This window comes from Saimiri boliviensis, chromosome 1 (assembly GCF_048565385.1).
Source record: "Saimiri boliviensis isolate mSaiBol1 chromosome 1, mSaiBol1.pri, whole genome shotgun sequence".
Lineage (NCBI taxonomy): Eukaryota > Metazoa > Chordata > Mammalia > Primates > Cebidae > Saimiri > Saimiri boliviensis.
The window spans coordinates 67313546-67385634 of NC_133449.1; the positions used below are offsets into that span (position 1 = coordinate 67313546).

Genomic DNA, 72089 nt, shown 5'->3' on the forward strand with positions numbered 1-72089 from the left:
AGACATCCTCTAGCCCAGATCTGGGCTCCCCAAGAGTGCCTGCTGGCCTGCAGGTGACCCAAGTAACTGTCCTACTTTGGCCAGTTGACCCCCCTCAACTCTCCTATAACTAAAACAAGCTGCTGCTTCTGTGAACAGATAAGTTCTTTTTAAAGGACTTGGGGGAAATTGGCTGAAGAGCAGTAAGTTCTTACATTAACAACCCCACTGTAAAGCACTGCCCTCTGCCACTGATCCGTGTAGACTAAACTTGAATCCCATTCCCTGTGGATGACACTGTCACTTGCTCATGGTGACATAGCAAGACAGTCATTCAGATATCTGGCATTGTTGTAACAGGGCTACTGCCAGTGTGGGGGAAAGTGCTATAAATCCACTTCTTTGATTACCATGAATTCGAAAGAACCATTCGCTCTGCATCATGATTTGCCTCTGAAAGTCTAAAACTAATTTTCAATTTTTTCCATGAACGTATGTGGAGGATAGTCACACAGCCTCCCCATAGGTCTGCATGATATGTTTTTTTTTCTTTTCTCTCTCTCTCTCTCTCTTTTTCTTTTTTGAGATGGAGTTTAGCTCTTTGTTACCCAGGCTGGAGTGCAGTGGCACAATCGTGGCTCATTGCAACGTCCGTCTCTTGGGTTCAAGGGATTTTCCTGTCTCAGCCTCCTGAGTAGCTGGAATTACAGGGGCTCGCCGTCACGGTCGGCTGATTTTTGTTTTTTGAGTAGAGACGGGGTTTCACCGTGTTGGCCAGGCTGATCTCGACCTCCTAACCGCAGGTGATCCGCCCACCTTGGCCTCCTAAAGTGCTGGGATTACAGGCATGAGCCACTGTGCCCGGCTGACATTTTTTTCTTGGTGTGAATTTTATGTTCTAGTTGTAGGAGGACAAGGGTAATCAATTCTTCACTAATGAACAAATGAGAACATTTACCCTTTACTCATTTTACTCATGCAGGTCAGCAGAAGCCCTAGAGTTGATTGGTACAGTTGCAGTTGACTCTGAGCCTAGAGGAAACAGGTCTTTTTACATTCTCTCTCATCGCTTGAGCTCAGTTGAACTCTCTAAGACCTTAGCACTCAAAGAGTCTGAGAAGAAATGAGGGAGGGGCTAAATCTAAGCTCTCCACTCCCACAGAAAGGACAGGGAACCCTACAAGTTAAAAGCCAGCAGGGCATCCTATTATCTCTTTTCCATCTTCTCAAAGGGATAGTTTTGTGCAAGAAGTAAGAGGCCTATGTCGTGACTCTAAGCTCATGAAATGTGAACATTGGTTATTGGTGCACATGCCTACTTGCACCATAATGTGAGAAGGCATACATGGTAGTGTAATTACTTCCAGAAGCCCTGTCCACCCAGCCTATTCAGATGTGGCACACTTTCTGTCATAAATGAGAGACCAGACATAGAGCTCAGTCACCAAGGCATGCTCAACATCCCTTTACCTCTCTCAGTGAACAGCCGTGCTCACCAAGAAGCAGTGTGGGGATCTCAGGTGGGGTGTCCTTTAGTGGAGAACACCTGTCATCGTTTTTATAGAGACAGTTCCCTTGAGAATGTAGGCTTTTCTTCTGAGGAACAATTAGGAAGAATCTTCAGTTGGAAGTGTTCTTAAATATACAGAAACAATGGTTCCCATCGCTTCACGCACAGGTGGTATTAGGTTTGGCCATATTGATGTTTGATGCCACTTGCCTTCTAGATCTTCCCAAAAGTTGGGTCATTGCTATAAGAAATGGGGACCTGAAGATGGGGGAGACACTGATGCAGGTGAGAGGTTCAGGTAGAGCCAGAGTCCGAGGCACAATGTGAGAATGCGCTGGTGGTTTTCTAGTAGAGTCAGGTCCAGGGCTCCTTTCCTCACCCACTGTGCCCCAGACTGAGGCCAGCTGTGATCGGCCAATTCCTTATCTCTAGGTAGTTTAAAGAAAATGTAAGAGTTTAGGGGGTGGTGGGAGAATAACTGTAGAAAGACCCTAAACTCTTCTCTCCCCAGTAAATTATCTTGTATAATGTTTAACAACCTTTTAAAGTGAATCAGAAGGAGGGCGGCAGTTGGACCTAGGGCAGAGGGGCCACACTTGAAACGCATTATAAAATGGGAATATATTTCAGGGAACCCCACCCCCACACTTCCACTCCACCTCACACCTGTTGGTCCTGCTTTGTGGGTGACTGATTGATACCCGAGGACTGCCCCACCTTTAAATTCCTGCAATTTATGCTGCAACCAACATCCCAGTGTTTGCCCTCTCCAGGAAGAGGCAGGGTGGATGAGAACCTATTGTCCAGAGGCTGAGATCGCCTGGCTGGGGTACAGGCTAGCAGGAACCCAGTCTAGATAGAGTGCAGTGTTCGCTACAGCAATGGATGGTTTCAGTGAAATGTCTGTGTCTGACAATCGTCACGCAAGAGTACTACTTACTGTCTTCCCTTGTACATACATTGTCTGTGTTTAGCTTTTCCTAGTATTGTGAGGTTTCAAATAGGGGTTCCATGTAAATACTCTTTCTGCTACTGAAATGCCAGCCCCCTGGAGTATGCACCACCCCCACAAATGGTTTTGCCTTTCTCTATGCTAACACTTTTTGAGCCACTGATGTGCAGATTGATGATTAGTTTCTTGGGCTTTTATTTTGCAATTTTATATGTATACACATATATAATATATATATTTATGGGTTGGTTTTGTGTAGTTTTCTGTTTGAATCTCTGAGCACCAAAGCTGCCCTTTGATTTTCATGAGAACTTTCCAAAGCCACTTCCTGAGCCCTCCTGCTGCTTTGGTGTCTGACGGTGATGCTGGGGTGGCATCTCTGCCCGTGGATTTCTGTATGTGTGTGCTGTTACCTCACCTGCAGATATGACCCTAGTAAATCTAACGTGCTTGGCTTCCCAGTGTCTGTGCCCCATCTCTGTTAGCTCCTCCGTTCTCCTGGCTCCTAGGGGAGCAAAAGTCAGAAAGGGGGCCCTGTGGAAACATGGACCATGCAAGAAACTTGTACCCTTGAGACTGTTTTTCACATGTGGAAACCTGAACATGTGTCTGCTTGTGTTCTGATGTGGGAAGGATGGTTGTAAAATACTAGACTCCCCTGAAAAGGAAAAGGCCATGTGGATTTGCACAAACACACGTGTCACAATGGGTGTACACCATGTGTGTATACCCTGTGATGTTATTTGTAATATCCTGGGAAGATATTTCTTCTAATAGTTCAGTGGTGTACACCCTTTCAGATTATTCATAATATTTTAGAGAGACATTACTTTTAATATCACAGTGGATGTACACTCTGAAATTATTCATTATATCCTAGGAAAAGATACTACTTTTAATATTACCATGGGTGTATACCCTGTGTGTACACCCTGTGAGTTTATTCATAGTATGGGTTACTAAGAATAATCTCAAACATTGTACACCCACTGTGATATAGACTAGGGAAATATTACTTTTAATATCACAGTGGGTGTCCACTTATTATTCATAATATCACTCCTAGAAAGATTACTCTGGCTGGAGATTTTGCTCAGTTCTCTTCTAGCTGTTGCATGGACAGTCACTGTATTCAGCCTGCAGGCTCCATAGCAGGCATTTTCCTCTTCTGGAGGTCTCACCTCCCATCAAGGAAGAGGTCCAGATTGCTGTTTGATGTCTGGTCTCTGGACTGAAGGCCATTTAGTGCAGGACTCACAAATAACCATGGGGCAAGGCAGGGGGTATGCATGAGTGGCATGGGCAAGGTGTGAGTTGGGGATACAAAAGGGAGTGGTGGAGATCAGGTGCGGAGGCTCACGCCTGTAATCCCAGCATTTTGGGAGGCCGAAGTGGGCAGATAACCTTAGGTCAGGAGTTTGAGACCAGCCTGATAACATGAGCAACATGGAGAAACCCAGCCTCTAACAAAAAATACAAAAATTAGCTGGATCTGGTGGCGGGCGCTTGTAGTCCCAGCTATTTGGGAGGCTAAGGAGGGAGAATCATTTGAATCCGGGAGGTGGAGCTTGCAATGAGGCAAGATGGTGCCACTGCATTCCAGCCTGGGTGACAGAAGCAGAGAGAAGGAAGGAAGGGAGGGAGGGAGGGAGGGTGGGAAAGAGCAAAAGAGAGAGAGAGAAGGAAAGAAAGAGGTGGGGGATGCGGCTAACTGAATCTGCACACCTTGTCAGATGCTGTAGACTCTACCCGAATCCAGTCTCCTACTGCCTTGAGAAGATGTGGCCTAGTGTTTCCAGATCTACTTTGAGAGACCAGAACTCCAGATCTTTATTTATTGGTATTTGTATTTATTTTTTGAGACAAAGTCTCCCTCTGTCACCCAGGCTGGAGTGCAATGGCGTGATCTCGGCTCACTGCAACCTCCACCTCCCAGGTTCAAGCGATTCTCCTGCCTTAGCCTCTCCAGTAGCTGGGATTACAGACATTCACCACCACGCCCAGCTAATTTTTGTATTTTTAGTAGAGATGGGGTTTCACCATGTTGGCCAGGCTGGTCTCGAACTCCATTCAAGATTTTTATGTGATCTCTCCAAATTTTTAAATACTGGCAACTTATTTAAAAACTAAACAACACAAACAACCGTAAAGCCCCATGTGCACCAAACATATCTTGTGAAGCTGACCTGACCAGCAGGTGGCTGGTGCATGACCTCTCAGGAGGCTGCCTTCTCCCTTCACCCAGTGGTTGCAAAATATTTCAGACAGAAAACCAAAGTTCTCTCTGGGTGCAGTCGGTTGGCTCAGAAGCTGACGGAGCCTGGTCTTTGTATAACCCCATCCTTTCCCTTTCTTTCTGTCAGTTGTTTATGGGAGGATTCTCAAACTGCTCTGGAGAATGTTTATACCTTTTAATTCTACTGTTGGGTGACCTGTAATTTTCATGTTGGTTGGGGATACCAGGAGTTGGCGGAGGCTCATTCCAAAGCCCCTGTGGACTGAATTTTGCCACTTCTATAAAGTCATTGAAAAGTAGAGGGTGAGTCAGGCACAGTGGCTCACACCTGTAATCCCAGCACTTTGAGAGGCCGAGGCAGGCGGATCAGCTAAGGTCAGGAATTCAAGACCAACCTGGCCAACAAGCTGAAACCCTGCCTTTACAAAAAACTACAAAAAGTAGCTGGGCGTGGTGGCAGGCACCTGTAATCCCAGCTACTTAGGAGGCTGAAGCAGGAGAATTGCCTGAACCTGGGAGGTGGAGGTTGCAGTGAGCCATGATTGTGCCATTGCACTGCAGCTGGGGTAACGAGAGTGATACTCTGTCTAAAAAAGAAAAAAAGAATATGCTGGGCATGGTGGCTCACACCTATAATTCCAGCACTTTGGAAGGCCAATGCAGGTGGGTCACTTGAGGTTGGGAGTTTGAGACCAGCCTGACCAACACGGAGAAACCCCCTCTCTACTAAAAATACAAAATTAGCCTGGTGTGGTGGCGCATCCCTGTAATCCCAGCTGCTTAGGAGGCTGAAGCAGGAGAATTGCGTGAACCTGGGAGGTGGAGGGTGTGGTGAGCCGAGATGGCGTCATTGCACTCCAGCCTGGGCAACAAAAGCAAAACTCTATCTGAAAAGAAAATTAACAAATAAAAAATGATAATAACCACTTACACTCATTATGTGCCAGGCTCTGTTATAAGTGCTTTACAGGCCTGATCTTATTTAATCTTCACAACCCTATGAGGTAGGTGCTATTATTAATCCCATTTTGAAGGAACGGAGACTGAGACATAGAGAGGTTAAGTAACTTGCCCAAAGCTAAACAGCTAAGAAGTAGGAGGGCCAGTATTCAACTCCACATGTCCGGTGCTTCTGAGGTCTGAATGCAGTGTGGTCAGGAAGCGGCAGGTCCTCAAGTGCTGCTGTGGAGAGGCAGCTGGTTCCTCCATCTGCCTGGAAGCCTCCAGAAAGTAGACACTTGCTCCTTTATCTCCTTGCCCATAGTGCTTAGTATATAGTAGGTGCTTATTAAATGCTGGTGGAATGACTGAAGCCAAGTAGTGGAGACCATTCTATTACTAGTAAGGACCTGCTGTGTGCCAGCACTGAGCACTTCCCACTCATGAAGGTTGAGTCATCCCATTTTACAGAGGGGAAAACTGAGACTCGGCCTACTAAGAGGCAGAAGCAGGATTCGAATCCAGGTCTCATTCCAGCAAGTGAGTGGGAACAGGATGCAGATGGTGAATGCCGAACATGAAGAAGAAAAGAACAACGCACCGAGACGGATGGAGAAAGCCTGGCTGGCCTTTGTGAGCATGCAGGGAGGCTTGCAGGGGAAGAGCCATGGGTGGGAATCAGTGTAGCAAATGCAGGTGGGCGAGGCACCCCCCAACCCTTCCCTGTGACTTAACCCAGAAACCCACCAGAACATGGTTTTGGAGGGGGAAGGATGCCTCTGCCTCTGCACAGGGGTTCTGTAACAGATAAAAGTGGAGAAGGGGGAAGTCTTGGTCCCACATCCCATGGTGAGTATGTGGGAAGGGCAGGAAGACAGGATGAACTGACTTTGTTGGTTTTTTTGTTTTTGTTTTTGTTTTGTTTTGTTTTGTTTTTTTTGAGACAAGGTTTTGCTCTGTTGCCCAGGCTGGAGTACAGTGGTGTGATCTCGGCTCACTGCTACCTCTGCCTCCCAGGTTCAAGCGATTCTCCTGTCTCAGACTTCCAAAGACTTGGGATTACAGGTGTACACCACCACACCTGGCTAATTTTTTTTTGTATTTTTAGTAGAGACAGGGTTTCACCATGTTGGCCAGGCTGGTCTCAAACTCCTGACCTCAAGTGATCTGCCTACCTTGGCCTCCCAAAGTGCTGGGATTACAGGCGTGAGCCACCGCACTCAGCCCTGACTGTGTATTTAGTACTCAAAGAACATGTCGGGGTACCCTGTCTCCTTTCCAGAGGTGCACACCAGTGAGCTTGGTGCTTCCCAGCAGGCAGGGCAAAAAGGGACTGGGCCACAGGACTGACAATGTCCACAAGGTGAGAAGTAACCGGGGCTCAGCAGAACCACTGATTATACTGAAACCGCTTTGCTTCTCAAAGCAGGGACCCTGCAGAATGAAGACAATGAGGTCCTTGACAATATCCATCAGCAAATGCTGTGGAGAGAGACCTGTCCTGAGATTTTGTCAGGTGCTCCAGGGAGATTACACCAGTCTGTACTCTTTACCAGTAAGGCATGACGGTGCCCATTTCACCACATCTTTGCCATCAGAGCTTTTCAATTTTTTAATTTTGTTGCCACTCTGGTAGGCAAAGAAAGATTCCTATGATAGTTTTAACTATATTTCTTAAGCATTTGAGCAAATTTTGTTTTAGAGACAGGATCTTGCCCTGTCACCCAGGCTGGAGTGCAGTGGTGCAATCATAGCTCACTGCAGCCTTTACCTCTGGGACTTAAGCAATCCTCCTGCCTCAGCCTCCACAGAGCTACTCTGCAGTGGGACTACAGGCGTGCACCACCACATTTGGTTATTTTTAAAACACTTTTTGTAGAGAAAGGGTCTCACTACATTGCCTAGTCTGATCTAGAACACCTGGACTCAAGCAGTCTCCTTCCTCGGCCTCCCAAAGTGTTGAGATTAGAGGCATGCTCCACTGCACCCAGTCCATCTGAACATCTGTTTATATGATGTCAGATCAGTCTCTTCTTCAAAAGAATTATTTCTTGATTTCACAGATTGCTTCAGTCTTACCTGTTGTAAAACTCTCATGAACTCCTACAGAGCACTTGCCCCAGGGGTAACTTTCTTTCTTCTTCTTTTTTTTTTTTTTTTTTTTTTTGAGATGGAGTTTTGCTCTTTGTCACCCAGGCTGGAGTGCAATGGTACAATCTCAGCTCACTCCACCTCCACCTCCAGGGTTCAAGTAATTCTCCTGCCTCAGCCTCCCGAGTAGCTGGGATTACAGGCATGTGCCATCATGCCTGGATAACTTTTGTAATTTTAGTAGAAGCAGGGTTTCAGCATGTTGGCCAGGCTGGTCCTGAATTCTCGACCTCAGGTGATTCACCTGCCTTGGCCTCCAAAGTGTTGGGATTACAGACATGAGCCACTGTGCCCAGCCAATTTTCAACATATTTAATTATGTGAGTAATGTCTGGTTCCCCTACTTGACCACTAGCTACATGAGAACAGGAACTCTATCTGCTTGTTCACCATAGATCTTTAAGCCCTTGCTGGGGCATAGAGGTGGGTCTGCAAACTATGATCAAATCTGGTCCACCGCCTGTTGCTGCAAATAAAGTTTTATTGCAACACAGCTATGCAATTTGTTGACATAATCTGCTTTTGTGTTCAGTGGCAGAGTTGAGGAGTTGCCACAGAGATCACTATATGGCTCACAAGAGTTTCTTGCCCCATACAGAAAAAGTCTGCCAATGGTGGCATCGAGTAGAAATCCAATTCACATTTTGCTAGATGGCTAGATGAATACAAAATTAGACTTTTGGTCACACAAGAGAGACTGAGATCTCAAAGTGGAACAGGAATGAGGTTGGAACTTGACTTACAGACTGCTGAGGGTCTTTAGGTTAGAAGGAAGGTTGATCTGCAAGGCAGGACAGCAGAAACTGTGCCACCACTAGACACAAGCACAGATAGGTGGACAGGTGGCGGACCGGTCACTCTGGAAGCCCTGTGGGAGAGAAAGCAGAAGGTAAGGCATGGAGGCAGCGGAGAGTGCTCAGAGGAGAGAAAAGGTTTCTGATGCTGGGGTCTGTGCCCACGCTGGGGACCAGGACAAGAGTGTTTGAAAGCCAGAGCCCTGGCATTCCTAGTCTTTCTTTTCTTTTCTTTTTTGAGACGAATTCTCACTCTGTCACCCAGGCTGGAGTGCAATGGCGTGATCTCGGCTCACTATAACTTCTTCCCAGGTTCAAGTGATTCTCCTGCCTCAGCTTCCCTAATAGTTGGGATTACAGGTGCACACCACCATGCCCAGCTAATTTTTTTTTTTTTTTGTATTTTTAGTAGAGATGGATTTTTGCCACGTTGGCCAGGCTGATCTCAAACTCCTGACCTCAAGTGATCTGCCCGCCTTGGCCTCCCAAAGTGCTGAGATTACAGGCATGAGCCACTATGCCCAGCAGGTCCTAATTCTCAAGTACCCAATTTATAATATTCTGTCTGTACAAATGGTGGGCCAGGGCTGTGTCTGGGTTTTGTCCTTAGCTACGTGATGATTGGCCACAGCTGCTTAGGCAATGAAATGAAGAAACACTTCACCTTCTTCTTTGTGCCACAAAGAAAATCCTTTCCCCATTCCACCCTCTGCCCCAGTCTTCAACCCTGCTCCCTGTTGGTCAGTGTTCTCTGGTTTGCAGAGACGGGAGTTGGTTTTATTGAGCACTGGCTCGGCCCTGAGCACGTGCGGGAGACTCTCGCCATGCACATTCTCATCAGCTGGGGTTTTCTTGCTTCCTTTGACTCATGGGGAAACCAAGGCTCAGAAAGGCGGCAGCACCTTGTTCAAGAACACACAGATGATCTGGTCCAAATGGCGAAGCTCCTGCTGCCATGTCACCATCATTTTTGCATCTGCTGCCTGTCATCTGGTCATAAACACCTGAATTTTCTTTTTTTTAATTTAAAAAATTTATTTTTTAATTTTAGGTATATATGTATATATTTATTTGTACATATTTATAAATGATATATATTCAGGAGGCTGAGGCAGGTATATATATATAAATTAAGGTATATATATATATACACATTGTGTGTATATGTATATATTTTTATATATGTATATAAGTATATATTTTACACATATATACATATATAAACTTTTTTATGTTTTAATTTTAGGTGTATTATATACGTATATTGTGTGTGTATGTGTGTGTGTGTGTGTGTGTGTATTTTTTTTTTTTTTTTGAGACAGAGTCTTGCTCTGTCATCCAGGCTGGTGTGCCGTGGCATGATCTCAGCTCACTCTGGGCTCGTTGCAACTTCTGCCTCCTGGGTTCGAGCAATTCTCCTGCCTCAGCCTCCTGAGTAGCTGGGATTATAGGCACACACACAATGCCTGGCTAATTTTATATTTCTAGCAGAGATGGGGTTTTACCATGTTGGCCAGGCTGGCCTCAAACTCCTGACCTCAGGTGATCCTCCCACCTCGACCTCCCAAACTGCTAGGATTATAGGCATGAGCCATGATGCCCAGCCTGATGTATATATTTCTAGATGACATGAGATATTTTGATACAGGCCTGCAATGCATAATAATCACATCAAGTTAAACAGGTATTCATCCCCTCAAGCATTTATCCTTTCTGTTACAATCTATTTTACTCATTTAGTTATTTCATTTTTTAGATTATTATTGAGTTGGAGCCTCACTGTGTGGCCCAGGCTGGAGTGCAATGGCTTGATTATGGCTCACTGTAACCTCTGTCTCCTGGGTTCAAGTGATTCTCCTGCCTCAGTAGCTGAGATTACAGGTGCGTACCACCACACCTAATTTTTTTGTATTTTTTGTAGAAGTGGGGTTTTACCATGTTGCCCAGGCTGGTCTTGAACTCCTAATCTCAGTTGATCCTTCTGCCTTGGCCTCCCAAAGTGCTGGAATTACAAGGCATGAGCCACTGCGTCCAGCCTCTTTTAGTTAAAGTGTACAATCAAATTATTATCGACCATAGTCACTCTGTTGTGCTATCAAATAGGTATTATTCATTCTATTGTTGTGTCCCCACTAACCATCCCCATTTCCCCTCACCCACTATTCTTCCTAGCCTCTAGTAACCATCCTTCTACTCTATATGTCCATGAGTTCAATTGTTTTAATTTTTAGCTTCCACAAGTAATTGAGAACATGTAACGTTTATCTTCCTGTGCCTGGCTTATTTCACTTAACAAAACGACTCCAGTTCCATCCATGTTGTTGAAAATGAAAGGACCTCATGCTTTTTTATGGCAGCATAGTACTCCATTGTGTATACCACGTTTTCTTTATCCATTATATATAACACATTTTCTTTATCCATTCATCTGTTGGGTGGGTGACTGAGGCCTGGCCAATGAATACATTCCAGTCTCTTGGCTTCCATGATTGGGTTAGGAATGCACATAGCACCCCATGCCAGGTACTTGAGAGCTGGAGCCATCGGAGATCTGCTGGGTTTGCTATGTGGTAGAACATAAGTCGGAAGGTATTGGTGGCTCTTCTTGCCACTCCATTGGAGAATGAAGTTAACATGGCAGACCCAAGAGGCAGAAGTGGAGACCTGGTGATGGTACCTAGTGCCAGGCCTGGATCAGTCATGCCTAGGACAACCCATGGATATGAAAAGAAATACATGAGCTAATGAACACCCTCTGACCTTCCCTTTTCCTTAAGCTAGTGTGAACTGAGGTTTTGTGGCTTTAAACCAGAGCCCTAGTTTCTTTCTTTCTTTTTTTTTTTTTTTTGTTTTTGAGACCGAGTCTCACCCTGTCACCCAGGCTGGAGTGCAGTGGTGTGATCTCGGCTCACTGCAACCTCTACCTCCTTGGTTCAATCAATTCTCCTGCCTCAGACTCCTGAGTAGCTGAGGCACATGCCACCACGCCCAGCAAATTTTTGTATTTTTAGTAGAGACAGGGTTTACCATATTGGCCAGGATGGTCTTGAACTCGTAACCTTGTGATCCGCCCACCTCGGCCTCCCAAAGTGCTGGGATTACAGGCGTGAGCCACCGCACTCAGCCTAGAGCCCTAGTTTCAAATCACAATTCTTCTACTGGATATTTTACTCTTCTAGGGGTTTTTGTGTGTGTGTGTGTGTTTTGTTTTTGGCAGATAGGAGAAAATTGGATATTCCAACGACAATATGGCCCATCTTCCCTAAACTGCCACTGTTTTCCCCGTTGTTTCTTTTTCTTTTCTTTTTTTTTTTTTTTTTTTGAGACAGTCTCACTCTGTCGTCAGGCACCAGGCTGGAGTGCAGTGGTGGAATCTTGGCTCACTGCAACCTCTGTCTCCTGGGTTCAAGCAATTCTCCTGCTTCAGCCTCCTGAGTAGCTGGAATTACAGGCACACACCACCATGCCCAGCTAATTTTTGTATTTTTAGTAGAGACGGGGTTTCACCATGTTGGCCAGAATGGTCTCAATCTCTTGACCTTGTGATCCGCCTGCCTCGACCTCCCGAAGTGCTTGCCCCACTGTTTCTATCAGAAAGCTTGTTCTGCGTTTGTGTGAGATGAACTTGGGCTCTGCACTCCCAAGCTGTGTGGCCCTGAGGCCATCATTCCCTTCTCTGAGCCTCAGTTTCCCTCATCTTTAAAATGGCCTGTTAGAATCCATCACTGGCTGGGCACATTGGCTCAAGCCTGTAATCCCAGCACTTTGGGAGGCTGAGGCAGGAGGATCACTTGAGCCCAGGAGTTTGAGACCAGCCTTGGGAATATAGTGAGACTTTATTTAAAAAAAAAAAAAAAAAAAAAAAAAGAATCCATCACTGTGCCCTGTTTTGAGAATCCAATGAGGACAGGTGTGTAAGTGCCTGCCACAGTGCCTGCCACATGCTTGGAACCCCAGAGTGTAAATGAAGCTCACCCTTTCAGAAATTACTGAATAACCAGTGGAATTTCCCCTTAGTTACAAAGGTTACTCTTTTAAAAACTCTGTCCTTGGTCAGGCACTGTGGCTCACTCACACCTGTAATCCCAGCACTTTGGGAGGCTGATGTGGGTGGATCACTTGAGGTCAGGCATTTGAGACCAGCCTGGCCAACCTGAAACCCTGTCTCTACTGAAAATACAAAAATTAGCTGGGTGTGGTGGTTCATGCCTGTAATCCCAGCTACTTGGGAGGCTGAGGCAGGAGAATCACTTGAACCCAGGAAGTAGAGGTTGCAGTGAGCCAAGATCGTGCCACTGCACTCCAGCCTGGGTGACAGAGCAAGCCTCTATCTCAGAATAAACAAACAAACAAAAAATGAAAACTTTTTCCTTAAGGACAGGATGATGTTTCTCTACCTTCTTTAGGGGCAGGATGGAGTAACCACTGGACTCCAGAAATAATCTGTGAGCCCAGAGGTGGTGGCTTATGCCTCTATCCCAGCACTTTAGGAGGCTGAGGTCACAGAATTGCTTGAACCCAGCAGTTCAAGATCAGCCTGGGCAACAAAGAACGACCTTTTCTCCACAAAAAATAAAATAGTAAAGTAAAATATCTGCAACCTGCTGCAGCCTGGTCATTGGTGTCGAGGTTATCCCTCGCCCTGAAGCCTTGGCTAAGCACTCTGTTGAGGCCAGTGCCCCTCAACAGGTGGGCAATTTTGTCTTCCCCACTCCCAGGGACACTTGGTAATATCGGGAGATATTTTGGGTTACTGCAGTTGGATGGTATGCTACTGGCATCTGTGGGTGGAAGCCAGGGATGCTGTTTCACACCCTCCTGCAAACAGGACACCCCTGTCCTCCCAACAAAGAATTATCTGGCTACACATTACTAAAGCTGAGGTTGAGAAAAGTCGATCTAGACTACATATTTTTCTCTTTACAGAGAAAATGGCCTATCGTGTCTACTAATATAGAAATGCTGCTTCCAGCCAGGCTCAGTGACTCACACCTGTAATCTCAGCACTTTGGGAGGCTGAGGCGGATGGGTCACTTGAGGTCAGGAATTTGAGACCAGCCTGGCCAACATGATGAAACCCCATCTTACTGAAAATACAAAAATTAGCTTCATGTAGTGGCGCGTGCCTGTAATTCCAGCTACACGGGAGGCAGAGGCAGGAGAATGGCTTGAATCAGTGAGGTGGAGGTTGCAGTGAGCTGAGAGCATGCCACTGCACTCCAGCCTGGGCAACAGAGGGAGCCTCTCAAAAAAAAAAAAAAAGAAAAGAAAAGAAAAAAGAAAAAGAAAGAAAGAAAGAAAAATCCTGGCTGGGCGCGGTGGCACACACCTGTAATCCCAGCACTTTGGGAGTCCAAGGCAGGCGGATCATGAGGTCAAAAGATCAAGACCATCCTGGCCAAGATGGTGAAACCCCATCTCTGCTAAAAATACAAAAAATTAGCCAGGCAAATTAGCCGGGCGTGGTGGCAAGCGCCTGTAATCCCAGCTACTCGGGAGGTTGAGGCAGGAGAATTGCTTGAACCCAGGAGGTGGAGGTTGCAATGAGTCGAGATCGGGCCACTGCACTCCAGAACGTGACTCCATCTCAAAAAAAAAAAAAAAAAAAAAAAAGATACTGCTTCCCAGATTGGACAACAGAAATGGTGTGCAGAATGAGCGTGTACATATAGATGTGTAGGAACACGGAGGGTGCGTGCATGAGATGAGGGAAGGTGTGTATGTAGGGGAATGTGTGCACACAGGAGTGTGTCTGCCCAGGTTGTGTGTGAGTGCATGCATGCGCTTGTGTGATGCATGAATCAGTGCATTAAGTGTGTGCCCGGTGGACAAGTGGAGCGTACGATGTGGGTGTGTAAGACAACAGGAAATTGTGTTGATAAGTAAAGTACGGGATGACAGGTAATTACAGGTGCAGCAGTGGATTTTGTGTCTCTAGGGTCTAAGTGACTGGCCTGTGTGTGTCGCTGAGTCGAGAATAAGTCATATATATGGAAACGGGAGGAGGAAGGATGGGACCCAAGACCTGGGCCAGTATTTTGGTTTCTGGGGTGGCCTATGCCCCCACTTACCCCTCCGGAGGCCTGCTAGGCGGCACTGGTAGCTGGCAACACAAAGCAGAGAAGCCAGTACCCAAACAGCACTCCAGATAACTGGACTCCCTTCTTCCTCTAGGTGTGAATCAGGAACACTCTGAAGCTCCGGGTGGGAAAGTCAGGGCAGGCCCTTAGGGGAGGGCAGGAGGCAGGGGAGCCTCTTCCCTTTCCCTTCCTCTCCACTGTGGCAGGCAAAGGAGCAGCCAGCGGGGACCTTCTGCTTCCTGGCATCTTTCTCCTCTGCCCCGCCTGCTGCTGGGGGAGCCGCGGCCGCCCAGTGCCTGGAGGTCGCTCCATCACCTCCTCCCGCCGTGGGAAGGGAGAGGCAGCTGCGCCAGAACCCCACCGGGTGAGGGGCCTAAGGTCCAGCCCCCACGGCGAATATGGCGACCTGGGCAGCAGCAGCCTCCCGGGGGGCACGGTTGAGATCCTGGAGAAGCGAAGGTGCCTTGAGAGAAGACGCCGCCAAGCGGAACCCCAGCCCCACCGCCCTGGAAGGGGGCAGCAGCGTCACAGCGAGGAAGTCCCAGGCGGGGCCCTGGGTACCAACGAGCGCCACAGCACCTCCAGGCAGCGCCCACACCAGCCCACAGGGGGCGCCGCGCGCACTGCACCTGCCACTGCCACCCCGGGGTGGGAACCGCACTGTCTGCCCTGCCACACTGACCCGGGGCTGCCAGGCCCGCTGTAGCTGGAGGAGGAGCCTACAGCCACTGCCCGGGATGACGAGGAGGAGTAGGACGGCGTCCTGGAAAAGGCCAAGAGCTCAAGGCTTGGGCCCCGTGCCAGGCAAGGCCAGGAGCAGAAGATGGAGAGATGGAGATGGAGAAGCAGCAGGGGGAAGGAGCGGCCTCCACCTGCGGGGTCAGCATCCGCTGGCGGGGTTAGTGCCTGAAGAGGATGAAGCCCAGAAAGAGCAGAAACGAGAAGGGGCAATGACACCCCGGAGCACAATGCAGAATCCAGTCCCAGGACCCCAATAAAGGCTGGCTTTAATTCCAGCTCACATCCCCACCCCTAATCAGAGAGGATCAGGGAGAGGGAGGACCCAAGGAACACTGGAACCTGAAGGGCGGGAATCTGAGGCCAGGACTGATTGTGGGAAACGGTGGGAATCAGAAAAGGAGAAAGTGAGACAGAATGGGGGACAGGGGACGTCGGAGGGTGGGGGACAGTGAGCTGGGATAAGAAGGATTAGACATCAGAACCTTACAAAGGATCCAGAAAGGAATTGTCCTTACGAAGGTTCGTGCTGTGGCCGGTGCAGTGGCTCACACTTGTATTCCCAGCACTTTGGGAGGCCCATGTAGGTGGATCACCTGACGTCAGGAGTTGGAGACCAGCCTGGCCACCATGACAAAACCCCGTCTCTACTAAAAATACAAAAATTAGCCAGGTGTGGTGGTTTGCGCCACTAATCCCAGCTACTTGGGAGGCTGAGGCAGGAGAGTCACCGGAACCTGGTAGGTCAGAGTTGCAGTGAGCTTACACTGAGCCACAGCACTCCGGCCTGGGCAAGAGTGAGACTCCGACCCGCTCCCCATCCCTCCCCCCCAAAAAGAAGGTGTGTACTGGAGATAAGGAAGGGGTTCTAAGACAGGGAGTGAGGGCAGGGGAGAAACAGGGTTGCGGGTGCAGTGGGGTGCTAATGCAGCACCAAACAGAGGAAGACTGGAGGAAAACAAAGCCCTTCTCCTCCAACTCCAGCTGCTCCTCTGAGTCCCACGCCACCGGCTCCTGTGTCTGCCAACCTACTGAGCTGTCTCTGAACCCTGCTGGAATGCTGCTCCTCCTGATCTCTGTCCTGCCCCAGACCTTTCACTAACACCATCACTCCCACTGCCCAGCGCCCACCAGCCCCACTGCCCCTAACCATAGCCTGCCCCATCCCAGATATATCTGTTCCAGCCTTATGCCCTTGGTGACCCAAAGGGGACCTGGACATGCAAGTGAAGAGGGTGCTCTTCTGGTTCCTTCTTCTCAGGTGTCCCAGTCACGCAATCATGAGTGTGAGGAAATGTTGGATCTGACACAGATTCTATTTCTCAAGCTGTTTCACACTGTGGTTTCCCTAAAAGTGTTTCTGTGGGGTCACCGATGGGGATTTGGTCCTCCTTGCAGAGCAAGGACCTGAGTGCAGATTTCTTTGTCTTTTTTTTTTTTTTTTTTTTTTTTTTTTTGCTAAACCAAATGTTATCGTCTAATGTTGAATTAAAGAAAACACGGCCCAGCTTTCCCTCTCTGACTTCCCAGGACAAAGAGAAAAGGCCACGGAGGCAGCAGAGAGCGGAAACCTCCCAGACTCACAATCTTCGAGTCAGGACCTGTGTGACTCTGACGACTTCCTTAGCTGTTGGGAAACCTGGCAAGAGCCGAGGCAAGGGTCTGAGGCCTCAGTCTGTTCTCATATAAATATTGAATTAGAAAAGAATTAGAGATATAGTTACATAGATGTTCCTGAGTGCAGATTTCTTGAGCAGCCTAGAGAGGCTCTGGCCTCACCAGTCCGCATCAAGCTTTGAGTCCTACCGGCCCTGCTTGGCCCAAACACAGCAAGGCTGACAGGATGGAAACGGGAAAGTATTGACTATAATATTGAAAAGGAAGGATTTCATGGGCCAATGGAACATAATAAAGAACCCAGAAATTAATCCATGCATTTACAGCCAACTTGTTCTTCACCAAGGCACCAAGAACATACCTTGGGGAACAGACAGTGTCTTGAATAAGTGGTACTGGGAAAATGAGAGGTATCTACATGTGAAGAATAAAACTAGACCCCTATGCTTCACCATATATAAAAATCAAGGAGCCCGGGCATGGAGGCTCACCCCTGTAATCCCAGCACTTTGGGAGGCCAAGGCAGGTGGATCACAAGGTCAGGAGTTCGAGATCAGTCTGGCCAACATGGTGAACTCCTGTCATTACTAAAAATACAGAAAATTAGCCAAATGTGTTGGCAGGCACCTGTAATCCCAGCTACTTGGGAGGCTGAGGCAGGAGAATCGCTTGAACCCGAGAGGCAGAGGTTGCAGTGAGCCAAAACCACGCCACTGCACTCTAACCTGGGCAACACAGCAAGAATTTGTCTTTAAAAAAATCAAATCAAAATTGATTAAAAACTTACATGTAAAAGACTACAGGCTGGGCATGGTCTCTCATCCCTGTAATCCCAGCCCAGGCAGATGCGGGCGAATTGCCTGAGCTCAGGTGTGAAAGACCATCCTGGCTCCAAAGCCAAGTTCTGTCCACCCAGCCGGGCTCCATCCTTCCTTCTATAAATGTTTATAACAGTATGTGCTGGGCACTCTTGTTAGGCCCTTTTACACATATCACTCAGTCTGCTTTTCCCATTCATTTGACAAGTGTTTATTGAGCTCCTGCTGTGTGCAGGAGCTGGACTCGATACTAGGGACATCTTGGTAGAAAACTCAGGCAAAGTCTACCCACCTGGCGTACTAACAAGACAATGAGAGGGTTGGCGCCGTGGGCAAGGCTGTGAAGGCAATGAATGAAATGGTGGGGTCAGACAGGAAGGGTGGTCAGGGATGCTTTCTGCATGGAAGGGGCATCTTCTTGGCTTTGAGACCCAAATGCCAAAATACCTGTGAGCAGCAGGCCATGCCCACTCAGTAACAGAGCTGAGCCACAACCCTCTATAGATGCCAAACCAAACACCAGATCAGGCCAGCAATGAGGGACAAAGACCGTAGCCTGGAAGGGTCTTGCCATCTGAGCTCACAAGGGGACTTTTGTTATGCTTCTTTTATTATTATTATTCTTATTGTGGGGTTGGGGTCCTTAGTGCACAAGAAATACTCTGAGAACCATAAGCCAAGATCGAGGCTCCAAGCCCCGCTCTGCCCTCGCTGTGTGACCTCGGGCTGCTATCGCCACCTCTTAGAGCCTCAGCTTCCTTCCCCTGCTGTAAAATGGAGAGCCTAACAATACCTACCTGGCAAGGGGGTCCAGGGAAGTCAGTGAGCTCCTTCATGTAAAGAGCTGATGTCTGCACATGGCCCTGGGTCACAGATTTGCAATGGGGATTGAAATTACTGATAAGTGGCCAGGCATGGTGGCTCACACCCATAATCCCAGCACATTGGGAGGCTGAGGCAGGTGGACCACCTGAGGTCAGGAGTTTAAGGCCAGCCTGGCTAACGTGGTGAAACCCCATCTCTACTAAAATATAAAAATTAGTCGGGCTTGGTGGTATGTGCCTGTAATCCCAGCTACTCGGGAGGCTGAGGCAGGAGAATTGCTGGAACCTGGGAGATGGAGGTTGCAGTGAGCTGAGATGGTGCCACTGCATTCTAGCCTGGGCAACCAGAATGAAACTTTGTCTCAATAAAGCAAGCAAGCAAGCAATTACTGATAACCTTACAGACTGTCAGAGGCACACAAGGAACTCAGAGGGGGGACCACACCCGTTCTCTCACACACACAGAGGGGAGCAGTCCACCTACCCTAGACCACACAGCAACCAGCTGTCAGCAGCTGCATCACCCCAGCCTCTCCGTTAGGGACCCAGGCTTCTGACCTGCCCTGGAGGGGCCTTTGGGCCTCCCCCTACCACCTCCCTTCCCTTCCTCACTTTTGCTGTCTCTGCGGCCCCTGGTTATGGCCAAAGGCTGGGGATCTTATGAGTTTGAGGCAGCCTGAGCGTCTGTCTGTGCTTTCACTGAGAGCCAGAGCACCAGGCCCCAGGCACATCAGCTGTGATTCTCCACCGGTTCAAAACCACCTAAGGGCTGGCTGGTTGTGTGTGTGGAAGAGGGGATGCTGTTCTTCCTCCAGGCTGACAACATGATACATTGAAAAGTACATGGGAGGCTGGGTGCGGTGGCTCATACCTGTAATCCCAGCACTTTGGGAGGCTGAGGTGGGCGGATCACCTGAGGTAGGAGTTCAAAACCAGCCTGGTCAATGGTGAAACCCCATCTCCTAAACATACAAAAATTAGCTGGGTGTGGTGGCATTTGCCTGTAATACCAGCTACTCGGGAGGCTGAGGTGGGAGAATCACTTAAATTCAGGAAGCAGAGTTTGTAGTGAGCCAAGATCACACCACTGCACTGCAGCCTGGGTGACAGTGAGACTTAGTCTCAAAAAAAAAAAAAAAAAAAAAAAAAAAAAAAAAGAAAAGAAAGTGCATGGGTTTTGGAGGCAGAGAGATGAAATTGAATCCCAGCTTTTACTTCTCAGCTGTGTGCCCTTGGACAAGTTCACTTCTCTGAGCCTCAGTTTTCTCATCTGTGAAATGAGAACAACATCTGGTTTACTGGGGGTCTTAGGATGACTGGGGAGTGCCTGGCACATAGTAGGTGCTCACATGTGTGCTTTCCCATGGCCATCTAAGAAGCCTCAGGGTTGCCCTCCTGCCCTTCCCCCACAACTCCTGTGACTACCTTTTAAATGGGTACTCAGGGTGATAAGGAGGAACAGGTGAGGGAGCCAGGCTAGATCCACACCCACCCATGCCCATTGTTAGGAAAATAAGCCTTTAATGCCTGGCCCTGCTGCTGAGAGTATAAAATGGGGCCCAGAGCCAGCCTCTCCCTTCCTCTGAGGCACTCCAAGGCAATAGTGTTTAAAAGGAAAGGAAGCAGTGGCATGGAGACTCCAGGAGCCAGCGGGACCCACTGCTGAGGACCATCTGGCAGGTGTTCCATTCTACCTTCCTCCTGGGGACCTGCAGCCTCGTCATCAGTGATGTCTTCAGGTTCACTGTCCCCAAGCTGCTTAGGTGAGTCCAGACTTCAGGTACTCTGCTAGGGCTGGTGGTCTCTTAATGGCATTCCTCCAGGGTCAGGGGGCTTCAGCTCTCCTACCTCTGCCTATAGATCTGGTGCTTGGGACACTGGAGGGCGGATGAGAAGGATACTGAGGAAGTGAAATGATTAATGAGAAAGTGACCCCCAGAAGGGCAAATATGCAAACTGTTACCTGACTGCATCAATTAGCTTTTGCTATAAAATGCTCCAAAAGTGAGTGGCTTAAAATCACAAGCATTCATTTATTTAATTCATGGTAATGTGGGTCAGCAACCTGGGCTGGGCTCAGCTGGGTGGTTCTTTTCTTGGCTGGGTTTTCTCATGTGCCTGCAGTTGTGTATCTGAAGCTGGGATGGCTGTCTCTGTTCCATGTGGGTTCCCATCCTCCAAAAAGCTAGCTCAGATTTGTTCATAGCTGCTTGGGAGGCTTCTAAGCAATAGGCCAAAAGTCACATTTTCTCCTGAGGCTCAGAGCGTGCATAGCTTTACCTCCATCGTACTCGCTTGGTCAAAGGTGGTTTTGTGTCCAGCCCAGATTCAAGCAATGTCTGCTCAGCTGCCATAACAAAGCATCACAGACTGAGTAGCTTCAACAACAGAAATGCGTTTTTCTCATGATTTTGGAGGCTGGAAGTTCCAAATCGGGTATCTGCAAGGTGGTTCCATCTGAGGCCTCTTGCCCTTGGCGGGCAGTTGGCCGCCTCCTCCCTGTGTCATCATATGGTCTTTCCTCTGTGTGCACCCTGCTGTCTCCCTGTGTGTCTGCATTTTCTCCTCTTATAAGGACCCCAGTCAGACCAGATAAGGACCCAGTTTAATGACTTCATTTTAACTTCATTGCCTCTTTAAAGGCCCTATTTCCAAATACAGTCACATTTAGAGGTACTGGGGGTAGGGACTTCGACATACAAGTTTTGTGAGGACACAATTTAGCCCATAACAAGCGGGGACAAAAACACCATCTCTTGATCTTGAGAAGCTGCGGTCAGATTGAAAAGAAGCATGGACAGTGGGGGAAATAACCGAGATCATGATTGCGAAGAAGTCAGCCACGCTGACTGATCCTCCACACCTGGCCTGGTTTGGGCAAAGGCAGCACACCTGGGCACCTCCTCTCACCAGCTGTACCTTCTCCCTCCTTCCCCTGCAAGCCTTTTCCTGGAGTTTATTGGCAATCCCAAGCCTCCAGCCTGGAAGGGCTACCTCCTTGCCATGCTGATGTTTCTCTCCGCCTACCTGCAAACACTGTTTGAGCAGCAGAACATGTACTGGCTCAAGGTGCTGCAGGTAAGGCTGCGGTCAGCCATCACTGGCCTGGTGTACAGAGAGGTGAGCCCCGAGGGACAAGTGCAGACCTTCCCGGTCGGAAAAGGCAACCTCACTGAGCTGGTTGGTAGTAATGCTATCGGCAGCTGAGAACGCGTTCTGTCCTTACTTATTAGAGTTACTCACAATATATTCTCACTTCCTTTGTTATTTCTTTTTATTTATATGTATTTATTTTTTCGAGACAGAGTCTCCCTCTGTTGCCCAGGCTGGGCCTTGGCCTCCTGAGTAGCTGGGACTACAGTCACGTGTCACCATGCCCAGCTAATTTTTGTATTTTTAGTAGAGACAAGGTTTTGACATGTTGCTCAGGATGGTCTCGAACTCCTGGCCTCAAGTGATCTGCTCACCTCCTTAGGTATTTCTGTAAGGTCTTGTGTGATCTGTTTCTGGGACCTCTCTGACCTCATCATGTCTCTCACACACATGCCTCCTCCTATGCTCACGCTCCTCCAGCCACACAAGCCTCCTTTCTGTTCCTCGAACACTCCAGGAACCCACCCACCTTGGGGTCTTTGCATTTGTTTTCACTGCCTAGACACCATGTCCGCTCCTCCTAATCTAATTTTAATATTTGAGCCTAATTTTAACTTCCACTCATTCCCCTTGAGGATAAAGAGTTAACCTGATAAGGTGGCCCATCAGCTGTGTTCCCAGACAATACTGCTTGTGGTAAAAATGACCCCTAGGCTGGGTGCAGAGGCTCATGCCTGTAATCCCAGGACTTTGGGAGTCTGAGGTGGGCAGAATTACTTGAGGTCAGGAGTTCAATACCAGCCTGGCCAACATGGTAAAACCCCGTCTCTACTAAAAATACAAAAATTAGCTGGGTATGGCGGCACGTGCCTATAATCCCAGCTACTCAGGAAGCTGCGACAGGAGAATAGCTTGAACCCAGGAGGGGGAGGTTGCATTGAGCTGAGATCACGCCACTGTACTCCAGGCTGGGTGACAGAGTGAGACCCCCATCTCAAAAAGAAATGACCCCAAATTGCATCTGGGCTGGAAGTCGTGTCCACGGACTGAATACCTGGTTGGCGGCCACAGCTCTGGACTTCTCTCTGTGCAGTGTCCTGTCCCCTCAGGGGACTCTGGATGCTACGTTCCTAGACTGCTGCCTCAAGAGCTGTTGGTTCCTGTGGGACATGAAGCATCTGAGCCAGGGCAGGTCCTGTCTCATGTAAGTCTCATTCTCTGACATCTGAGCTGTCACCTAGGGGAGGAAGGGACTGAGGGTACAGCTCCTGGATGGCCGAGAGGAGAGGGCAGCTCTTGATGCTGTCCTGCCAGAGTGCTGCATCCCAGGCTTGTGTCCCCCGGAGCATGCCAGAGCTGGGTGTGCCCTATCCTGTCTCCAGAGTGTTTCCTTGAGCCTAAGAGGAAAGCCTCCTGATGGGGTGTTGATCTTTCTACTCCCGACCCACTGGGAGGCCTTCTTTGATCTCCTGATGAGGTCAGACCCCTCCTCTTTAACCTCAGGGCTTTTTTTTTTTTTTTTTTTTTTTTTTCCTGAGACATAGTTTCATGCTTATAGCCTAGGCTGGAGTGCAATGGCACAATCTTGGCTCACTGCAACCTCCGCCCCCTGGGTTCAAGTGATTCTCCTGCCTCAGCCTCCCAAGTAACTGGGATTATTGGCGTGTGACACCACGTCCAGCTAATTTTTGTATTTTTAGCAGAGACAGAGTTTCACCATGTTGGCCAGGCTGGTCTCAAACTCCTGACCTCAGGTGATCCACCTGCCTCGGCCTCCCATAGGGCTGGGATTACGGGCGTGAGCCACCATGCCTGGCCTAGATGACTTCTAAGAAATATGTTTCTTAAATCTAGAAAACAAAACAAGTAAACGGCCAGGCGTGGGGCTCACACCTGGAATACCAGCACTTTGGGAGTCCCAGGCAGGGGGAGGGAGGGGGAAATAGGGAGGGGAAGAAGGGGCCAGGATCACCTGAAATCAGAAGTTTGCGACCAGTCTGACCAACATGGTGAAACTCCATCTCTACTAAACATACAAAAATTAGTTGGGTGTGGTGGCACATGCCTGCAGTCCCAGCTACTCAGGAGGATGAGGCAGGAGAATCGATTGAACTCAGGAGGCAGAGGTTTCAGGGATCCGAGATTGCACCACTGCACTCCAGCCTGGGTGACAGAGTGAGACTCTCAAAAAAAAAAAAAAAAAAGTAATAAAGATGTTTTAAATACAAGTTATAAAAACATTATCGTGATAGATTTTTTGTTTTGCTTGATCTTCTTTACCAGTTTTTTGAACACTTAGGTTTCCTTACTAGAGTTCTAGAAATTGGTTTTTAGTTCATTGATTTTTATGTTTATTTTTGAGACTGTGTCTCACTCTGTTGCCCAGGCTGGAGAGCAGTGGCACAATTTTGGCTCACTGAAAACTCCACCTCCCAGAGTCAAGCTATTGTCATGCCTTAGCCTCCTGACTAGCTGGAATTACAGACATGAACCACCATGCCTGGCTAATTTTTGTATTTTTAGTAGATATGGGGTTTCACTGTGTCGGCCAGGCTGGTCTCGAACTCTTGACCACAAGTGATTCAACTGCCTTGGCCTCTCAAAGTGCTGGAAATCCAGGCATGAGACACTGCACCCGGCCCATTGATTTTTAAAAAAAAATATTTACTTTTAATATATTGAGGGGGTATAAGTGCGAGTTTCTCACATGCCTGTGTCACATAGTGGTGAAGCCTGGGTAGTTCACTGATGTGAGTTATCAGAACCCTGTGTTCAAGTGGGCTCCTTAGAGTCTTTTCCATAAAAAGCAAACATGGGGGCAGGGCTTGGTGGCTCATGGCTGTAATCCCAGCACTTTGGGAGGCTGAAGCTGGTGGATCATGAGGTCAGGAGTTCAAGACCAGCCTGGCCAACATGGTGAAACCCTGTCTATACTACCACCAATTAGCTGGATGTGGTGGCAGACACCTGTAGTCCCAGCTACTTTGGAGGCGGAGGCAGAAGAATTGCTTGAACCCAGGAGGCAGAGGTTGCAGTAAAGTAGGTGTCCAGCCTAGGTGACAGAGTGAGACTCTCTCAAAAAAAAAAAAAAAGGAAAAAGAAAATTTGGACTATTGCTGATTACAAATATTTTTAGAGTAGAATGCAAAATGATAACTGGATGATGGAAACAGTAGTTATGATGAGAATTGATGGAAGTTCCCAATTCACAAGAAAATTTAATTTCTTATGTGCAGCATTTAAAGACAGTAACCAGAATCCTGACTGACAGCATCACATCAGGACCACCAGACCGTTTCTTGTTTGTTTTGGAGACCGAGTCTTGCTCTATTGCCCAGGCTGGAATGTAGTGGAGTGATCTCGGCTCACCAGAACCTCCTCTTTCTGGGTTCAAACAATTCTCCTGCTTCAGCCTCCTGAGTAGCTGAGATTATAGGCATGTGCCACCTTGCCCGGCTAATTTTTGTATTTTTAGTAGAGACGGGGTTTCACCATGTTAGCCAGGTTGGTCTCGAACTCTTGACCTCGTGATCCACCCGCCTCGGCCTCCCAAAGTCCTGGGATTACAGGCATGAGCCACCTCAACTGGCTGGAACACCAGACTTTTATACATTTCATAAAATCTTCAGAATGCATTAATAACTTTTTTTTTTTTTTTTGAGATAGAGTCTCGCTCTGTCACCTAGGTCAGAGTGCAGTGGTGCCATCTCTGCTCACTGCAACTTCTGCCTCCCTGATTCAAGCAATTCTCCTGCCTCAGCCTTCCAAGTAGCTGGGACTACAGGCATGTGTCAGCATGCCTGGCTAATTTTTGTATTTTTAGTAGAGACATGGTTTCACCATACTGGTCAGGTGGGTCTCAAACTCCTTGACCTTAGTTAATCCACCTGCCTCAGTCTCCCAAAGTGCTGGGATTATAGGCATGAGCAACCATGCCAAGCCATTAATAACATGTTTATACACATATGACTTTAGCAAATATTTAGCATAACAATCAAAATTACAAATCATAACATATTAAAATTGTATAAATGTATATCACTTTGAAACATATATATCAACAGTATACCCATAAATGTAACTGAGATGAGATCTACTGTCACCTCATCTGACAATGCCCTCGCTTGTAGCATCACCACATTTGGCAATGCCCACCCGTACAACCTGCCAAATAAATCTAGTCATTAAATATCTCTACACGGTCAGAGATACATTCTTGAGACTCCCGAGGGACCCAGCTGAAAAATCCCAAAGTTAATTTTAAACCAAAAATACTCGATTTAGGATTTTGATGCTGGCAAAACCCATCAAAGATATCAAGTTTGAAAACACTTGATCAGAAGAGAATCATAGGTCACTTTTAAAAGAATATTCAGACCGGGCATGGTGGCTGATGCCTGTAAACCCAGCACTTTAGGAGAACAAGATGGGTGGATCATGAGGTCAGGAGATCAAGACCATTTTGGCTGACATGGTGAAATCCCATCTCTACTAAAAATACAAAAAATTAGCCAGGCATGATGACACCTGCCTGTAATCCCAGCTACTTGGTAGGCTGAGGCAGGAGAATCGCTTGAACCCAGGAGGTGGAGGTTTTAGTGAGCTGAGATTGTGCCACTGCACTCCAGCCTGGGCAACAGAGTGAGACTCAGTCTCAAAAATAAATAAATATAAAGAATATTCATTTAACCAGAGACTTCAAAAGCAATACAGAAAGTTACATGAATATAAAAACCTTAACCCTTTAGGCCAGGCACAGTAGCTCACGCCTGTAATCCCAGCACTTTTGGAGGCCAAGGTGGATGGATCACCTGAGGTCAGGAGTTCTAGACAAGCCTGGCCAACATGGCAAAACCCCATCTCTACTAAAAATATAAAAATCAGTCGGGCATGGTAGCGCATGCCTGTAATCCCAGCTACTAGGAAGGCTGAGGCACAAGCATCAGCAGAGGCCATGAGGCAAGAAGCCCTGGGGAGCACCTGAGCCCTGAGCTTTTAGCATAGAGTGTTCAGATCTTTATTGTTTAGGCCCACGGCACAGAGAGGTTCTGGGTCTCTGGCTGCCTGTGACCTTTGCCTTCCTTGCCAACAGAAATGTGACTCTCCAAAGCAAGAAACTTGAGGGCATGGGTCACCCCAGCCCTGGCATCTGCCCAGAGCTTGAGAAGGAAGGAACATTCTCCAGCTACCTCACAGGGCTGGCATAGGCTGTCACTGCTCTGTGGATCACCCAGCTGTGTCAGGCAACCTGAACCCCGTCTGTAAGAATGCGAGGAGGAAAATACAAAAGTCTTTACATGAGCACTGAGAAGGCAGATGCAGCAGAAACCTCAAGGCAGTAACTACCCAGTCTGGGACCTGTGGTGGAGAGAGAGCATATTGGCGATCATGTGTACTTATACTCTAGGGTCACCACGGCACTATGGTCTCATCTGTGTTTCTGAAAAGGAAGCTTTGGAAGGAGATCAGCACAGCTAATGTTTAAAAAGCCCCTACCATGTGCCAAATCATTCACCCCTGGCAACAAGCTAAGGAGCTAGGGATTCTTATTATCTATATTTTATAGCAAAGGGAACGGAGACATAAAGAGGTGAATTATCTTACATGCATCGATTCCACAAGTGTTTATTGAGCACCTGCCATGTACAAGGCCTTGTGTGATTAAATACGTTTATGATTAATAATATAAAAATGACAAATCACTGATACTTTTTAGAGGTAAGATTTTCTTGGTTTTTGTTGTTGTTGTTGTTGTTGTTGTTGTTGTTGTTGATTTCAGGCACAGAACTGTATATGCAATAATAGTGAAATTGATCTCACTAGTTCTGACAGAAATGATGATACATTTAAATGAGTTGGATGTTTTAGAGGTATTATCTCATGAATCATTGACAGAAACTGATTGAGGAATGAAATTTATTGTTCCCATTTCACACAGAAGGAAACTGAGGTGAAGAGGGGTAAAGTAATTTTCCATGGCATGAAGTAGAAATTCCAAGTACAGGAATTTGAACTTGGTTCTGACCTTTTCTGGGGCCTCCATGCTCTTGACCTCTATAGACTCAAGCATCACCTTGTTTTTCCACTCATTCAACAAACATTTTTTAAAAATTGTCTAATAGGTTGGCACTCATCATGGCTTCTATTCCCGCTCTGCAGGTGGTGAAGCCTCTATTGTCCTGACCCCACAGTTCCTGTCCCATGACCAGGGCCAGCTCACCAAGGAGCTGCAGCAGCATGCGAAGTCCATGCCATCCGCCATGCGGGTACCTGAGGAAGGTGAGTGAGTGCAGACAGACGGGGCCTGGCACCCTTGAACAGTTCCTGGTTTTGGCTGCCCCACATCTCATAGGGGGCCATGCTGGGGGAAGCGTAGGCAGCCACGGTACTGGCTTTTTCCTCCTTTTTCCTTCCACACAAATGTTTTAGGGATGGGGCAGAGTAGTTGACTTATTTGGATAAAAACTGCTGTCTTGTGTCAGAAACTAAAAAAAAAATCATTGCTGGCATGTTAACCTAAAGAAAAACAATCAGACAAGTGCTCAATGGTACTTAAAAAGGTTATTTATTTATTTACTTATTTGAGACAGAGTCTTGCTCTCTTGCCCAGGCTGGAGTGCAATGGTGTAATCTTGGCTCACTGCAAACTCTGCCTCCTGAGTCCAAGCAATTCTACTGTCTCAGCCTCCCAAATAGCTGGAACTATAAGTATGTGCCACCACACCTTGCTAATTTTTGGTTCTTTTTTTTTTTTTTTTTTTTTTTGAGACGGAATTTCGCTCTTGTTACCCAGGCTGGAGTGCAATGGCGCGATCTCGGCTTACCGCAACCTCCGCCTTCCGGGTTCAGGCAATTCTCCTGCCTCAGCCTCCTGAGTAGCTGGGATTACAGGCACACACCACCATGCCCAGCTGATTTTTTTTTGTATTTTTAGTAGAGACGGGGTTTCACCACGTTAACCAGGATGGTCTTGATCTCTGGACCTCGTGATCCACCCGCCTCGGCCTCCCAAAGTGCTGGGATTACAGGCTTGAGCCACCGCACCCGGCCTAATTTTTGTATTTTTAGTAGAGACAATGTTTCACCGTGTTAGCCAAGCTGGTATTGAACTCCTGACCTCAGGCAATCCTCCTACCTCATCCTACCAAAGGTCTGGGATTACAGGGGTGAGCCACCATGCTTGGCCTAAAGGTTACTTATTATCCTGCAAAATTTAGGCTGTGTGTGGAGGCTCATGCCTGTAATCGCAGCATGTTGGGAAGCAGAGGTGGGTGGATCACCTGAGGTTAGGAGTTCAAGACCAGCCCGACCAGTATAGGGAAACCTCGTCTCTACTAAAAATACAAAAATTAGCCAGGCATGGTGGTGCACGCCTGTAGTCCCAGCTAGACAGGATGCAGAGACAGAAGAATTTCTCATCCCAGGAAGTGGAGGCTGCACTGAGCTGAGATTGTGCCACTGCACTCCAACCTGGGCACAGAGCAAGACTCTGTCCAAAAACAAAACAAAACAAAACAAAAAACAAATTACCCTGCCAAATTTAAAAAGGAAACAAATCAGCAGCTTCTAAACTATTTTTTAACATGACTCATAATAAATAAATTATATATGACATATATATGTTCTACATTGCTGAATAAAAGACTTAACAAAATCATATTTACAACATATAATACATATTTTTTATTCTACTTCATTTGTTTTGAATGCTCTTTGCAATCTACAAAAAGTCCCGTAGTAATAATTAAATTATTCATTAAATTGAGCATTATCTTGTCATTTAAAATGATAATCTCAAAAACGGTCTTTTGTTTTTGAGCTAAAAATATTTTAACAATATACTGTTTAAGAGAAAAACACTGGCTACGAAAGCATATACATGGCTTATTATTTTTTGAGACAGAGTCTCACTCCACCGCTCAGGCTGAAATGTAGTGTTGTGATCTCAGCTCACTACCACCTTTGCCTCCCTGGGTTCAAGCGATTCTCCTGCCTCAGCCTCCTGAGCAGCTAAGATTACAGATGCACACCACCACGCCTGGCTAACTTTTGTATTTTTTAGTAGAGACAGGATTTCACCATATTGGCCAGACTGATCTTGAACTCCTGACCTTGTGATCTGCCCACCATGACTTCCCAAAGTGCTGGGATTGCAGGCGTGAGCCACTGTGCCTGGCCCATAGTTTTATCCTATCTGTTTAAAAATAAAGATTGAAAAAATCCATATGCAAATAAGTTTACATTTCTGTTTTTGTAATACATTGCTGCATTGTCTGGGTATTGACAATCAATATGCATTCTGAAGATACATGGCTAATGTTGAGTACTCACTGTCTGTGCCAGGCCCTGGGCTCAATGCTCTACATGTATTTTTATTTCATTTAATCTTCTCCACAACCTGCAATAATAGAGCCAACCCATTTTACAGAGTTGAAACTGAGGCTCATTGACTGAAAGTTAAATGCCTGAGGTTGCAGTTAATAAGAGGCAGAGCTGGAACTGAAGCCTACGTGTGCCTGACAACATTCTGATGGTGGGCTAGTTTGCTTCACAGCCCATGGAATAGATGGTGTGTGCCTGCTAGGATGGACTAGGTATCACTGTAGGTAATAAACAGCCACAAACAATGGAAATTTACAACACTGAAGGCTCCTGTCTGCTCATGCTGCATGTCCTCCGTGGCTCTGTTGGGCCCGGTGCTCCACATCCCCTCATCTGCCACCAGAATAAAGGAGCAGCCTCCATATGAAACCTGTCAGTGGCTCTAAGAGATGAAGGAAAGGGTGGCCAGTCTCAATGGCCCCCAACTCTTTTGCCTCGGGGTGACATACTTCACTTCCACTCACATCTCCTGAGTCAAAGCAAATCCTATAACTACTTACACCTTCAAGAGGCCCAGAGGAGAACCTGAAATACTCGGTGGACTCCATTAGGGCCACCATATGGTGTCGGCCTGTATGGGAGACTGTGGAGGGCCAGAGGAGGAGAGTGGGGAATGGTCAGGAAATAACAGCAGGACAGAGTCACTGTGCGTTTGCTTTATCTTCTACCAGATAGATTTTGTCCCGGAGCTGCACAAAATCAGCAGCAGCATGATCAAACAGGGTAACCTTCAGAAAAAGCAGTTTGTTCAGATGTGATCAGCAGTGAACTCAGAAGTCAAGTGGGTAGCACTGAGTCGGTAGATCTCTGACGGCCTCAGTTACCCCGTATGATAGTGGTGAAGATGGGAGCTTTGAGAGAGTTGATTTGGAAGGATATCAGGAGTGTGAACATTTAACATCTTAGTTCCTTTACATTATATCCAGGCACTATCTTTCCTGCAAATCTCCTGTTTCCTTCAGACTGCACAGGTGAGAGTGCTCAGATCAGGCCTGGAGGTCATAAAATATTGGCTCCCACACCAGCAGTTCCCCCGTGTCTAGCATGCATTCTGTGCATTTTCCTGTGCTAAACACCGTCCCAAAACATCGTGGGACCTGATTCTTCCTCCTTGTTCCAATAGCCCTGGGTGACTCAAGTGCCCATTCAATGACCAGAACACAGAGGTCTTACAGGGATGCTCCGTGAGGCCCCAGGTGCCAGCTGCTGCCCTATCAAAGTGTGAGGCAAGGGACAGGGCTTCGTCTGTGGGGGACAGTGGTCAGCCAGACTTGGCAACTCTACTTGGTGGACAGGTGACCCTACACCTGCCACCTCTGATGGATCCACTGCCTCTGAGGCTGTTTGTCCTGCTGCTGCTCCAGTGGCTGCCCCTGCTTCCCAGCCTAGGCCCAGTGCCACTGAAGACAGGCCTGACCCCTGGGGGCCCAGGAGACCTACAGGACTCACTCAGCTGTCCCCAGGAGTCCCCAGACCCTCATTCTTATCTAGGACCTAGTAGCTCTACCCCCCGACCCTCCCTCAACAGCCATAAACGATGATTTACTGCTGTTATTATCATTACTGCCGTTAGTGGCCAAGGACCTTCCAAGGTGCCAGCTCTGGAAGGAAAGATGTCCTTGGGAGGTGATGACATTCCATACACAGTTGCTCAACAGGTTGCTTCCTCCTATCCTCAGACAGTCTTTGACACAGCCATTGATGCTCCCATTTTGTGGAAGGAAATCAGCCCAGGGTCACACAGCTGGTCAGCAGCACAGCTGGTCAGCAACACAGCTGGTCTCAAATTTGAGGTGCCTGGCCCTGCTTCCATGAGGAATCTGCCAGCAAGGGAGGTTGACCCTGGCTTTGAGGAGGCTTTCCTGGGCTGCATGAATCACCCCCCGCCCACCTGTTGGAAACCCCAAACTCTGCTCACATCTTCTTCCTTGCGCTGTCTCTGCTTGGGCTATAATCAAGGTGACCCCAGCAACCCTTCATGGACATCACGATACTCTCTGCCATCACTTTTGGGATAATCTGACTTCAGCCCCCACTTACTTGGTCTCTCCTTTTACAACCAAGACCACCCAAATCTGGGGCTCTTTATGCAGGTGACAGCATAGGGATAGAATTGAATGCCGTAGTTGTGTTATCCCTGTTTCGTTTTTGTTTTGTTTGTGTCTCAGGGTTGATTTTCTATTTATGGTAAAGGCACTGGCTTTCCTTTTGTAGTATGAATAGAATATTTGCAGTTTACAATAACTTTATGTCATAGTAAATGGTAAGGAAATTTAAAGCAGTGGTTTTCAGCTGTGAGAGGCCTGAGTAAGTTTGAGGACACTCTGTGATCAGACAGAAGCAGGGCTTTGGGAAGTTTAGCTGAGGATGGGTCCACAAAAGATAATGGACAGTGGGGATCTGACCTGGTCACCAGACCCCTGGGTCCTGCCCACCTGTTTGGTACTCCCTACCCATCACTCATGATGCTGCCAAACTCTCTGAGTATTGTGGCCAAATCCCCCAGGAGAGAGGCTGATGAACTTTGTCTCTCGAAATGCACAGATTCCTTGGACATCCTTGGGAGCTCAACCATGAGAGCCAACTTGGTTTCCTCCCCCTCATTAGGGTTGAGAATTAAAAGTCTACCCTCACAGGCAGTAAGGTAATATAGACAAGTGATGTCATCATGCTGTTTCAGATGTTAAATGTCTAGGTGGGTTAGGGGTGATTTGAGACCACATAACCTTGTGCCACACAGTGGAATTCCCTGGCCTGAGGGAGACATTTGATTGCCATGTTATGATCTCACTGAGTGTAAAAGCAGTCTTGTTTCATTTTGAATTCTTTCTTCTGTTGATATCTTATAAGGGCACTTTGAATTTCCAAGCATGTAATAATTTTTGGTTAGCTTTTAATCATTGACTTCCAGCACAATTCTGTGATCAGAAACCTGCTGTGTGACTGGATCTGTCTGAAATATATTGAGATTTGCTTGATGAACAAAATAAGCCAGGTTAATTTTTGTAAACGTACCGTGCATGCTTAAAACCAGTGTAGCTCCAACATTTGTTCCGGAGATACAGGATGATGAGCAGATGGCTCCGTGGATGTGAAGGAGATGGTTTACTATTGGGACCTTCCGTATCCTTCTGACGCTTTGTTGCTTAGAATGTGAATGGCTGAGAGGGGGCTGTGGAGCCTCCCACTCTGCTTGCGTGTGAGGTTCTTCCTGCCATCAGTTGTTTCTTATGTTTTGCAACCAAGACTGACCATGAGAAACCCTGGGAAGTCAGGAAGGAAGGAGCCAGCCAGAAGCAGGGACAGGGAGCTGGTGGGGAAGACCAGAAATCAGGTCTGTGAAGGTTCCAGAAAGGACCTTGGGAGGCGCGTGGGGGGCTGAGATGGGGGGGGGGGCATTGGAGGACTTGGGTGATCCGTGGAATGTCCACTGTGAGGTACCACATGCCAGGGCCGGGGACTGGTGGAGAGGGAGTATAAAGCCCCAGGGTTGCTTAGGCAGCTGCCAGACAGGAGAAGGTGTGGCGGAAACCAGAGCCCTGGTCTCCGTCTGATTGCTCCTGAGCCTCCCGCTTTCTTGTCCTGCGTTTTCTGTTGCTTCCCTGATAGACTTTCTCCCTGACTTGTAGCTGAACCTCCCACTCATACTTGAAAACTTAGTTTGAATCGGGTCCTTTCCCAGACCCCCTCCTCCATGTGCCCAGCATCTCCCCTTCCCCTCCCTTCCATCCCATCCTCCTCCCCAACTCAGAGCCCACCCCATCCCCTTGCCCTTCCCTCCCCCAGCCCTAAGCCACCCCCACCTCTGTCCTGGCCACCTCAGGGTGCCCTGAGAGGACCAGGACATGTGGGTGTGGTGGCTGTTCTTTTGGCTCCTCCTGCTGGGGTTTCCCAGCCATCATTCCACACATGTGAGTAGACTCTGGACCCGTGGGGTTTCTTCCTTGTTATTGGGCTGTGTCACGCAGCACATTACACAGTGCAGACCTATAATTTCAGTGCTTTGGGTGGTTAAAATAGGCAGATCACCTGAGTCCAGGAGTTGAAGACTAGCCTGGACATCAGAGCCAAACCGTATCTCTACAAAAGATTCCAAAAAAGATGAGTCCACGGCACTCTTGTCTCAAACAAAATTAACCAAAACAAAGTAAAATGTCATTTGAGTTTTGTGTCAGCTGGTTTGATGACTTTTTAGGAACCTCTGCGTCATCGGTGTCTTCTGCTTTTGGGGGCTGCCCCTAGGGAGTCTGTGTCCAGTCAGTGTGATGGGAGCTGAGAAGCCCATCAGATGGAGAGGAAAGGACTGCCCCTGCTGGGAGGTTTGCAATGCGGGAGTCACTGGGAGTGACATGACGAGGCTGTGAATGAGGACTGCATTGGCCTTTGTTTTCTAAAGTGTGTATGGTGCAGATCACTGGTTGACCCAAAGGAGAAAGGGTCTTAAAGTCCTTATGTTATCCAAATATAAAGAAATGACAGGCCAGGTGTGGTGGCTCACGCCTGTAATTGGGAGACTGAGGCTGGCGGATTAGTTGAGGTCAGGAGTTCCAGACCAGCATGACCAACATAGTGAAATGCTGTCCCTACTTAAAATATAAAAATTAGCCAGACATGGTGGCAGGCACCTGTAATACCAGCTACTCAGGAGGCTGAGGCAGGAGAATGGCTTGCGCCCAGGTGGCGGAGGTTGCAGTGAGCCAAGATTGTGCCACTGCACTCTAGCCTGGGTGACTGAGGGGGACACTGTCTCAAAAAAAAAAAAAGAATATTTTGTGGTTTATTTATTTATTGAGACAAAATTTCCCTCTTGTCTCCCAGGCTGGAGTGCAATGGCTCAATCTCAGCTCACTGCAACCTCCACCTCCCTGGTTCAAGCGATTCTTCTGCCTCAGCCTCCTGAGTAGCTGAGATTCCAGGTGCCTGCCACCACACCTGACTAATTTTTATATTTTTGGTAGAAATGAGGTTTCACCATGTTGGCCAGGCTGGTCTGGAACTCTGACCTCAGATGATCAGCTAGCCTCAGCCTACCAAAGTGCTGGGATTACAGGCATGAGCCACTGCACCTGGCCTTTTTGTGATATTTTTTAGATCATCACCTATTGTTAGTGTTAATGTAGTTTATGTGTGGCCTAAGACAGGTTTTCTTCTTTTAATATTTCCCAGGGAAGCCAAAACATTGGATATCCCTGCTTTACGTCAAGAAAAAAAGACACTCTACATTTGGAATGCCTAGAAACACTACCAGCCATGCAAAAAACATGAGCCCGGTAACTTCCTATCTTTTTGGAAGCAGTGGAATCCCCTGGTGATATCTGAGGGGTGTGGTCACCTCTTGGAGGAGGCTGATGGTTTCTAAAGATTATTATTTTTTACTGAAATATTGTAAATGTCATTGACCTTTTCATTATTTCAACTATTATTATTCCAGGTGATCAGTTTTCCACCTGATTCTTTGTATCCTGGGCAAGACTTTCTTGGTGCTCTGTGGATGCTTATCACTGTTGTGTTTCTGGGAGTTTCTATAATTGGTCTTTCCTCCAAAAAATTAGCTTGTATGAGAGTATACTAACTTCCTGTAAAGGTATACTTGTAATAACATATGAGAAGAAATTATTTAAAATAATTCATGGTTCTGGACTTTATTATGAATATTGGGTTTTACCAAAAACATCAGGGAAATGATTTATTAGAATAAGAATTATAAAAATATCTGCCATTTACATTATGAAAATTAAATAAGTTGGTGTTTGTTTAACAGAATGTCAACAGAGCTTTGGGTCAAAAATAATTGTTTTTTTAACCGTTGTGCTCTTTATCAGAAGTGGAGTATGAAGTTTTGGCACTTAAATAGGAAATTCTGTCTAAACCTTTCTGCTTTATAATTCTACTGTATGGCTGGAAGGAAAGCTTTCACTTTTCTCTCTGAAGACTCACTGCAGAAATGAACTAACAACAGACAGCTTAACAGGAGAAGAAAAACATAGAACAGCCATAAACATGGGAGCCAGCTGAAAAATGAGACTGCAAGAAGGGTCAGATTGTTGATGCTTAAAGAGCACCCTCTTTCCTGGAGAAGGAGAGATAGATGGAGGTGGAGGCAACTTAGAGGGGCAGTAAGTGATTTTTAGGGGAAATGAAAGAGCCCATGAAACAAACAGTTGGCCTGAGACAAAGTTCCTTTGAGATCATGGGGACGAGGCGACAAACGGCAGGAAGGTGGAGGGCAGAGCCGCACTGCCCCTCATGATGCAGAGAAAGCCCCAGAGAATCTGTTGAAACTGCCCTTCAGAGAATCAGTGAAAAGTATGTCTGGACAGGGTAATTTCAAATGGCGTCACTCCAAGTGCATGTTCCCGGTTGCAGGAGAAGAGGGATCAGTATGTCCAAAGTCTGTACTTAACAGGAATCTGGCTGCTAAGCTGTGCCATCATTTGAGTCTTTCTGTCCATTGGGTAAATTGAGCTCTACATTTTCTCTTGTCATTCATGACAGTACAAATGTGGTTGTCTGGGGGACCCTCCTTCTGAACAATGATCCAAGAAAAAAGCACTAATCCCACAATGCTGTTTTATATTCAAGGGAAGAGGAAGTGTGTTTTATTTTTGCAACCTAGATAATTACCCACCATTTGGGACTGCCTTTCAAGATATGTAGAAAACAGAAAATAGATGAGTTATGAAGATATCTAGGCACATTTAACAGTCTCTCCTTTTTTTTTTTTTTTTTTTGAAACAGAGTCTCAGTCTCTGGCCCAGGCTGGAGTTCAGTGGCACAATCTCAGCTCACTGCAACCTCTGCCTCCCAGGTTCCAGTGAGCCTCCTGCCCCAGCCTCCCAAGCAGCTGGAATTACAGGCATGTACCACCATGCCCGGCTAATTTTTGTATTTTTGGTAGAGACGGCATTTCACCATTTTTGCCAGGCTGGTCTTGAACTCTGAACTCAGGTAATCCACCCACTTTAGCCTTCCAAAGTGCTGGGATTACAGCTGTAAGCCACCATGTCCTGCCACATTTAACAGTCTCTACCCCACTTAGTCCTGAACAGAGAATTGTTAATATAAATTGGGGGAAGTTTTCTTTTTTTTTTTTTTTTTTTTTTGATAGAGTCTGGCTCTGTCACCCAGACTGGAGTATAATGGTGTGATCTTTGCTCACTGCAACCTTTACCTCCTGGGTTTAAGTGATTCTCCTGCCTCAGCACCCCTAGCCCTGAGAAGCCGGAATGACAAGCTGTCACCACCACACCCAGCTAATTTTTGTATTTTTAGTAGAGATGGGGTTTCACCGTGTTTGCCAGCCTGGTCTCAAACTCCCAATCTCAAGTGATCCACCCGCCTTGACCTCTCAAAGTGCTGGGGTTACAATCATGAGCCACCATGCCCAGGGAGGGATGTTTTTCAATGTACCACTGCTGATTTTGACTCCCAGGTAATACAAATTACCCGGGAGCTAAAGTCAGAAAAATCAAATTCTACAAAGAACTTGAAAGATGCTTTCAGGCTAGGCATGGTGGCTTTTTCAGGTGGCCCATTCTGCAAGAAAGGCTCTTGACAACTGGCTAAGTTTGATTTGTTTGTTTTCCTTGCTTTTGGGCATAGTCTGCCAGGTCAGGACATGGATGTATTTTTCTCCCCGCAGCTCTGTGCTCAAGCCTTGAAGAGAGAGATGGCAGGGAGGAAGGCTGCCTACAAGCAGCACAGGTAGGTCATTGTGATGGCTTTTTTTTCTTTTTGAGCTGGAGTCTGGCTTTGTCTCTCAGAAGGAGCACAGTGGCGCAATCTCAAAGCTCACTGCAACCTCCACCTCCTGGGTTCAAGCAATTCTCCTTCTCAGGCCCCTGAGTAGATGGAATTAAAAGCATGTGCCCCTATGCCTGCCTAATTTTGTATTTTTAGTAGAGACAGAGTTTCTCCGTGTTGGTCAGGCTGCTCTCCAACTCCTGACCTCAGGTGATCCACCCACCTCAGCCTCCCAAAGTGCTAGGATTGCAGGCGTGACCATCTCACCCAGTTGCAATGGTCATTTTTAAGGTTTTTGGGGTTTTTTTTTGTTTTTTTTTTTAAAGATGATCCTTTGAGTGTCTTAGTAAACAACATGATGTTTTAACTGTTCTTCAAGTCAATTCTTTCTCTGTCTTCTAGATGGCAAATGAGGAAAAAGAAGAGACTGCAGAGAGACACATGAGTGAGGAGCCAGCCCAGAAATGCCTGGGCCTAGAGAACCCTTTCTGGGGAGGTAGGAGTGCCTGCAAAGGCAGCCACTTAATTTCTGCTGCACAGTCCACACACCCTGCTTCTCCTTTTGGGGGTAAGGGCTCGGGTGGGGTAATTGTCATGTTTCCTGGAAACAGTTCCAAGCACCTATGAAGAGAACAGCTGTCCCGCTGGGTGACAGGACCCCATTTTTCTCAGGTGCCCTAGCTGAATGGCTCTTGTCTGGTCCCCTGTGAATGGAGGAGCCCAGGCCCCTTCACTGACCATGGACATTGCCCCACCCTGACATTTTGGTTACTTTTAACTGAAGATGAGCCTGCAAGGCAAGTGGGCCGGCTCCCCTCCCCACCTTGAGTCAGTGTGAAAATTTATTTTTCTTTCATTTGAGAAAAGTAACAACAATCGCATTTTAGAATGGGAGCTGTAAGTGCTGATGAGAGCAGAGATTTTCGGGCAGTGTCTTCATGGATCAATAAAGCAGTACCATGAGATCTGCTTTAAGAAAAGAAGCATTTATTTGCACTCTTTTGAACTTCCTTCATTCTTTCTCCTTGTTTAAATTGTTTATTGTGAACTATATAACTTCTTTAGTAAGCTAAATTTCTATATAATGTTACTCCTCTAACATTTGAAGTGTGACCCTAAAACTTTCCAGTTGATTTCTTTTTTTTTTTCTTTCTTTCTTTTTTTCTTTCTTTCTTTCCTTTTCTTTTTGAAAACCTTGCTCTGTCACCCAGGCTGAAGTGCAGTGGTGTGATTTTTGCTCACTGCAACCTCCACCTCCCAAGTTCAAGCAATTCTCCTGCCTCAGCCTCCCAAGTAGCTGGGAGTACATGCGCCTGCCACATGCCTGGCACGTTTTTTCTTTTTGTATTTTTAGTAGAGACAGAGTTTCACCATGTTGGCCAGGCTTGTCTCTAACTCTTGACCTCAAGTGATCTGCCCACTTCGGCCTTCCAAAGTGCTGGGATTACAAGTGCGAGCCACTGTACCCGGCCTCCATTTAATTTCTGTAGCTCTTACCTTTTCTCATGGCTGTTAGTCTCTTTATCTTCATTTCTGTTCATAAATATTGAAAATGCCTGGTGAGATACGGTGGTGCGATTCACTCTGAATCCACAGAATTTTCAATGCCCCTATAGCTTGAAGAAAAGGAGCAGTGCTGCTCCTGTCCTGGGCCTATAGATGTTCTTCCCATCCATGGCAGTTTCTATTTTAATTTGGAGTCTGTGCTCACATGATGGGTGATTTCCTTTGATATGTACTGGGAACCCTTGATTTAAAGCTCATTTCCAGCTGGTTAGAGCCCGACCTGTCCACAGTCTGTTGAGAGTTAAGAAAACCCCTGGACCAGGGCTCTGCGGTGCTTCCTCAGGCTGAGGCCCAGAGGGCTTCAGGGTCCTCTGAGTCATCTGGTCAATAAACCCTGGTAAGGGACTTGAGTGTGACAAAGAGAGTGAGATGGCAGTAGAGGACGTAGAGGGTTTCTTATTCCGCACAGAACATGCAAGCCAGATTGAGCCCCATTTCCTTCTCTGGCCCTTAGCAGATTCAGGACCTCATTTGGTTCCTGTGAGGAACAGCAGCTGCAGCCCAAGTGAAAACACAGAGAAGGCAAAGGCAAAGGCTGGGGTCATTTTCACTCTGCCTGTGTCAGGACGCTGTGTCTTTTCCTCCATCACCCTGGCCTGGCCTGGCCTCTGCTCTGTGGATTCTGTGATACCTTTTCTGTCTGGACATTTTCAGAAGCAAAATCTTCCCCATAAGCTTTCTGGCTTTTCCATTTCCAGCCAGTCATCTTGAGTGGCACCTCCAGAAGCCATAAATGCTTAGGGACTGAGGGCTGAAGGGCTTTTACTGTTCTGTTTCCAGAAATAACACGATACTTGCCTGTGGGGTGGCAGCGGCAGATCTATAGGCTGGAATGGAAAAGGGTGTTCGGCCCAAATTAGAGGCTTGGAGAGGGCTAAGAAGTCACCCCAAGGGGTGAAAGGGGAATGGAGAGGCTAGGTGGGGAGAAAGGAAGAGACGAAAGAGGGCGTTTGGCTTCTCTTTATTCAAAAACTTCTGCGGGAGCTCAATATTCCTTGAGCATCCACATATACATGGCAGGTGCTTTTTAGCTATCTCATGCATAGCACCCCACTGAACCCCCATAAAACCCAGAGGGTGATTCTGTTACTATTACTCGCTTTACAGGTGAAGTAGGAGACTTTCTTGGGCTACAGGTTAATACGTGGTGGAGCCCAAGTTCAGCCAAGGTCTTGTAGGTAACCAAGCCCTGGTTCTGTCCACTGCTGCTCACTGCCGGGTGCCTTAGGCACGAGAGCAGTCCCCACCGTCACTCCCAGGCCCACTGCTGCGGGCAGATCTGCCTCCCACAGACTGCCTGTTTCCAAGGGCAGAGCCCATCCTCCTCCTCTTGCTTGCAGGTATCCTGAAGTTCCCACGGCTCCTGGAAACTTGGAAACAAGGAACCCAGGTCCTCGGGATGCCCGAAAGCCATCAGTTTCTCCCTTGCTGCAGTCACCCAGGAATCCACCTGTAAGGAACACGACTTCTCTGTGCTCTCTCAACTGTGTGCACCAATCATGTAAAGGGCAATAGTCAATCCGCTGCCACCACTTTATAAAGCTTGCTGCAGTTTAAGATGGTCGTGCAAACCCACAAGTTGAACTCCTCTTCCTGTCTGCACTGACTAAAGGTATGTAAACGTAGGACCAGAGTGCCCTCTATCTGCCAGAAATATTAAGAAATTTCTCCAGTGCATATACAGTAGTCCCCCCTTATCTGCTGGGAATACTTTCCAAGACCCCTGGTGGGTACCTGAAACCTTAAATAGCACTGACCCCTATATACACTATGATTTTTCCTATGCATATATATCTCTGAGAAAGTTTATGAATTAGGAACAGTAAGAGATTCATAATAACTAATAATCAATTAGAACAAGTATAACAATGTGCTGTCATGAAAGTACAATAAGCATTACTTGAACACAAGCATCATGATACTGTTACAGCCAGTCTGATAACCAAGAGGCCACTGAGTGACTAACGGGCAGGTAGCCTAGACGGGGGGAATGCACGAACAAAGCGTTTTTCGTGCCCCAGGTGGACAGCACTGAACAAAGTGGGATGATGAGAGATTTCGGCACACTACTCAGAATAAACACGCAATTTAAGGTGCAGTGGCTCACGCCTGTAATCCCAACACTTTGGGAGGCCAAGGCGAGTGAATCACCTGAGGTCAGGAGTTCGAGACCAGCCTGACCAATATGGTGAAACCCCGTTTCTACTAAAAATACAAAAATTAGCCAGGTGTGCCTGTTGTCTCAGCTATTCAGGAGGCTGAGGCAGAATTGCTTGAACCTGGAAGGCAGAGTTTGCAGTGAGCTGAGATTGCATCACTGCACTCCAGCCTGGGCTCCATCTCAGGGGAGAAAAAAAAAAAAAAAAGCTTATGAATTGTATGAATTGTTTAATTCTGGAACTTTTCATTTAATATTTTGGACCCTGGTTGGCCACAGGTAACTGAAACTGCAGGAAGTGAAACCAGCAATTCACTGCATGTGAAAGGGAAGTTGGCCTGGAGAAAAAGTGGGAAGGACCCACAGCTGAGGCAGCTCCCACTCGGAGGGAGCAGAGAGTGGGGCAGAGAGACCATCAGGAAAAGGTGATGGAGGCTCCTCCTGGTTTCAAGAACAGTGAGCAAAGCGCTGGAGTTCACACTGCCAGGCCAGGACCCTGTTGACAAGATCTACGTAACAAGGAAGTGAGGAAGAGTCAGGGATGTAAGCACCAGAATCCAGACAAGATCAAAGAAGGGCACCACGGCCCCACAGCCCTTGCTACCCGAATAAACATGAAAAAGGAAACTTTCAGCAAAGTTACTGTGGATTCCACCACTGCCACCCAGGTAACTAGATCTCAAATCTGGCAAAATGTAACCATAAGAAATAGAAAAGGTGAATCCAGGCAGAGCCTGGCAAACTCAGTTAAGGAGCTGGAGCTGACAGTCCTGGGAGAACAAGCTAGCTAGAGTTTGCAAGATGAGTGTTCAGATGAATACCAGTGAGCATATGTACGTGAGGGAAATTGCCCAAGACTAAAAACCAACACAAAACAGCCTACCCAAAAGATTAGAAGTAACAGTCTCCAATACCAACATGGGGTCTGGAATAGTGTCCGTCCCTTCCAGGCTGACTGAAAAACCTCATGATTCACTGGATGAATCATTGGATGGAGTACACTTGAGAGAACTCTGCCTTGCCTCAGTAGTGGGAAATAATTAGCATTAGAATGAAGACTGCTTTGGTCCTGTCTAGCAAATCTTAAACACAGACCTGAAGGGAACAAATTGTTTCTAAATAACTGCATGCCAGAACTAAGGTCAATGTTATTGACAATAATACAGAAATATCTAGCACCCAACAAGAAAAATTTACAACCTTCAATATCTAATGAGATTACCAGACATGCAAAGAGACAGGAAAATGTGACTAATCATGAAGACAAAATAGGTACCAATCAACGCTGACCTAGAACTAATTCAGATGTTGGATTTGGCAGACATATTAGTATAGCTGTATTCTGTATGTTCAAAAAATTAAGTAGAGACATGGAAGATATTAAAAAAACACAAATCAAACTTCTGAAGATGAAAACTACAATGCATGAGATGAAAAGCACACTCAATGGATTTAACAGCAGATTAGACATTGCAGAAGAAAAGGTTAGTGAACTTGAAGACATAGCAATAGAAACTATCCAAAAGGAAACACATAGAGAATTTTAAAACATTAACAGAGCATCAATGAGTTATTGGACAATTTCAAGCAACATAATATATGTGTGTTTTCGGTTTCTGAAAGAAGAAGGCAGGAAAAATATTTGAAGAAATAATGGCCAACATTTCCCCAAATTTCATTAAAACTGTAAATCTACAGGATTCAGGAAACTCAAACCAAGCAGAAGAAACATGAACATAATTACACCAAGGCACATCATTAACAAATTGCTCAAAACTGGTGATGATGAGAAAATGTTAAAAGCAACCAAAAGAAAAAAACTATACACAGAGAAACAACGAAGATTAAAGCAGATTTCTTATCAAAAACACTGCAAGTAAGAAGGCAATAGAATGAATGACACCTTTAAAGTACTGAAAACAAACTGTCAATGCAGAATTCCGTGCCCAGTACAAATCTCTTTCAAAAGTGAAGATGATTATACAGCTGGGCTTTTAACAGCAACAACAAAAAAGTGAAGATGAAATACTTTTTCAGATTTACAAAAGCTGAAAAAAAATCCATCAGAAGAAGCATGCTTAAGAAATGTTAATGTTCTTCATGTAGAAGGAGAATATCCAATGGAAATGTGAATCTGCAGATAGGAGGACACCAGAAATGGCAACTACAGGAGGAAAGATGAAAGAGTTGGGGTTATTTAAATTTCTCTCCCTCCTTTTTTTCTTTTTTTGACAGAGTCTCACTCTTGTCACCTAGGCTGGAATGCAGTAGCACCATCATGGCTCAGTGCAGCCTCAACCTCCTGGGCTCAAGTGATCCTTCCACTAAGCCTCCTAAGACTACAGGTGCACACCACCACACATGGCCAATTATATATATATATATATATATATATATATATATATATATATATATATATATATATATATGTAAAGACAGCATCCCACTATGTCGCCTAAGCTGGTTTTGGACTCCTGGGCTCAAGTGATCCTCCTACCTTGGCATCCCAAAGTGCTGGGGTTACAGGTGTGAGCCACTGTGCCCACTCTAAATTTATTTAAAGGACAACTGACTGTATAAACAAAAATTACGTTGGGGTATGGGTTTTATAACTTGTAAAAACAAAACATTTGACAACAATAGCACAAATATTGGGGAAGGGAAATTGAAGTATACTACTGCAATGTTCTTCTGCTATACATGAAGTAGTATCAGTTGAAGGTGAAGGTATGTTGTGACAAGTTAAAAGATACAAATCCTGTAAACCCTAAAATTGTCAATAAAATTATAGAACAGTTACAGCAAAGTTTTTCATACTCAGCACTATTACTATTTAGGGCTGAATATTTCAGACTGGGAGAAAATATTTGCAAAGCATATATCTGGTAAAGAATTTGTATCCAGAATGTATAATGAACTCTGAACACGGGATACTCAATAATATCACAATAAAAACCCGATTAAAATGGCATAAGATTTTAATATACACTACTAAAGAAGACAGATGAATAGCAAATAAGCACATGAAAAGATTATCAAATGAAAATGAAAGCCACATGGGATATCGCTATCCACCCATTAGAATGGCTAAACTTAAGAGCAAAGACTGTATTAAGTGTTGATGAGGATGTAGGGAAACTGGAGGTCTCATACACATGATAAGTAATACACTGATGGTAATGTAGACAGTACGACTTTAGAAAATAGTTCACCAGTTTCTTTAAAAAATTAAGCCTATACCTACTACCTACTAAATAATCAGCCCTTCCACTTGCAAGTATTTACCCAAGGGAAATAAAAGTGTATGTTTATACAAAGACTTGTGCACAAATGTTCATAGCAGTTTTATTTGTAATAGCTAAAAACTTGAAGTGACTCAAATTCCCATCAACTGGTGAATGAATTGATATATTCATACATTGGGATAACATTCCACAATAAAAGGAATACATTCTTGATGCATGTTGCAATGTAGATGAATCTCAAAATAATGCTCAGAGAAAGAAGATAAAAGTGTATACTGTATGGTTCCATTTACATAAAATCCTAGAAAATGTAGACTAATCTAGGGTGACAGAAAATAGATCAGTGATGACAGGGGTGGGTGTCGTGTGGGGCAGAGGGATTACTAAGGGGCACAGGAAAGCCTTTGGAGGTGGAAGATGCGCATTACCTGTGGTGATAGTTTCATGGGTGTATACATGTATCAGAAATTGTTATATACATTTATATACATAAATACATGCCATTTATTGCATGTCAACTGTACCTCCATAAAGTTCTTAAAATTTATACACTGAAAGTCAGGAAAAAAAGGGCAAAAAGCAAGGGAACATTTTAAAAATGAACAGTAGAACAGCAAATAGAAGTATGACTGGGCCAGATGCAGCGGCTCACCCCTGTAATCCCAGCACTTTGGGAGGCTGAGGCAGGAGGATCACTTGAGGTCAGGAGTTCGAGATCAGCCTGGCCAACATGATGAAACCCTGTCTCTACTTAAAAATACAAAATAAATAAACAAAATACAAAATTAGCTGGGCTTGCTGGCCTGCTCCTGTAATCCCAGCTACTCGGGAGGCTGAAGCAGAATCACTTGAACCCAGGAGGCAGAGATTGCAGTGAGCCAAGATGGTGCCATTGCATAAGAGCAAAACTCCATCTCAAAAAGGTATGACTAAATATATGTTTTCAGCATAAATATGAATGGACTAAACTATTACAATTTTTAAGGGAGGCAGATTGGTTCAAAAAATGAAATCCATTGTCTGGCACACAAAAGATACAAATCAAATAGCAGAAATAGAAATGATGAATGAATGTGCAAAGAAACAATAAGCAAATGTAAAGGAAGGAAGCACAGGAGATGTTATATGAAGATGTCAAATATCAGGGTCAAAGGTTTAGTATAAATAGTATAGGGACCTGGTTTACACAAAAAGCCCAATCCACAGTGAAGAGATCACAGTAAAAAACTTTCTGTGTTGAGTAACAGACTGTACACTGCAAATAGTAACACTGTATTTAAATGTATTTAAATATGTAAAGCAAAAACAGCTGGGGGAATCTCAGTTGTTTTTTTCTGCTAAACAGATTACCTGGGACCGGGTCATTTACAATGAAGGTAAATATATTTCTCTTACATCTGGAAGCTGGGAAGTCCAGGATCAAGACACCAGCATTTGGTGAAGACTTCTTTCTGTGTCATCCCGTGGCAGAAGACAGGTGGGCAAGAGAGGGTGAGAGAGAAAAGGGGGTCGGTCTTCACCCTTTTACAGCGAAACTGTTCCCATGATGGCAACACTAATCCATTTCAGACAGTGGAGTCCTAATGGCCAAATTACCTCTTAAAGATCCCACCTCTTAATACTACTACAATGGCAATTAAATTTCAACATGAGTTTGGAAGGAGTATTCAAACCGTAGCAGTGTATGAAGAAAACCAGACAAATGACAATTATAGCCAGGAGATTTTAACATGTCTCTCTCTCCCTCATAATTGACACAAGAAATATATGTATATATGAATATAGACTATATATATATGAATATAGACTACGAATTTAGACTATTCATATGCATGAATATATATATATGAATATAGAGGATTTGAAGAATGTAACAATAAAATCATCTTGATTTAATAGATGCCTATATATCCTCTAAGCAGAATGCACATTCCTTTTACATGGCCATGGGGTAGTTACAACATGATACACCAGGACATGAGAAACCTCCTTGTCTTGACACCCTCCTCATACCTAAGCCTGGTCAACCTCCTACTGCCGCTCCCAACGATGCCCACCAGGGGACGACATTTCCTTTCTCTCCTTCCTCTGCAGAAACCTTTTCAAGCAGGAACTCCTTCCTTTTTTTCGCAAGCAGTCCCCAGCAGTACCATAACAAACCTTGGTCTCCTCTTGTCACCAGCAAAGGGAAGAAAGGTAAGTGGTGAGTCTCCTTACATTCAAGACCTTAGAACCCAAGTGGCCTTGTGTGAATACATGTGGACACCCAGAGCGCATGCGCAGGCTCCATCCATAGCCCCAGACAAATGGCTGCTTTCTGGACACCCTGTGAGTCCCTGGGAAAATGAACTATGGGAAGAAACTGTGTGAACCCTAGAAGAGGGCTGCGACTGTTTGGGCAGGGAATTTGGGCTCCTGGATCGCCAGGGCATGGGGTAGTACCAGGTGAGCGTGTCTCCTCGTCCTTGCTGACTCCACCCTCATTAAAGGTGTGGCCAAAGAAAGGGTCAGGCAGGGCCCTCTGAGGCACAGAACCCAAGCCCCTTTTATTGGGGTCCAAGTTCAGTATCACTGTCTGAAGTCCCAAGGAGAGGTCAGGAAACAGTGGTGACTCTCTGTGAAGTTCTTGGGAAGGCAGTGCAATATCCTTATTCCCATTCATTTAAAAAACAAAACCTGGCCAGGTGCAGTGGCTCACGCCTGTGATCCCAGCACTTTGGGAGGACGAGGTGGGCAGATTATGAGGTCAAGAGATTGAGACCATCCTGGCAAACACAGTGAAACCCTGTCTCTACTAAAATTTAAAAATTAGCTGGGCATGGTGGCGGGCACCTGTAGTCTCAGCTACTCGGGAGGCTGAGGCAGGAGAATTGCTTGAAGCCGGGAGGCGGAGGTTGCAGTGAGCCGAGATCGGGCCACTGCACTCCAGTCTGGCACCTGGCTAAAGAGTGAGACTCCGGTCTCACAAAAAAAAAAAAAAAAAAAAAAAAACGAACCACAGGCTTGGATGAGAAATGTTTTGTTATAAACAAGGCAAGACAAACACTTGCCAAGATCTGTCTAAGACACTGGTTGATTTGTCAGGCTAATGAGGGCTGGAAGAAGCAAGGCTTCCTTTTGCCTTCACTGGGGTCTAAAGGCTGCAAGAATTTCCTCACGGTGATACTGACATGCAGTGATACCAGGAACCCTCTCATGGTGTTAAAATCTTAATGGTGAGCCGTGGTAGTGCTCTCCCTCCCATTCTTGGGTACTAGAGCATGATACATACGGGCAGGAAGTGTGCTGGCCTGTTGTTAGGTCACTGTCATTCTGGCTTTCCCCCTTGTAGGGCTAGAAAACGAACTTTTTCAGATCACCCAGAGGTGATCCGGCTGAGGATGACAATTTATTTTCCACAGATTGCATTTTTGGGTGGCTACTTCCTGATGACATTTAGGGAGACACCTTCTTTGTATCTGTTAGCCATCTCCCAATCACTGCCACTCCTGGGAGAATGCCATAGGTCTCGAATCCCAGCCTCTGTGTGACAATTCTCGTCGTTGTCACTATAGGCAGCAGTACTTGTTGACCTGGCCTTTTGCTCTGGGCTTTATCCTAGCTGTATTGTCTATAAATATTATCCATAATATCACCCCATGAGCCAGCTTGAGAGCAGATGGGATCATGTCTCTTACTTTCTTTCCACTGACTGTTCAGGCTCCACACAGCCACAGTGGCAGAACAGGAAGCTCTTCCCTCTGACATCTAGAGTTGTCCTAATACCCAGGGGGTGATTGGGTCCAAAACTCAGCTCACGGCAGCCTGGGGCTGAGGTCTCTGCCACTTGTAGGCTTTGTGGCCCCTGTTTTCCTAAGGGGATGCTGCCTCCATCGTCACCCCAGGGCACTATCCCAGCATCATGGTGCTGTTTCCTCTCTCAGCTCCCAGCTGTCCTTGAGGGAGATGAGACCTAGCAGCTGTTTTTTTGTTTTTGTTTTTGTTTTTAGTTAGCCAGGCATGGTGGCTATACCTATACTCCTAGCTATTTGGAGGCTGAGGTGGAGGTCAAGACCAGCCTGACCAACATGGGGAAACCCTCTCTCTACAAAAAAGACAAAAATTATCTGGGCTTGGTGATGCATATCTCTAGTTCCAGCTACTTGGGAGGCAGAGGTGGTGGGAAGATCACTTGAGCCAGGGAGGTCAAGGTTGCAGTGAGCCGAGATCGCGCCACTGCACTCCAGCCTGGGGAAACGAACGAAATCTTATCTCAAAAAAAAAAAAAAAAAAAAAAAAAAAAAAAAAAAAAGAAAGAAAGAAAGAAAGAAAAAACATCCTTCAAGATTGCCCATTCCCCACCGGGCACACCACTCATTCAACATAACTTGCAAGGATACCTTTTGGATCTGGCCCTAACTGTGCCTCCAGGCTCACCTGCTGGACTTGGGGACACCGTCCCGTGTCTTGACCGTCCTGTGTTCCTGTGCCTGCCTCACCTACCCTTCACCTGGCCCTTCAGTGCAAGTGTGGTCCCATGACTCCCCACCAGAAGCAGTGGTCTCACCATCCTCCACCCAGTAACCATGGTGCTCAGCCTGGTGCCCAGTGAACCTGTGTGGAGGGAGAAAGCTCCGAAACCACAGGTGCTCCGAGGGGCTGCCTTTCCTGTACAGAGGGCGCATGACCCTGAAGGGCTTTCTCTCCTGGCTGGTCATTCACAGGTCCTCGAGCAAGGATCAGGCCATGGTGCTGTGGAATCTTGATGGCATTAATTTGAAGTGCATCATGGTTCATTACAAAAACGGTCATCTTTGCAATAGCAAAAGGAGAAAAGACACTTCTCCCCACCCCCAATTTTTTTCCACCATCCTCAAGTCCTGGGGAAGAGTAGAAAGCAACACCACAGAAGAATGTTGTGAAAATTTTCTTCCCACTGTGATTGCTTCCCAGAACTGACGAAGGCTGGAACAGTTTGGCTTTCCTAGGCTGAAGGTTTACGAAGCCATGCAAGGGGCTTGAAAGGAACAAGGTAGCATTGGAGTCTAGGACATTCTACGCTGTCCCTCCCACACCAGCAAGTCCGTAGTAGTCTGAGTCGATCTTGCACAAGCACAAGCAGCAGGGAAGCTGGCCCTGAGATGCCACAGCCTGACCTGGTGTGAAGGGCGGGATGGGCCCAGGCTCTGGTCCCTCACCTGCCTCTGACTTCCATGGAAGGCAGGACTTTTGGAAGAACCTCCACTCATTAGACTTTCTTTTCAGCCTATCAGCCCTGCCTTTGCAGCCAGCAGACCTACATCCATACACCAGCGTCTCTGCTTACTGGTGAAGCCAATCATTCTTTCAGGCTTCTGGATCTGTAGAACGGGCTCCGCGGCCACCCTGGCCTCCTGAGGTACTGTGTGGGTCTCCCGGGATAAGGCCTGTGCAGCCACGTGGATACCTGGAGTCAAGCATTTCCCAAAGGCTCCTATTCATTATTATTTTTTTTTTCCACTTTTAACACAACGAAACCAAAACTCAGGTTAAGGAATTTGCCTAAGAACCATTATATTGACAGGGCTGAGGCTGGAACCCCATGGGACTCCTGACTCCAACCCAGGACTCTTTCCCGGGGCTGAGATGTCCTGCCCTGGTGACAGCCGCACGGTTCCTCCTCCATTCAAAGGGAGGAAGGTGTAATGAATGCTTTCAGGACTCCAGATGCTGAGATGAAAGGAGGCTCCGGGATGTCATTACCCAGCATGTCTGCCTTATCGCTGCCTTTGAAGTTTGTTTTGGTGGCAGCACAGGATGGTTTCCCTGCATCTGGTCTCTGTGGCCACTCCGCTGGGCCCTCCACTCACCTTCAGCCTTGCCAGCCTGAGCCTCACCCTTCAGGCCCTCCTCCAGCTGGCAGATGGGGGTCCTGGCAGGAAAGCCCACCACCCACATCAGTTTTGAGCAGAGAGAGCGGAGGATGGACTGGCAGCCGTCCAACCTCACCCCCATCCCCAAATGGCCCTCTTCATATCAAAGGTGCTGTCCTCCGTGTCGCCTCACTGCCTTGCTCTTTAACATCGTGAGACTCCTGGGAGGGGTGGCATGTTACCACAGAGGTGTGGGCCATTGCTTTTAGGACTGGTGCAACTTACAGCACTGGAGGGGAGAAGGGTAGTAGGTAACCAGGAGGGAGAAGCGGAGGCCGCAAGACAAGACTCTCCTCCCTCACAATTACAGGGAGGGCTGCATCATTAAAGACATGAATCAGACTGATTTCGTGGCTTTAAAAACAAACACCACAGGACCAGCATGACCCAACAGCCTGTTCTTAGCCACAGAGGTTTGCGGTCTCCCTTGAAAAAAAGCAAAGACAGCACATCCCAACTCAAAAGATGGTGTCCTCCTGAAGGGTGAGACCATCATCCTTGTTCTGCTGTGCGAGAAAGAGACCCAGGAGCCTGAGCTCCTGTTTTCCTGTCACTGCGGGCTTGGTTGGGTCATTGTGGCACCTGGAGGGGAGCAGGCCATTGGACATGGCAGGAGAGGGACAGACTTGAAGTAACAGGGGCAAGGTGAGTGTTGTGAGAGCATTCCATTCCTCCTCCTTTCTCCAAGCTTCCAACGGTCGCTGGAGCCCCAGGGTAAGGAGGGTGCTGAAGTACGGGAAGCAGAAAAGGACAGTGGCCTCAACATTGTGTCCTCTCAGAGGCAGGGCCAGCCTTCCTCTGCGGGAATGCCCTCTGTTGTGTCTGAGCTCAGGAGAAGAGGGCAAAACTCAGGAAGTGGGCTGGAGGGATGCCAGGAAGGACATGTTCTCAAATACCTCCCTCACTGCCTTTCACCAAGTTTGAAATTCTGTCTCTCACGTATCATGTATTTCATCTATTTAGTTCTCCATGGAACCTATGACTTTTTTTTTTTTGAGACAGAATCTCACTCTGTCACCCAGGCTGGAGTGCAGTGCACTCCAGAAGGCGGCTCACTGCAACCTCCGCCTTCCGGATTCAAGAAATTCTTCTGCCGCAGCCTCCCAAGTAACGGGGACTACAGGTGCGTGCCAGCATGCCAGGCTAATTTTTTGTATTTTTAGTAGAGACGGGGTTTCGCCGTGTTAGCCAGGATGGTCTCTGTCTCCTAACCTGGAACCTCTGATTTTTAAGAGCTCCTTTTAAAGTGCAAACTCACTCTAAATTTACTTTAAACTTTCAAAGTTACTTTAAGTGGTTACATTAAAGTGTTCCTATCAGCAAGCTGGAAGAACCGTCTTTATAGGGAGGAATGGAGCTAGACCATTTAACTCAGAGAGAAGGGCAGACAGGTGATCTAGTGGTAAACCTGCCAAGCCAGGAACAGAAAATCTGTTTTCCATACTGTTATAGGTTGAAGATACTATTTGTAAATAAAGTCATTACAGATACAGTCAGTTAAGATGAAGTCATGCTGGAGTAGCATAGGCCTTTAATCCAGCATGACTGGTGTCCTTATGAAAAGATGATATGAAGATACAAAAAGAGAATGCCATGTGAAGTCACGAAGACACCCACACAAAGAGGGAAGACAGCCACGTGAAAGTGGGGGAGGAGATTGGAGTCAGGCTGCCATGATCCAACTAACTCCTGGAGCTACCAGAAGCTGGAAGAGGCAAAGAGGGATCCTCCTGCCCCCTAAAGCTTTTGGAGGGAGCCTGGCCACGCCCACACCTTGATTTTGGACTTCTGATGTTGTAAAGGCACCCAGTTTGTGGTGCTTTGTTACAGCAGCCACAGGAAACGAATATGCCTAGCTCCGCATCTAACTCACCAAATGTTGGCTCCTATCTGAGCTTCTGCAAAACAAGGTGATTGGACTGGGTGTGCTAGGATCCCTTCAGCGCTAACAGCCACTTCAGGGCTGTTCTGAGGTTAGGAAAGCAGTTCATTCTTTCAGCTAATAATTTTTGGGCATGTTCCGTACTAGGTTCAGAGTGGTAAGCTGGTCTCTGCCCCCAGGGAGGGTATGTTTTAGTCTGTCAAATGGAAGATGAGCAAGCCAGTTAAAAAAGAATGGGTACAGGAGCCATGCACTGTGGTCTGCAGCTGTTGTCCCTGATATTCGGGAGGCTGAGGCAGGAGGATCGCTGGAGGCCAGAAGTTCAAGGCTATAGTAGTTATGATGATTGTGCCTATGAATAGCCACTACACTCTAGCCTAGACAGCATAAAAGACCCTGTCTCTTAGTTAAAAACAAAATAAAATAAAAATGCTCTTAAAGCTCACTATTATAAGAGGGGGAAAAAAAAAAAAAGAACTGGATGCAGGCTAAAGCCAGAAGGAGCCTGAGTCCCTGGAGCTCTCCCAGAGTAGGTCCCAAGGAGCTAAAAGGCCATCAACAGGCCAAGGGCTGAACTAGAAAACACAGGAGTTGGGGGGAAACCTAACGATTTCCCAACAAGTCAAAAAGGAAATTAGCTACATGATAAATTACAGTGGTTGAAGTTCAGGAAGGTGTTCAACTTGCATTTAAGTGTTTTCTGCCTCATTATAATTTTCTTCCCTGTGAATAACTTTCTTTATCTCCTAGATATTTGATGTGGGCATAATTCTTTGAAATAATCATGTAATTTAAGAATTACACAGCTACAGAAAAATAAGAGGCTGAGTTTTTGGGTGAGGGGCAGGATTGCCATTATTTTCTAAGCCTTACCTTTGAGCCAGGGCAGCCATGAGGCACCTCTCGCTAAGAGAAACTAATTGATTTTTCAAATTAGTTTTTGTTTTTTCAGTGCACGCACAGTTCCAAACATCAAATTGAGCTAATATAACAAAGCATGATTCCCTGTCCCACCCTTCCCCACCCCACCTGTTCCCCTCCCTGGAGTCTTCCACTTTCAATTGCTTTTTTCCTGAGTTTATGTATTTTTATATTTCTAAATAACATGTATAGTCTGTTATCTTCGACTTTATCGATTTGAGATACTGTCTACTGACTTCCTATTATGCTAGATGAGGATCTAGTTCTCTTGCAGCATCATCCCCATCCATCTGCTTCCTGTCCCTGCTCCTCCCCATGCAATTAGATTACAGTTTTTGGTCAGATTAATATTCTCTGTTTATATTACTGTGCCTGGACAAATATTATTCACAGCTGAGCACTGTAGCGCACTGTGATTATGGTTCCTTTCTTACCTTTTGTTTTATCTGTAGTTCACAATTGCCTTTTTTATTTACTCAATTTTCAGTACTTATTGCTAATTTATCTTGCAACTTCTGAAAGTTTCTCAGACACTTTTCTATAAAGCCAACAACATCAAGCAATCTAACTGTTCTTTTTTGTTCTTATTTTCTGTTAGAAACCTCTCTCATGAAGATTTGTCTTCTCCCATCTAGGCTGGTTTTTTTCTAGGCTTGCCAGGCTGCTGTATAGTCTTTCTGGGACTGATTTCTTTTTGCTGCCATCCTTGGGATGATGATGATGATGATTATTATTTGCTTTTCTCTTTGAGTTGTATTCTGTTTCTTTGATGTTTTCCTCTTTTTAGTTTAATACCTTGTTTTAATGGAGTACATGCTCCAATAATAGTCTGATCAGGTCAGAACGATGGTTCAACAGTGATGGGTGCAGTGATGGTCTTCCTCATCACGGCTGTCCCTTGAGGACACTGCTTCAGTCTGAACCAGGTGCCCTGTACATCATGAGATGTCACTCTGGGATCTTTGTTCATTGTACTCTTGGTGATTTCCTTCACTTCTCTCCTGGGTTGAAATTCATTTTCTTTATCCCATGTCCTTCTCTTTCTTGCTTTACTTCCAACAGCTTCTAATAGTTTCCTGAGAAAGCAGACATGCGAGGCAGATATTTTGAGACTGCGTGTCCAAAGATGTCTTTATTATGCCCTTATACTTCCTGGGTTATTGGCCAACTATAGAATTATAGCTTGGAAAAAATTAAATTTGCTAGGTTGGAAAAATTTTTAGTAACATCTTATTATGTGGGGGTCATTGCTCCACTGTCTTCTTGCTTTTAGTGTGGCCATTGAGAAGCCCAAAGCCATTCAGATTCCTCCTCCTTTTTATACGGTATAGTTTTTCTCTCTGGAAGATTTAAAATCTTCTTCCATCCTCAAGGTTCTGAAATATCATGATGATATGCCTTCACATGATTTTAGTTTTTAATCAACTTTCAGGATTCTCACTAAGCTCTTTTAATCTAGAAAGTCATATGAGAATATGAAATTCTCTTCAGCTGTTGTTGATGATTTATTCCCTACAGACTTCTCTGTTCTCCTCTGCAATTCCAATTGGTTGGATTTGGGATCTGATGTACTCATCCTCTAATGTTTTTATATTGTCTCTTCTGCTTCCCTTTTCTCTGTCTTTCTGCTCTGTTTTTCAGGAACTTTCTTCCAGTTTAGTTTCCAGTTCTATTGAGTTTCTATCATCATATTTTAAAGAGCCTTTGTTGTTGTTATTGCTTATCAAATGTTTTCTATCTTTCTAAAATAACATCCTGTTCTTCTTTCATTGATGAAACCTCTCCTGTTCTCCAGGAATATTAACAACTTTTTAAAAAGTTTTCTTCTTTCTGCATTGACTGTTTCCTTGGGGTTGCTTTCCACTTTTTATTTGTTTGGGTCTCTTTATTCCACATTAGAGAACTTTGTCAGTGTCTGACAAGCTCTTGGCTGTCTGTTCTTGACTAAGATTGGGGTCTAAAAACCTGTTCTAGGAAGTTCCGAGTGTACGAAAGCCTTGACAGATTAGAGCTTCATGGTGGAGTGGTCTCAAGGTTGTGTGTTGTGAACCTCCAATTCAGGATCTTCCTTCTTAGGCTGTTTACATTCCTCAAGAAAGACTCTTCTCTTTAGCTTTTGGATCCTGATATTTTGGGAGATGAATGTGAGAAGTGGACAGGGGTCTTGGAATTCAGTTGTATATGCTAACTAAGTGTGTTTATTTTTTTGTGCAGTGCTCAAGCCTTTGTTTCCCCTCTTTACAGAAAAACTCCCAGTTGTCTGAGAGGGTGGGAAAAGGGCAGTTGCCGGGAGTATGGAGTAAGTAAGGGAACTCGGGAGTCTAATCACTTCTCAATGGATTTCACTTCCTATTCTCATTTGAGTCCCTGTTCACCCACCGTTCTGGAGGTGCCCAGTGCTGCCCAGTTCTGAGCCCTCTGAGGACTCTGGAATAAGTCAAGTTGGTTTTTCATTTTCTCTATAGATGACTTAAGATTTGGCCTTATCAGATCTGCTCATCCAGTTACCATTCACACTTCTGCGTTCCAGCTTCAAATATTTTATAGCTATTCTCCCCTTTTGGTTTCCCTGTCCGTGTGAGCTTATGTTTTTGGTTTGTCTTTAAATTTCTTTACTAGCAAGAGACATCAGACATCTATTCGAATAGACATATTTTTAAAAATTGAATTTTATTTATAATTTTAAATTTTATTTTATTTTTTTATTTTATTTATTTTTTTTTTTGAGACGGAGTTTCGCTCTTGTTACCCAGGCTGGAGTGCAATGGCGCGATCTCGGCTCACCGCAACCTCCGCCTCCTGGGTTCAGGCAATTATCCTGCCTCAGCCTCCTGAGTAGCTGGGATTACAGGCACGCGCCACCACGCCCAGCTAATTTTTTGTATTTTTAGTAGAGATGGGGTTTCACCATGTTGACCAGGATGGTCTCGATCTCTTGACCTTGTGATCCACTCGTCTCGGCCTCCCAAGGTGCTGGGATTACAGGCTTGAGCCACCGCGCCCGGCCTAAATTTTATTTTTAATTGACAAATAATAATTACACATATTTATGGTATAAAATGTGTTATTTCAATACATGAATACATTGTAGAATGATCACATCAGGCTAGTTAGTATATTCATCACCTCAAATATCTATCATTCCTTGGTGGCAAAAGCATTTAAAATCATCTTTTAGCTGTTTTGAAATATGTAGTATTATTATTAACTATAGTCACTGTGCTATGCAGTAGAACCCCAGAGCTTAGTCCTCTTACCTAACTGAAACTTCAAACCCATTGACCAGTGTCTCCTCTTGCCCTTTCAACCCTCCCACCTGCCGCCCAGCCTCCAGTAACCACCATTCTACTCTCTTCTATGAGCTTGACTTTTTGAGACTCCTTACATAAATGAAATCACATTTGTCTCTCTGTGCCTGGCTGATTTCACTGAAATATCCTCCAGGTTTATCCTTGTTGCCACAAGTGTGACAGAATTTCCTGAGTTATTTTAAGGCTGAAGAGTATTCCATTTACATATACACCACATTTAAAAATCCATTTGTCCATTAATGAGCACTCACGTTGTTTTCATGTCTTGGCTATTGAGAATAGTGCTGTGATGAACATGGAGTGCAGACATGTTTTCATGATTTCAATTCCTTTGGGTGTATATCCAGGAGTGGAATTGCTGGATCATATGGTAATTCTATTTTTAGTTTTTTGAGGGATCTCCACAGTTTTCCAAAATGGCTGTATTGATTACATTCCCACCAACAATGCATAAGAGTTCTCTTTTCTCCACATCCTTACGAACACTTGTTATCTTTCCTCTTTTTGATAACAACCAATCTAACAGGTGTGAGGTGATATCTCATTGTGGTTAATTTGCATTACTTTTATGACTAGAGATGTTGAATATTTTTGGATATATCTGTTGTCCATTTAATATTGTCTTTTGAGAAATAGCTATTCAAATTATTCACCCATTTTTAATAAGTTGTTTTCTTGTTATTGAGTAGAGTTCCTTGTTTATTTTGCATATTAGCCTCTTATTTGATGTATGATTTGAAAATATTTTCACCAATCTGTGCGTTGCTTTTTCTATTAATTAATTCCTTTGTCGTGTAGAAGCTTTTTAGTTTGATATAATCCCATTTGTCTGTTTTTGCTTTTGTAGCCTCAATTGGACATCTTAACCTGGAGGTCCTCAAGGCTAATTTTCCAAGCCCAATGATAGCCAACAATTTATTCACCTGTCACTTAATGCTGAGGTTGCTTTCTGAGAAAAGCAGTGTTAGCTAATTTCATTATTGTGTGAAGATTATAGAGTGTACTTACACAAACCTGAATGGTATAACCTACTACACAGCTATGTTGTATGGCTTCAAATCAATACAGCATGTTACCGTATTGAATACTGTAGGCAGTTGTAACACAGTGGAAAATATTTGTGTATTTATTTAAAAAAAAAAAAGAGAGAAAAAAAGAATGAAAGAGAGAAAGAGGAAGAGAAAGAGGGAGAGAGAACAGGAGTCTTGCTTAATTGCCCAGGTTAGAATGCAGTCTAAAAATGGGTATTGAAAACCTCTTTTATGCCAGTAATTGTGCTTAACAATGGAGACAGGAAGGAATAAGTGAGGAAAATAACAAACAAGCAGCCAACCAATATTTCATTTAAACCTGTGAAATGCTATGCAATTACTGAGGGGTGATTTATTTCCAATTATGTAGTCACTTTTAGAGTAGGTGTGATGTGGTACTGAGAAGAATGTATGTTTTGTGGATTTGGGGTGGAGAGTTCTATAAATGTTTATTAAGTTTACTTGTTCTAGGTCTGAGTTCAAGTCCTGGATATCCTTGTTAATTTTCTGTCTCGTTGATCTGTCTAATATTGACAATGGGGTGTTAAAGTCTCCCACTATTGTTGTGTGGGAGTCTAAGTCTCTTTATAAGTCATTAAGAACTTGCCTTATGTATCTGGGTGCTCCTGTATTGGGTGCATATATATTTAGGATCGTTAGCTCTTCTTGTTGCATTGATCCTTTTACCATTATGTAATGTCCTTTGCCTCTTTTGATCTTTGTTGCTTTAAAGTCTATTTTATCAGAGGAGAGAATTGCAACTCCTGCTTTTTATTTATTTATTTATTTTGCTCTCCATTTGGTTGGTAAATCTTCCTCCATACCTTTGTTTTGAGTCTTTGTGTATCCCTGCATGTGAGATGGGTTTTGGCTTTTTATCCAATTTGCCTGCCTGTGTCTTTTGATTGGGGCATTTAGTTGATTTAAATTTAGGATTAATAATAATATATGTGAGTTTAATACTGCCATTTGATGCTAGCTGGCTGTTTTGCCCATTAATTGATGTAGATTCTTCATTATGTTGATGCTCTTTACCTTTTGGTATATTTTTGGAATGGCTGATACTGGTTGTTCCTTTCTATGTGTAGTGCTTCTTTCTGAAGCTCTTGTAAAGCAGGCCTGGTGGTGATGAAATCTCTGAGTACTTGCTTGTTCACAAAAGATTTTATTTTCCCTTCACTTATGAAGCTTAGTTTGGCTGGATATGAAATTCTGGGCTGAAGGTTCTTTTCTTTAAGGATGTTGAATATTGGCCCCCACTCTCTTCTGGCTTGTAGGGTTTCTGCTGAGAAATCTTTGTGAGTCTGATAGGCTTCCCTTTGTGGGTAACCTGACCTTTCTCTCTGGCTGCCCTTAGCATTTTCTCCTTCATTTCAACCCTGGTGAATCTGACAATTATGTGCCTTGGGGTTGCTCTTCTTGAGGAATATCTTTGTGGTGTTCTCTGTATTACCTGGAGTTGAATATTGTCCTGCTTTGCTAGGTTGGGAAAGTTTTCCTGAATAATATCCCAAAGAATATTTTCCAACTTGGATTCATTCTCTTTGTCACATTCAGGTACACCTATCAAACGTAGATTAGGTCTTTTCACATAGTCCCATATTTCTTGGAGACTTTGTTCATTCCTTTTTATCCTTTTTTCTCTAATCTTGTCTTCTCGTTTTATTTCATTGAGTTGGTCTTCGACCTCTGCTATCCTTTCTTCTGCTTGATCAATTCGACTGTTAAAGCTTGTGCATACTTCCTGAAGTTCTTGTATTGTGCTTTTCAGCTCCATTAATTCACTTACATTCCTCTCTAAATTGTTTATTCTCGTTAGCATTTCGTCAAACCTTTTTTCAAGGTTCTTAGTTTCTTTGCATTGGGTTAGAACATGTTCCTTTAGCTCACAGAAGTTTCTTATTATCCACCTTCTGAAGCCTGATTCTGACAATTCGTCACACTCATTCTCCATCAGGCTTTGTTCCCTGGCTGATGAGGAGCTGTGATTCCCTGAAGGAGGAGAGGCATTCTGATTTCGGATGCTTTCAGCCTTTTTGCGCTGGTTTCTTCCCATCTTTGTGGATTTATCCACCTGTCGTCTTTGTAATTGCTGACTTTCAGATTGGGTCTCTGAGTGGAAGTCCAGCTTGTTGGTGGTGATGTTATTTCTGTTTCTTTGTTTTCCTTTGGCGGACACCCCTCCGGCACAGAGCTGGACCTTCCCGGGTTCAGCTGTGCTTGCTGTGAAACTCTCAACTGTCAGTGTTTCCAATTGCTGTTTTTTTTGTGGGGGTGGGACCAGCCGAGCCCGATCACCTGGCTCCCCGTCTCGGAGCTCCTTTCTTTTCTTTTCCTAATTGAATGGTCCATTCTCTCCCAAGTACCCCAGTCGCCCGCAGAAAAGGTGCCAGGATCTGTGCAATTTCCCATGCAGCGACTGCAGCGACTGAGATTCGTGGCGCTTTTCTGCCCGGGAATCTCCCAGTCTGGTTCCCGGCTTCAGTCCCCTTTTCAATCAGCTGAATGGGTGACTCTGCCTTCCCAGAGCTCCAAATGCCAACTAAAAGGGCACCCAGTCCTGCATGCTCCGCACTGAGAACTGCCGCGCCGGGACACTGGCAAAACAGCCATGCCGGCCAAAAGAGTCGCGCTGGTGACCGTGGGGCTCCTCCGCTGGGAATCTCCTGGTCCGTAGGCAACAAAAATTTGTCTGGAAGTCTGGTGTCCACTCACTCCCTGTGCCTTCACTGCAATCCTGAGCTGCTGCTAATCGGCCATCTTGGATCTCTCTGTCTTTGTGTATTTAAATATATATAAATGTGGAAAAGTTGCAGTAAAAGTACTGTATTATAATCTGTTGGTTGACTGAAAAGTTATGTTACACATGCCTGTATTTATTATCAGCAACCCACAGATTGGTGAAAATATTGTCAAATCATACATCAAATAAGAGGCTAATATAAGGGCATCTGACTACTTTACATATATGAACTCAATGAATTCTCATTCCAGTCCTGGTAGATGAGTACTGTTGTTATCAGATGAAGAAACTGAGGCACAGAGAGGTTATGTAACTTGGCTAAGGCCTCCCAACTAGTAAATGGTGGAGATGGGATTCAAGCCCAGGAATTCAGCACCACATCTGTACAATGTCTAGCCTAAGGAATGTTACTATTCTCTCTTACATTCTAAGTCTTAGTTACCAAAAGACAAAAAGGGATGTGGTTAGGAATCCCTTCAGTGGCTCTCTTCTAGTTAAGCAATCTCTGTTTACCCTGCCTGCTATGTGTCAGACGCTATGAACAATTCTCATTTAATTCTCATAGCAATCTTACTAGTAGTAGGTATTAATGCATGCATTATATGGATGTGAATACTGAGGCCAGAGATGTTAAATAACTTGCTGAAGCCTCTTACAGCAGCTTGAAGAGCGATTCAAATCCACATCCATGTAGCTTCAAAGCCAACGAAGACTCTGAGGTATGCTTAGAATTTTGCAAGGCCTCTGCCAAAAAGGGGAGACCAGAGCATATACCTTCACTCCCTTTCTTCATGTCCAAATATTTAGCAAAGTAAATATTTTTGGTTCATTATTTTGATTTTCTTTGTCCAGGGTTCCAATCATGTGTGTGTTGGATCTCTTTTGTCTGTATCTCACATCTCTAATTTTCTCTCTAATCCTTTTTAACATTTTGATATTTTTATTTAATATTGCTTGATTTTCTAATTTCAATATTTTAATTCTCTCATTTGTTTGTCACAATGTTTCTTTTCCTTCATTTCAATCATGGCTTCGTTTATTTCTTTTACTGCTTTTTTGGGTTCTGCCAGTTTACTCTTCATCTTCTCCTGCTGTTTTATTGTCTCTTCCCCAGCTCTTGCATCTCTTCTTTGTCCTCTTACTTTAGAAAAATAATTGCCTATTGCATATATTTTTAATCCATGGTGAAATATTTGTGGTCAAAATTTCATCTGCTCCATGACATTTCCAAGCTCTGTCTTTTGTTTTCCTTGTTTTCTTCTTTTCCTTTTCTTTTAGCATTTTTTGTACAAATTACGTGCTGCTTTGTTTTACATTACTCAACATTGCGGAAAATAAGTTATTTCTGGAACACCTCTTTGAATGAAATTCCTGTGTTAGTGGGGCCAGGGCCATGTTCCAGACTAACTGGAATTTGTGCGTGTACTGGTTTTGCTTTTATCACTTCCTAGCTAATGAAGAAAGACCAGTGTGCCATTTGCTTGTTTGTTTTAATGCAAGAGCTCTTTTTTCCCTCACTGCCAAAGAGATGGACCACTTTCCATTATTATGGCTTATCAGTATGATTTCTTGTTCTATCTTATTTGTATTTTGGAACCAAACTAGATTCAGGGTCACTTTTCCTGATAGAGTACTCTTTCAACATAATTAGAAAAACAAGGTTTTGATTTTGCCTGTTAAGGATGCCCTTCATCTTTAAGATGGCGAGTTTTGCTGTTTTTTCCCCGAGATCTGTGGCTGGGGCACCTTCACTCTGCAGCACCCTTTCTGTACACAAACACCCCCATCAAGATCCCTGTTTATGGTAGTTCTTCCACTTACCATATGGACTGGTGTTTTAGCTGTGTCTAAGCTTCTTTTAAAATGAAGTTTGCAGTTTTATGTCTCATTTTTCTTGTTGCTTGTGGTTAAATTCCTGGAAGAGAGAGGGAGAAAGGTAACTTTGAGCAACCACATTCAAATCAGCCATCCACTGTAATTTCTTTTTCAGACCTGTTGCACAACTTCATATTTACTGAACTCTGGTTAGGTTTGCCATTTATATCTCATTTCTTGCTCATTCTGTTTGTTTCTTTTCCCTTTTCACTCTTGTTTTTGCATGTTTTTCCTCAAGAAGTTCCATAGGAGATAAACTTTCTATTAGTCTGGGTTTCCTGAAAAGTAGATTTCAAGTCATGAGTAAAAATAGAGAAAGATCTGGGTAAGGCTTGGAGAGATATCAGAGCATGATGCAGGTTTGACCCTGGGGAGAGAAGGTTGGGCAGAAGTGTTTTGGAGTCCATTCAGTCAAAGGAAAGGTTTGGCAGAGATGTTGGAGAGTCCCCTGTCTCCCAGGAATGGGTTTACATTAGTATCTCTGCTGCATCCAGTCTTTGGCTGGGAGCAGCCATGACGCAAATGTGTCCGTGGATTTTGGGCACAAAAGTGGGTCCCACAGTCAGTTACACTCCTGTAGTCAGAGATCTGCAAAGCGCATTCTCATGGCAGCCACACTTTCTTTGCTCTGCATTTCTGAAAATATTTCATTTCAGCCTGACATTTGATTGATAGCTTAGCAGGATACAGAATTCTACATTCAAAATAATCTCCTTCAGAACCTGGAAAGAGTTGGATCCATTATCTTCCAGAGTCTAGTTGCTGATGAGAAGTTTGATGTCAGTCTGACTTCTGATTTTTAAAGAATTTCTGTTTCTCTCCCACACTGGCCAGTTTCTCTCCCTCTGTCTCTCCCCTGAGCCTCTCTCTGCTTTTAGATGTACCCTATCATCAGTGTGCAGAAATGTGTTAAAGAGTGTGTGACTGTCAACACTATGTGAACTTTCTTTTTCTTTTTTTTGAGATGGAGTCTCGCTCTTGTTACCCAGGTTGGAGTGCAGTGGCGTGATCTTGGCTCACTGCAACCTCTGCCTCCCAGGTTCAAGCAATTCTCCTGCCTCAGCCTCTTGAGTAGCTGGGATTACAGGCATGCATCACCACGCCCGACTAATTTTTGTAATTTTTGAAGTAGAGATGGGGTTTCTCCATGTTGGTCAGGCTAGTCTCAAACTCCTGACCTCAGGTGATCCACCTGCCTTGGCCTCCCAAAATGCTGGAATTATAGGCATGAGCCACCGCCCCTGGCCACTGTGAACTTTTTAAGGCTAAAAACTGGTTCTCTTCAGCCCTGGGAAAATTTCTTATATTATTTATTTTATCCGCTATCTCTGTTTTCTCACTCTAGAACTTCTATTAGTCAGATAATTGACTTTCTAAATAGATCCTTTTCTCTCTGATTCCATCTCTTTGCCTTATGTTCTGGGAAACTTCTTTGACTTCATCCTTCAATTCTATTAATTTTTCCTAATTAGTTTTCTTATTATTCCTTTTCAATAGCATTCTGCTCTTGTTTTTGTCCCTATTCATAAAACAACTCAAAAATTCTGAGGCTATTCATTAGAGGGTTTTTAAAAGAATGTTTTCCTTTCTTCACTGAGTGACCTATTTCTTTTGGAGTGATTTGTTTTGTTTGCATTAACCTTGTCAATTTATGCTCAGGTGTTTGTCTTCTCTCTGATGATTGGTTCTACTTAATAATGGGGAATGGTGTTGATTTTTCTCCAGAACTGCCGTGGGTTTCCTTGCTTATACAAGGTGTGTCTATTTTTCTTCCTAGGACTCTCCTAGGAATGCCTATGCTGACTGGAAGCTCTGCAGTGTGGGCAGGGATCAGCTGTTGGCCCAATGCTCTTTTAGATAAACTGTAGAAAGTCAGCCTCTAAACTGGGATTTCCCAATTCCGTAAAGGAAGGGCTTTACTCTCAAGGGTTTTGCCAACTCTAGGAGTCCTATTTGGCCCCGGAAGTAAGTTCAATATCTTTAAAGAAGTATCCTGCAGTTTTTGACCTGAAGAAATGCTGGGCTTCCTACAATGTATTTCTTGGCAATAGAGCTGAAAAGAGGATGTGAGAAGGGTCCACTTTGAATTAACTCCTTCCTTTGAAGACCCTCCTTCCCACCCCTGCCTTACTTTATAACTACCATCTGGGGCCTGGTCCTGAGGCCTCCTGGAGCTTCCTGGGGCCCTTGGCTGTCTCCTTTGCTGCGGTTTCCTTTTGCATATTCTGAGATGCTTTGTTTCACCCTGTTTATTCATGAAATGTCTTACATTCTTTTTTCATCTATAAGAAATTCACTGAAACTCCTCACCTACCAATGATCTCTTTCCCACTTCATTTAGGATATGAATTCATTCCTTCACTATCATTTTACTGGAGTCTCAGGCAGAAAGGAAAGAAGAATGGTGTGCTTAGCCTTCCAATTTAAACTTTAAAATCCTCACACTCCTTTACCTGTTTCACAGTAAGGAAAGAATTAGAACGCTGCCTGGCTCTCTTTGAGAATGCTCGCATTGTTTTAAGGACATTGCTTTTTCTGTAGCCTTCCTCTAAGAATGGGTTTTTCTCTTGCTTCCTAGCACCACTGAGCCTGGCAGGGCATTAGGTGTCTCCGTGATGCTCATTGCTGGTATTAGATGGGTCTTCTGTTCCTGCTAATAACATCTCATGTCATCAGACTACATGCTACCCACTTCCTGTCCTGTGGCAGTCATCTACCACCACCCATTCATTTCTATTCCTCAAAGATTTTAGCTCCTGGTTCACAATCACTCTCTTCAACACTGCTCCTTTCACAATTCAAGATGTTTGATTAGCCACACAGATGGCATTTCCAGTACCACGCATCTTAGTTCCTTGGCCCTGTCTCTTTCAGTGAGCAGGTTCTCCATTGTACCTCAGTCACTTATTCCTGTGGTTATACCTCTGACCTTGGCTTTACCAAGAATATCTATTTGAAGCATCCACTCTTTGACTATCATCATGTAAATAGCCAGTTTGCTTTTTCTGATACTCAAACATTAATAATCCTTATCAGATTTCCAGCCCTTTGATCCTAGTATATTTTTCAATGCTCCTCATAGCCTTCTTTTGTGTCTTGCCTAGCTTAAATTCTATTGTCCAATGCTATAATCACTTCCCTAAAACTCCTTTACCCCCTCTTTGCACCAGCTCACATGGAAAAATTGCAAACCTAGTTAAATCTGACTCTTGCCTACGTTGGACCTAAACTCACACAAATAATTCAGGGTGACTATAAGCGTAAATACATTCTGACCATTTGTACCTTATAATTTTAGTTCTCTTACATTTGTTGCAGTTTGTTCTGTGGTTCAAAATATAATGGATCTATTTTGATGAACATTCCCTGTGCACTCAACATGAATGTGTATTCTGCTGCTGCCAGGTGAAGTGTTCTATCAATGTCAACTAGACCAAGTTGGTTGTTCGTGTTGTTCAGGTCTTCTGTAGTGCCACTAATGTTCTATTTGCTTTTTCTATCAGTTAATGAGAGCAGACTTTTGAAGTCTTCAACTACATTTATGGATTTGTCTATTTCTCCTTTCAGTACTTCAGTATTTATTTCATTTACCTTATTTTATATTATTTATTTATTTATTTTTGAGATGAAGTCTTGCTCGGTTGCCCAGGCTGGAGTGCAGTGGTGCAATCTGGCTCATTGCAACCTCTGCTTCCCAGGTTCAAGCGACTCTGCTGCCTCAGCCTCCCAGGTAGCTGGGATTACAGGTGTGCACCACCATGCCCAGCTAATTTTTGTATCTTTAGTAGAGACGAGTTTTCACCATGTTGGCCAGGCTGGTCTTGAATTCCTGACCTTAAGTGATCTGCCTGCCTCCACTTCCTAAAGTACTGGAATTACAGGCATGAGCCACCATGCCCAACCTTCATTTCATTTACTTTAAAATTTTGTTCTTAGACACATACACATTTAGCATTGTTAAGGCTTTGTTGTGAAATGGTCACTGTGTAATGTTGCTCTTTATTATCCCTAGTAATATTCTTTCAGTTGAAGTCTTTGATATGAATGTAGCCACTTTAGCTTTCTTTAGATTAGTATTTGCATCATATATCTTTTTCTATCCTTTTACTTTGATCCCATCTATATGATCATATTAAAACATATTAAGGGTTTCTCACTTACACACTGTTGGTAGGAGTGCAAATTAGTTCAACCATTGTGGAAAGCAGTGTGGTGATTCCTCAAAGGGCTAAAAACAGAACCATCATTTGACCCAGCAATCCCATTACTAGGTATATACTCAAAGGAATGGAAATTGTGCTATCATAAAGATGTACACACAAATGTTAATTGCAGCACAATGAACATTCACAATAACAAAGACATAGAATCAGCCTAAATGTCCATCAGTGACAAACTGTATAAAGAAAATGTGGTACATATACACCATGGAATACTATGCTGCCATAGAAAAGAACAAGATCATGTCCTTTGCAGGGACATGGATGGAGCTGGAGGCCATTATCCTTGGCAAACTAACACAGGAACAGAGAATCAAATACCACATGTTCTCACTTGTAAGTGGGAGCTAAATGACAAAGACTCATGGACATAAAGAAGGGAACAGAGACACTGGGGCCTCCTTGATGGTGGTGGGTGGGAGGAAGGACAGGATCAGAGAAAATAAGTGTTGAGTACTAGGCTTAATACCTGAGTAAGGAACTATTATCTGTTCGATAAACCCCCAGGACACAAGTTTATCTATGTAACAAACCTGCACATGTGTCCCTGAACCTCAAATAAATTTTTAAAAAGCAAGTTTCTTCTAGACAGCATATGGTCGAGCCTTTTAAAATTCGATTTTGACAATTTCTGTCTTTTAATGGGAGTATTTAGACTATTCACATCTAATTAGTGGCAGAGTTGGGTTTAACTCTACCATCTTGCTGGTTGTTTTCAATTTGTCCCATCTGTTCTTTGTTCCTTCTTTTCCCTCTTTTTCTGTCTGCTTTGGGATCGAGTACTTTTTATGATATAATTGTTATGTCTACTACCGCCTTATTCTTATGCCTCTTTGAAAAAAAAATTTAATGGCTGCCCTAGAGTTTACAATATATATTTTTAACTTAGGACAGAATACCTCCAAATAATAGTATATACTCACCATGGTGTAGGAACCTTACAACAGTATGCTTCCAATTTGTTCCTCTGATCCTTGGTGCTATTTCTGTCTTACATTTTACTTTTAAATATTTTTTTAACCCCTACAATATATTTGTATCATTTTTGCTTTAGGCCAGAGGCCAGCAAACCATGACTGCCAGGTCAGCCAAACGTTTTTATAAATAAAGTTACTGGCACACAGCCACGCCCATTTGTTTACACATTTCCTGGCTGCTTTCCCGCTACAGCCGCAGATCTGAGTAGCTGCAACTGAGACCATGAGTCCCGCAAGCCTAAAATATTTATTAATTCATATCTGGCCCTTTCACAAAATGTTTGCTGACTTCACTTTAGAAAATTCTCTCTTAGTGCAATTTAAAGGAATTAATTTACCTTCATTTTTAGCATTTCTAGAGCTCTTGATTTCTTTTTGTAGATCCAAGTTTCTGTCTGGTACCATATTCCCCCTGCCTGGAGAATTTCCTCTAACATTTCTTGCAGCGTAAGTCTATTGGGAACAAATGTTCTTGGTTATTTTTCTGAAAAAGTTGTTATTTTGCCTTCATTTTTGAAAGCTGTTTTCGCTGAAAGGAGAATCCTGGATGGATAACCTTTTTGCTCGTAGTATTTGAATGACGTTGCTGCACTGTCTTCGCTCGTGTCGTTTCTGAGCAGCTTCTTCGGCGCGTCTTTTTCCCTTTGTCTGTCACGGGCCTTTTCCTCCCTGCTTCCCCGCTGGCTGCCCTCAGCATTCTCTCTTTACCGGTGGTTTTCAGCAGAGAGATGGTGCTGTGTCCAGGTGTTTTTCTGTTTGCGTTTGGTTTTTCTGTATTTTTTGGTGTTCATCCTTCTTGGTTCTGAGTTTTTTTTTTTTTTTTTTTTTTTTTTTATCTGTTGTTGGACGTATTTCATTATCTTTATAAAATTCTTGACTGCTATTGCTTAAACTATGTTTTTGCCCTGCCCTCTCACTCTTCTTCTCGTGTCCAAGAGAGGCGCCTGGGGAACTGCTGGACCTGCCTGTGCCTCAGAGGGAGGCACTCTCCGGTGTCCTGCCCTGCCCATGGAAGCCAGTGGGAGGGAGCTTGTGAGCAAGCCCAAACTCCCCTGGGTCACAGCTCCCGGGGACTCAGGACAGACACACTAGGTCACACTTGGCCTTTGGTGTTGGCCAGTGCTTTCGCCTATTTCTTCTTACCCACTTGACCCTCCTGGAGCTCCTTCCTCCCCGGCTTTGCCACAAGTGATGCAGTTAGCGAGTCCCATCTCTACTCAGGAAACCTTGCCTCTCTTTGAAATTCAGGTAGTTTGTTGCTTTGTGACCTCAGCTCTCTGATAGTTTCCAGAGAAATTGTGATTGTATAGTAGCTTAGGATGGAGTAACGTATTTTGTTTTGTAGTTTTCTACTATTTTTTTGAGACGGAGTTTTGCTCTAGTTACCCAGGCTGGAGTGCCATGGCTCGATCTCGGCTCACTGCAACCTTCGGCTCACTGCAACCTCCGCCTCACTGCAACCTCCGCCTCCTGGGTTCAGGCAATTCTCCTGCCTCAGCCTCCTGAGTAGCTGGGATTACAGGCACGCACCATCATGCCCAGCTAATTTTTTGTATTTTTAGTAGAGACGGGGTTTCACCATGTTGACCAGGATGGTCTCTATCTCTTGACCTCATGATCCACCCGCCTCGGCCTCCCAAAGTGCTGGGATTACAGGCTTGAGCCACCGCGCCCGGCCCAGTTTTCTACATCTTAAGCAGAAGCAGAGTCTCCCACTGATCGCACTTTTGATTCCTGACCGCATGCCCTTTACTACTGGTGGGAAATCTTACTGTGTCCCCCTGGTGTAATCATTCTCCGCCTCCTAGGTAGTGATGAGGTGGCATTGTCTGGGGTAATACCCAAGGTTTGTGGCCTCACACCAAGGAAATCAAGGACGTGGACACACGAGGAGTGAGGTTAAGAGCGAAGGTTTAATAGGCAAAAGAAGCAGAAAAGCTCTCTCTCTCCTGCAAAGAGAGAGGGGCTCTCAAGGGGTCTTCAGGTTCCGAGGTGAGATGCACGGGGCATGGGGTATCCTAGACTAGCTTGAGGAGGCCGGATCTGATTTACATAGGACCCAAAAGATTGGTCAGACCAGTAGCTTGGGAAGAAGCTGGCCATCCCCCACCCCCAGTCTTTTATACGTAGATGGATCCTATGCCTGGCCAGCACCAGGTTGTCTGCTTCTTTTTTTTTTTTTTTTTTTTTTTTTTTTTTTTTGAGACGGAGTTTCGCTCTTGTTACCCAGGCTGGAGTGCAATGGCGCGATCTCGGCTCACCGCAAACTCCGCCTCCCGGGTTCAGGCAATTCTCCTGCCTCAGCCTCCAGAGTAGCTGGGATTACAGGCAGGTACCACCATGCCCAGCTAATTTTTGTATTTTTAGTAGAGACGGGGTTTCACCATGTTGACCAGGATGGTCTCAATCTCTCGACCTCGTGATCCACCTGCCTCGGCCTCCCAAAGTGCTGGGATTACAGGCTTGAGCCACCGCGCCCGGCCTGTCTGCTTCTTTACTGCACATATGGCAGCAAAGAAAAGGGAAGAAGGAGTCTCCATGTTGAACGTGCCTGGCTTCCAGGTATCCCTTTTTCATTGGCACGGCTGCTGGCATTCGCCTGTGCAACCTTCTCGCTTGTGTTTCTATGTCTGCAGCTTGAGTTTTCAGGCTGCTCTTTTTGTTTAAAAAGAAATGATTTGGGGGCTGCTTTTTATTAAAAGGGAAATGCTACTGAGGACTCCCTTACCCTCACTAGCTGCCTAAATGATTGCTTCTGGGTTCCTGTATCTGTGATTCCAGACTTTTCCCTCTCTCCTCCTGCAGGCTCTCTTCCACTCAGCTGACAAATTTGCTTTCAATTTCACTGATAAAATTAAAAGAAACATTCCACAATCTCCCACTATGACCCACCTACCTGGATCTACTCCTTGCCTTCCATCTTATTCCTTGGATGAGTGGCCCCTGATCCTAGCAAAGGACTCTCATTTGTCCATCAAGTCCTAGCCTCTCTCCCACACTCAAGGGCCTCGCTTTGCATTTCTCCCTCTCCTCTTGTCACGAATTTCTCCTGTTAGCTGCATCATTCCCATCAGCAAACAAACATTTCTTTCTTCAATTAAAAATGCTAAATATTGTTTTCATATCTCCCTTTAGCTATTTCCCCCTTTTCTTTTCTGATTTACAGCAACATTTCTCAGAAAAGTTGCCTGTATTCACACTCTTGCCATTTTTTCTTGAACTCAATCCAACTGGACTAAACTCAACCCTCCAGTTCACCAAAACTACTCTTGGGGAGATGATCGGTGACCTCTTAGTGGCTAAATCTGGGTTCAAGTCTCAATTCTCACTTTACTTGACCATATATCTCAGTTTGCCCACAACATCCCTAACTTACTGTTCTGCCAAAGCTGTTGAGTGCCCTTTTTTGACTTTAAAAGTGCCATATTTTGTAAAGGGTATGGTCACGCTTATCTGTGGCATTTGATACATTTGGTCCTGCTGTCTTCCTGAACATTCTTTCTTCATCTGACCTCTGGACACCACTCTCCTGGCTTTCTTCCTCTATTACTGGCTACAAGACCTTGTAAATCTGCCCTTCACCCCCATTTTACCTGTATGATATCATCTACTACAATAATTGTCTGATTATTAAATTAACATTAGTATTTGTCAGCTATTGCTACAATAATGCTGTGTAACAAATGGTCTTACAATTTCAGTGACTTACAACCATGATAATTTGTTTCCATGCTTCTAGGGCTACAGATTGGCTGTAATTTGGGTGCAGTAGGCTGGGCCAGATGGGACTCCCAGTTTCTGGTTGAACTCAAGACTTCTCCATGTGTCTGGGTTGAAAGGGCCCCATTCACTCTGCTCTAGGCTGACTGGCTCCCCACTCCTCCTGAGGATGCCAGGAACGCTCCCTCCTTAGAGCCTTTCCATTGCTCTGCCCTCTGACTTGTGCACTTTCCCCTCTGATATCTGCATGCCTCACTTCATCACCTTCTTAATGGATTGATTCAGAGATTATTTGTGTACAGTTTGGCTACTCTTGATGTTTGGCTATTTATCTATTTATTGTCTAGCAATCATTAGCCACTTACTTAGTGGATTGTGCCTGTGTTGACAGTTCTACTCTCAACTTCATAACCTCTTTAGGGCTGGTAGCATACCAAAAAATGTTTTGAAGCCACCAAATTAGACATTGATGAAAATTAATGCAAACTTAATTTATTACTCTGTGAAATACAGTGTAGACATTTTCAATTAGTCAACAAACCTTAATTAAGAGACATCTATCTGCTAAATAGAATTAGATAAAACATAGGTCCAGACGGAGGTACAATTTATTAATCTGCCATTGTTACTGCCAGATTATTAGCTGCAAAAAGCAACCTCTGCTCCTTTCTAAACTTTCCATGTATACTACGT

General features: G+C 45.0%; 1 protein-coding gene and 2 long non-coding RNA genes across 6 annotated transcripts in view; all 3 read left to right on the top strand.

The window, feature by feature from the left end:
• The window catches only part of ADD2 (adducin 2), a 114250-nt gene extending 111354 nt beyond the window's left edge, over positions 1–2896 (top strand). For all 4 annotated transcript variants that reach the window (XM_003922645.3, XM_039475035.2, XM_074398611.1 and 1 more), the window contains exon 16: positions 1–2896. This exon is cut by the window's left edge and continues 4158 nt beyond it. The gene's annotated coding sequence lies outside the window, so the exon portion shown is untranslated.
• A 30294-nt stretch (positions 2897–33190) lies between these two features.
• On the top strand, positions 33191–38271 carry LOC141580815 (uncharacterized). Its single transcript, XR_012513167.1, has 3 exons — positions 33191–33447; positions 37756–37817; positions 38259–38271. It is a non-coding gene; the product is annotated as an uncharacterized LOC141580815 (long non-coding RNA).
• Positions 38272–40769: 2498 nt separating this feature from the next.
• LOC141580806 (uncharacterized) lies at positions 40770–47158 on the top strand. Its single transcript, XR_012513147.1, has 3 exons — positions 40770–41034; positions 46171–46302; positions 46920–47158. It is a non-coding gene; the product is annotated as an uncharacterized LOC141580806 (long non-coding RNA).
• Positions 47159–72089: the final 24931 nt, after the last annotated feature.